Genomic DNA, 72,089 nt, shown 5'->3' with positions numbered 1-72,089 from the left:
GTTTGTCAAGCGGCACAGATGAAACTATTCTGTCATAAAATTTTGTTGCTAGATGTTCCTTTCATGATACATCATTTGGTGTTTTAGACAATTTTGTATCTTTCATTTGGTTACTTTCAAGTTAAGGATTTTGTTAATCTTAAGAGCAGGTGTTTTCTGAAAGAACTGTTCTTACGGATGTTGATCCATGGCCTTTATGACCTTTTGATTATTTATGAGAGCCTTAAGTCGCTATTACCAAATACATTCGACTTGCTTAGTATGAATTAGGATTATCATAATGAGAATGAATTATATTATTGTCAGCAGCAGCAAAAGCTCCTATAACAACTTAATGGCCGGATCATTTCCTTGTGATGCTGTCCTTATTCCATGCAACGGTGTTCTTTGTAGTGGACTTGTGCTCCAACTGAAGAATGTACTGCAGAGATCAGCTGTCTAAGGCACCATTTTAACAACCTACAGTTGATGAGGACACTCCTCCAGGCACCATCCTACAACCTTCAGTTGATATCTCTAAAGACGGATAAGAACCATCTCCGCTCCCGGTATTTTATTTCGTTTCGTTGAAATTTTCAATACTATGAATCCTTTGACTTCTAATTGGATTTCAGTAAATATTGTTTGGGATTATTTTTATTAATTCATTGAGATTCTCTTATTTTTAAGAATGTCTACATAAATTAAAAACGGTAAAAATGACAATGAAAAGTTGATAAATCATTCATCCTTGCCAAAAACATTGCATTACACCAAGAAATTCCCATCAAGTCAAGCCGGGGCATGTAACATTATATAGAGGGGATGAATGATTTGCACAAGATAAAAAAAAAAGAAGCAATGAGTTCATCAGGAGGAGCCATAAAGGAGACCTATTATATATCTCATGGATCACCCACATTGTCAGTTGATGACACTTTGCCGCCAGGGGATTTTTGAAATCTTTCACAAAAAATCACTTTTCTCAACAACCCTCTGCGATTCTTGTTATTTCTGCCCATAGGGACACGGATGTCCCATCCGTCAATGTCATTGATGGCCCCCTTGACACCATCTATGATTTTTATGGCTTCCCCGATGGCATGTATCAGGTTAACTTTTAACTCCTCGTACATGAACCACAGAGGCGTAACCAGGATTACAAAAGACCAAAGACCGGGCCTATAAAAATTTGTGTTTAACAAAATTATTAATTTTTTTTCTTCACTGACATTCGTTTGAATGAATATTTCTTATATAAATTTTGAATGTCAATAACTTTTGGATGTCAGTTGGCGTAGCTCTTGCCTTTAAACTTAAGATTTTAGATGAGTTGGTTACTTAAAAGTGCTACATGCATTTAAATTTTTTGTTGTGGTATCCGGCTCAGGGAGGTCTGGATTGGCAAAAAAAGCAAAGGAGCTTCTATGTGCATCCGGATTTAACACGGTATATGAGGATAAGAAGAGGAGTTTGGACCATGGAACATGGGTTCCCCTCATGCATATGTATCCTGAAGCAGATATTCCTGTCCGTTCAGACGCAAAAGGGTGCAAATTATCATTATGATATGGGAAAGGCTTTGGCCCCTCTCAAAGATGAAGGTGTTCTCATCTTTGGCTCTGGAGCTGCAACTCACAATTTAAGGGCTCTGCGCAATGTGAACTCTATTGCATCTTGGGCTGAGGAGTTTGATGACTGGCTCAAAGATGATCTCAAAACCGGGAGGTAATATTAGTTCAAGTGAATTTCAATTAATAATGGACATGTCTTACTTATTATATCTGAGCAGTGAGCACCCAAAAATTCGGTAGTGAATTTCTCATTATAATAATTTCAGTCTTTATTACCAGTTATTGGAACTTGGAAAGTTATGAAACTAATCTGCCAGGGTATGCTCCTTGGCTATCTTTTCAGACGGGCTGCTAACTTTTTATTTCCAAAATGTATGTTGAAGTGGGATTGTAAGAACTCTGTAGTCTGTAGTTTCCTTTTTACCTTTTATATGTTTTTGCTGAGACGGAACTTATATCAAGCACAATTGTAGCTTAGAGTTAGGAGCACAAGTGTACCATTATTAGGAAATTAAGATAGCCAATTTCTCCTGTCTTATCTATCTGCTTTAGAAAATGAAATTGTGGAGATTGATATCGACAGATGAGGCCTATATTTTTAACCTATAAAGTTATAGCTTGAAAGACCAGAATCTATGCAGACGTTGTTTCCCATTTGTGTCTACAGATGATTCTCTTGTTCTATAAAATGTATCTGAGGACTGTGCTTACTGTGCTTTGAGGTTTCCCATGACTAGGAGATTAATTTGTAGAAGGGTGCTAGTAGATGTTAAAATTCTATATTAAGGTTGCTTGAGTGTTAACTTTGATGCTTACAAGTGTAACCGACACAGTATGATCATGTAGTGTCTCCAAATGACTGCCAGATAGGTGAAAAAAATGAAAAAGATAATATAATGGGGATAAGTTATTTAAATTGTAGGTGATTTACTTGCTCTCTGTTTCTGGCAAAAATTTTAGGCCCAGTAATTACTGGTGCAGTCAATCTATATATAATTTGATCCGAGATATTTTATTTCTCTTTTCTAGCTTGAGTTTGTTGTGAACTATTAAGTGTGTGTATCTGACAAACCAAGGTTAGATCATTTTAATTAGAAGTTGTAGCCTTATTACATGATATATGCTGTGACTTGTCGTGAAGCACTGACAAATCATAATGGTTCTCGGTAATTTTGATCAGAGACGCGTGTCATTTCATTGCTGGCTGTATAAGTGAACATATTACTTGAATATTGATTTATTTTATGATATCTGCCTGAAGCTAAATTGAGAACTAACTTGAGAAGGAGGTCATATGAAGATCTGTATCTTTGTAGGTTAGTTATGACAATAATTATCAGATTTGAGGCATCTTTTAGTGGAAAATTAATTTGAACTGGCATTGCTATGTTTTTGGTTAATTCCTTGAAATATCGATCGATGTCTTAGATGATATTCTGCAGGTTTCATTAGTTTTTTGAGCAGGTTGTGAGATAGTCTTCTGAAACAATATATTTTGTCCATTATTCTATTCTACTTTCCAACATTTAACTGTTGTATGGAGTGTTGGTTCATTAGTATTGTGTGTGTACGATGTGTTCTCTACTTCATTTGCTTTTTTCTTCAGTATGAGAATGCAGTGTTCTGGTGCTAATAGCTGTTTGTTCTTATAGAAGGTATGCTGACGTAATTAATTATTTAGAGAAGGCACAGCACATAAAACAAGCTCAACCATATCCTGACCACTTCTATCCATTACATGTCGCCCTGCCTTTATTCCCTTTCATATGCCTCGTACAAGTTCACTGCAAATTAGATTAGCAATATTGACAAGGAACACTTGTGTGCATATCGATAAGTTGCATACAAATGGTGCAATGTCTGCTGTAGAGCCTATATCATCTGCTTAGCTAGATAGACAAGTTTGCATTAGATAAACCTTTTCTAAGTCATTTACCTTGTTTAGTAATAAAATTTGATAGCATGTGCAAGTGATCTCTTTGTATGATATCATTCTGTAATTCTATCTAGAAAGAGAAATCGACAAGCAGTAGAAAATTAAGAAAAACTGTTATTGATATTCTTTCACTTTGCAGGAGTGAACACTAGGTGAAAGGAAAAAAGGAGAAGAAAAACACAACTCAAGTGTCTCTATATAATTTTGGAGTCTGATATTATTGTAAGCTTAAACTCAGTTGGTGCCATCACCATCTGGCTTCTTCGTTTTGGGCTCACTATCTTCCTTCTCGTGCTGTGATTCCTCACTATTTGTTCCACTGGATCCCACTCCACCATATCCATTTCCACAATCATTATTCGGACAATGTGGCTGCTGATTGCAAGTATTGCAAGGATGTGGCTGTGGCTGCTGATTGCACGGTGATTGTACAGGCTGAACGTTTGGGCATTGTGGAGTGCACGGTGATTGTACAGGCTGAACATTTGGGCATTGTGGAGTGCACGGTGATTGTACAGGCTGAACATATGGGCACTGTGGAGTGCACGGTGATTGTACAGGCTGAACATTTGGGCATTGTGGAGTGCACGGTGATTGTACAGGCTGAACATCTGGGCATTGTGGAGTGCAATGTACTGGCATTTGGCACGGAGGAGGGGAACAATCACCAGACATGCAGCCACCGCTTCCCCCGCCACCTCCATTAGAGCACGAACTGCCACCTCCAGACATGGAGCCACCGCCACCTCCATTACTACACGAACTGCTACCACAGTTGCCAGAAGTGTAACCACCGCCAGGAGAAATGTAGACACCGGTTCCACCATAAGTAACAGCACTATTTGTTACTTGAGTTTGTGCATTGTTTTTCTTGTCATCATCACTGGATCTACTAGTTGCTTGAGTTTGTGCATTAGTTTTCTTGTCATCGCCACTATTCAGCGTGGATCTACTGCTAGCAAAGCAAAAGCTTACACACATTAAACATAATAACAAAAAAGAAACGAATTTTTGGGATGAAACCATTTTGTTAACTGATTATAAGTTACTTTTGAAGTATAGAATATGTTGATTACAATGACTGATGGGGGGTATAAATATGAGATGAAGTGTAATAGTGTATTGGAGAGCAGGCACTCTTGATGTTGCTTTACAGGTTCTGGGATTTCGGCTCACGAAGCCTTAATGTGCGACAGAAACTACCATGAGGTCAAAATTTCATGACAAACTATTTCACTATATGTGCATTAAAGAATTGAATCAGATATTGGGATGGTTAATTTATGCATAGTCAGAGATAATATTAGAGTTATATAACTAGACCCTTGTGTCGTGTTTAATTAAATTAATCAATTTGATTTGTTGTTTAGAAAGGAATTAACAATTGTCGACTCGGTTCAGCAGGCTCATGCAATTATAATATTCTTAAAGTAATTCTTAAAGTAACTCAAACACTATTCTTATACAGACTCTTAAGTCAAATTTTGAAGAAACTCTACGACAAGATCTCTCTCCCCTCTTTAACATTAGAGTTTCAAATGTTTGCTTACTTTTAGCGGTGAATACTTCTTATCAACTATTATTATATTATATTTTTCTTATCAATCTATTTAACATAAATGACTTAGTGACTATTGTTGGAGGAATTGTTTGATTTTGGCTTACAAATAATTAGAAGTTCATTTATTTATATTATTTGTAGTGAAAATGCATGGATGTTGGAGTTGCTTTTAATTGTTTTCTTATTTATAAATGTTGTAGAATGTCTAACGTATATCAAATACAAATTAATTGTTTATCAATTTATATTATTTTTATACAAGACATTACCAAATTACACAACGTTTCTAATATAGCTCATTAAGCAAAATACATATATTCTTGTTTGTGTTGTATAATTTATATTTAATAAATAAATATAAACAGGGTAGTCAGTATACGTTTAAAATGAAACGATTAAACTTAATATGTAGAATGTCGTTACTATGTTTACAAATAAAAAACTAAAAATTAACATATATGTTGAATACAGAGTTGACCAAAAAATTTGAATTTTATTTAAATAAACTATCTGTACTGCTCTATATTATTACTGAGTTCACTACTAATTTACAATTAACTTACTCAATTTTAAAAGATAAAAAATGCATAACTGAAGTCAGAATGACTTGCAATCATAATATACAATAATGTAAAATTTACATTACTGTTAATATTAAAGTTGATTTTAATGAAAAATATTAATTTTTGAAATTCAATGTATGTATTTATGGGAAAATATTAGTTTTTTATTTAGACCAGTGTTAACAAAATAAGATTAAGTTATATGTATGTGTGTGTTATCATGTAAATTATTTTATGTTACATTTCTTAGTAATTATGATGGTTTCGATTATTTATATGTTAAATATCTGATTTATGTACATGTATAATCATTATTAACATCTAGTGAGACAATTGATTACTTAAATAATATGTATTTATAATTATTCAAAAATTAAAATTATGTAATAAATAAATTGTTATAATTTATAAATGGTATTCACATATCACTAACAAACAATCCATATCTATTTTTTACGCAACCGAGTATAAATCGTGGTTGTAACATAAAAGTAAATTATATATTTTTAAGATTATTATTGATATTCATGATTTTTTTCAAGAATTCGAAGGAAAAATTGTAATTGTATCGTGATTTAAACCGTTTTTAAGTTTATTTCATTACGACTCTAATATTTCTTCGTATAATAATTTGATAACATTGTATATTATTCTCCTAAAATTAAATATTTTTCAATTCGATCAAGTTTTATAAATAGGGAATTTACCAAATATATCATTGTTTATGAAGATATTTGCAAAAATACAGGCGCGGGTTGCATATATGGTTGCATATGAGGTTGAAACGGTTGCATATAATAATAATGCGTTACGAGTGAAGTTAGTAATTTTAATATAAATAATCAATTGACTTAATCATATAAAAACCTCAAACACATTAATTTATATTCACATAACATATTAAAAAAAATCACATTATTAGTAAAATATTCTCGCCGAACTTGTAATTTAAATTTACTAAACGTACAATATAACGGTATTTTTCGGCCGGGACATGTAGTCAAATTTTGAGTATTTTTTTAACAATGGGCCAAGTTGTGATTTCAAATTCGAAATAAATTGCAATGCATTGATTAATTATAATTCGAATTTATCTAAATATGTAATACCAATATAGATTATTTATATAAGCGATTCTATTTTCAATATTTTTTAAAATATTACATATGTACATTTTAATTACTTTTTATAATAAAAAATATGTTAAAAATATATATAATATATTTTCAAACTAAAAAATAATTAATAAATAAGATAATAATCCATTTATGTACTATGTCTGACTTTATATCTGCAATTCAATTTTTTAAAATTAACTGTACAAATATTCAAGTAACTATCTTTTTTTTGCGGAATTCAAGTAACTATCTTTAAAATTAAATAAAATATTCATTTAACACACTTACATATTATGTGTATGATAGAAAACACATGTCACAATATGGTGTTGTGGTACGTGATTGTATAGATGAATGAAATATCTTGAGTTCGATTCCTACAAATACGTTTTTTTATATAAATATTAAAAATAGGGGTAATTTAGTCTTTTTAATGAGACCACCTATATGAAAAAGTCTTTTCAATGAGACCCCTGTGTCGAAAAAAGAAAAAACAAAGACGATAGAAAAGATTTGCTTGAGATCCTAAATTGGATACCAAAAAATTCTCAAATGTTATGACATAAGAGAATTATCAACCGAAACATTACTATTTCAGTAAAAAAATATTTAAATTGTTATTTTTTAAACTTATGACTCAAAATATCATTTCAAGTTTTAAAACAATCTATTATGTAATGTTTTGATAATAAGATTTAGCTTTTTATCCCTTTTATTTTATTATAATATGCACGCCATAAGCTACATGAAGCAGCGTTACTTGTGTCCATTTATTTTTTTAAGTTTTTATTGTGTGTGAAGAAACATGACTTGACGTTATGTTTTCAACAATAATTTTTAATTATTATTTGTAAATTTAATGATCTATTTTCCATCCAAAAACATCACTTAACATTATGTTTTCAACAATAATTTTTAAATTATTATTTTTAAATTTAATGATCTATTATAATTTAACAATTTTTAATTTTGTAGGGTTTAAAAATCCCCTTTTGAAACTTAGAAATTTTAAAAAATTAAATAAAATATACTTCTAAATTATTAATTTTTAATATTTTAGAATTCACAAATCTCCTTTTGATTTTTAGAAATATTTAAAAAAAATGTTACAACAATTTAGGGTTTAGGGTTAGTGTTTAAACCCTAATTTAACCTAAATCCTAGAAATCAAAAATGTAAATTTTAAATTAAATAACTTTAAAATTTAAGGGTGTAATTTAATAAATTTTAGCATTTTAGTATTCACCAATCTCCTTTTGGATTTTAGAAACAGATTTTTTTATGATTTTAGGGTTTAACAATTTTTATTTGGGTTTAATTTTTTTTAAAAAATATGTGTAAAATGTTAGAAGTGTTCTGGAGTCAAAACGCTACATGATGCAGTGTTTTGGTACCAAAACGCTACATAATATTGTTTTGTGCCAAAACAATACATCATCTCAAGTTTTGCTTTAAAAAAATAGAAATGAGCATGACACGGTCGATGTAGCGTTTTGGGTTTCTTGCCTAAATTACGTCTTTAAGTTACATTTTAGGTCATAATTTTGAGAAGTGACATTTTAAACCATTTTTCACCCCAAAATGATATTTAGAGCCAACACCTCGAGACAAACAATCAAAGTAACCAAACATGTCAAATCATTATAATTACTACCCCTCCGTCCCAATTTATCTGTCTTGTTTGACTTTTGATGGTCAAATTGACTCAATTTTGACAGTAAATATTTTTTTTATTATTATTATTTTGAAAAATTTAAAAATACATATTAAAGTAGATTAAACATACTCTCTAATGATATAATTTTTATAAATATTTTTGATAACGTATTATGTGAATTTTTTGATCAAAGTTCAGTTAATTTGACCGCAAAAAGTCAAACAAGACAGATAAATTGGGACCAGTATTTTTTTTTCTCTTTCTTCTGTTTACTGTTAACACTCTTTTTATCAATATTTGTTATAATGGTTGGCAACCAAAATTACTAAATTATTTATATATATATAAAGTTATAAATATTTGACGGAGATGTTTGTATTTTTGTCATGTTATGAGTGTACCAAAAAATGACTATTTGATTGGTATCCGGGTCTTCTAATAAGATCATCATGTAATATTATGTCATACAGCATTTTGTCACTCTTTTTGACATCCCATTGAAGATACTCTAAGTAACGTGATAATATGTACTGGTTTAATTTATGATTTTAATTTGAATACATGGAGTCGATATTTTTTAACTATATTATAATCACTTAAAAATATCACGTGACATCTGAAAACCATTTTACGATCTAATTTACATACTCTAACATTTTCGATCAACAAATGACCCAATAATTTGCCTTATGACCCGTTTGGGAAACTAAATTTCATTTGAAATTCTTGATTTTATCAAATAAATTGTTTGGAAATTTGGATTTGAATTTCATTTTAAATCCTGTACATTCAAATATTAGTATAAGAATGAGAATTTGAAATGACAACTTAAATTCTGTCATTTGAAATCCCTCATTTGAAATGAAATGTAGGTTTTTAAACACCCTATTATTGTGTTTTAATGTATTTCAGGAGATTAACCGTTCCTTTTTTCTTTAACACTTAAATTTTGTTGAAGATAATGAGACGAAATTATATCTAAAAATTAAACAATTTCGCCCTATAAATAAAAGTCGTGTACAAGAACTGTGCTTTTGATAGGGGATAATCAACAAAGGTAAAGAAAAATAATTGAACTAATTTCCTTTATTAAATGTTTGTTTAGTAAAAAAGTTATTACCTTTCACATTTTTTAGATTTAGATTTACCCAAAATTCTTCAAACCCCACCCCCGTCCCTCACTAGTAGGATTCCTTTTCTCACTTTTATTTTCTCATTTCAATTATAGTTTAAATTTTGAACTGTACAAAAGAGATCAATGTGCAGATTATTTTTTTTAAAAAAATTCTTTAGTTTTTTAAAATTAAAAGTACTTTTGATATATTATATTAAATAAATAAAAGTAATTTTGATATATTAAAGGTAATTTTTTAAAAATATTAATGGTGTTGATAAATAAATAATTATATTAATTTATTATAATGCTAATATATTATATTGTTAGATATATTTGATAATGTCATGTCTAATATGATTTATGTTTAGTTTTCAGATCTTACTTAAACAGGACAAATCAGTACTTAACTGAAATCAGCACTTATACTGAAGTCAGAACTTAAGTCATCAGTACTTAAGTTTCACGAGATATTTATCAGAAGATAATATCAGGACTTAAAGGAAACGTCCAGATAAGGAAGACAACTGATTGAAAGGAAAAGAAGATCAAGACAAACGTAAGAAGAGATATGCATGAAGAATGAATTCTATGAAGAATAGAATACTTGGAAGAAAAGATATCTGATTGATATATTTTAGGAAGCAGAATTATATTCCATATCAATTAGCGATTATCTTGTAACTGTGTAGTATATAAACACAGACATAGGGTTTACACTATAAGTGTTATCATTATCTAGAAGATTATTCATTGTAACCCTAGCAGCTCTCGTGATATTTGTTCATCACTGAGAGAGGACAGTTCCATACTGTAACAGATTTTATTATTTTGAATAAAGTTTGTTTTCTGTTACTTGAGTTATTAAAGTTCGATTTGATTGTGCTATACACTGTATTCAACCCCCCCCCCCCTCTACAGTGTGTGTGACCTAACAAGTGGTATCAGAGCTTATCTGTTAACACACAAACAGTTTAAGATCCAAAAACAATCATGTCTGAAGTATAAACTACAACTAAGCCCACCAAAACTGAAGAACCTCCAAAAACACATATCCATAGTCGATATGAGACTATTAGAGTTCCCATTCTGAATTCATCTGAATATCCCGCATGGAAGGTGAGGATGACCATGTTTTTGGAAGCAACTGATCCAGAATATCTTGACAGAATCAATGAAGGGCCTCACAAGCCAACCAAGCTCGCTGTTGCAGTTGCAGGTGAAGCAGCAAAGTCAGTACCAAAGGAGAAGAGTGATTACACTGCTGAAGATATCGCTTCAATTGCTAAGGATGCTAAGGTACGACACTTACTGCATAGTGCCATTGATAATGTAATGTCAAACAGGGTAATAAACTACAAGACTGCAAAGGAGATATGGGATGCCTTGAAAACAAGATGTCAGGGAACTGATATGATTAAGAAGAACAGGAAGACAATACTCACTCAAGAGTATGAACACTTTGACTCAAAGACTAATGAGTCATTGACTGATTTATATGATAGATTTGTCAAACTCTTGAATGATTTGTCACTGGTTGACAAGGAGTATGATCTTGAAGATTAAAACCTTAAATTCCTGTTGGCTCTTCCTGAAAGCTGGGATTTGAAGACAACAACAATAAGAGACAACTATAATCTTGCTGAAATGACTCTTAATGAAATTTATGGGATGCTCAAGACTCATGAACTTGAGATGGAACAAAGAAGCAAGAGGAAAAGAGGAAAGTCAGGGACAGTTGCTCTTAAGGCTGAAGAAGAATCCCCCAAGGCAGCTACCTCAAGGAAAGGCAAGGGTAAAGCTCTCTTCACAAAGTCTGATATTGAGTCATCAAGTTCTGATAGTGATGATGAGTATGACTCAGAAACTGAAAGCTTGTCTGAGACGAATGTTGATGAAGAGATGATGAAGCTGTGTGCTCTTATGGTGAAGGGAATCACGAAGATTGTATACAGGAAGTTCAGGAAGGGAAAGAAGTTTTCCAGGAGAGGTGCAAGTTCTGATAAGAAGAATTTCAGAAAATCTGAAGGCAAAGGAGGAAAGTCTGACAAAGGAGATTACACAAATGTCAAATGTTACAATTGTGGTGAGAAAGGCCACATATCTCCTGATTGCAAGAAAGTGAAGAGTGACAAAGGCAGGGCTCTTGTCACAAAGAAGAAAAGTTGGACAGACACCTCAGATTCTGAAAGTGAGGAGAATTATGCCTTGATGGCAAATGCTGATATGGCAAGTGCTAAAAGCAGTTCTGAAGCTGCTGAGTTAAAGGTACCTCAAACTACTTATGCCTTTCATACTGATGATATTAATGAGTTGAGAAGATATCTTAAAACCATGTTCATTAGATATAAAGATCAAACTTTAACATGTGAAAGATTAACTTCTGAAAATCTTGCTTGCAAAAAGAGGAATGATTATTTAGAAAAAGAGTTAGCATGTTCCATCAAACTCAGAAAGATAGAGATGATGCTTTCTATGTTAGGGATGAAGTACTTAAAATGAATGAATCTCTAAAAGCTGAGTTAGAAAAATGAAAGAGAGATTATCAGGACTTGGACTAACTCTGGCAAAGAGGGCTTAGGTTATGGAGATGATAAGAATGATAAAGGAACTGTAGATATTAAGCCTATAGTTGTTAAACAAAAGCCAAAGTTAAAACCCGTTAAGTTTGTAGCTGTAAAATCTGATACTGAGAAATCAGAAGTTAAAAAGGAATTAACTTCTGACAAACTAAAACAGGAAAAGACAACTGAAGTAAACGTAGGCTTAATGACAAAGAAGCAGCTTAAGCATAAGCTGAAAGATGTTAAGAATGCAAACAAGGTAAAATCACCTAGGAAAAATAGGAATGGAAAGGAAGGTGTGAATAAAAGCAATGATTATAAGCCTGTTCCTGATACTCCTAGAAAAACATTTCATAACTGTGGAAGTTCTAACCATCTGGCTTCTTTTTGCAGGAAGAATAAGAACATAAACTCCTTACCTTCAAAGTCAGGAGTTAAGAGTCAGTCTGTTAGATATAAGCCACAAAATCCTTGTTTTCATTGTGGTAGTTTATGGCATTCCATTTATACTTGTAAGGAATATCATAGTTTGTACTATGATTATTATCAAATAAAACCTTCTTTAAAGAAAGTTACCATTGTTCCTTCTAGTGTAAGTTCTGATTCAAAGTCTGATAGTGTGTTAACATAAACTCTGATGCTAAATCCGCTGCAAATGTTAACTAACTTAATAAGGCCAAAGGATTCAAGCAAGTCTGGGTCCTTAAAACTAATCATTAGTGGTCTTTGTGATTGCAGGGCAACAGGAAAAACATCCTAGTTCTGGACAGGGGATGTTCAGGACATATGACTGGAAATAAAGCCCTGCTATCAGACTTTGTGGAGAAGGCTGGCCCAAGTGTTTCCTATGGAGATGACAACATTGGAAAAACATTGGGATATGGCAATATCAATCTTGGGAATGTCATATTAAAGAAGTAGCTCTGGTCTCAGGACTTAAACACAATCTGCTGAGTGTTAGTCAAATCTGTGACAGAGGTTATCATGTGGATTTCTTTGGAGAATACTGTGAAGTTGTAAGTAAATCTACAGGCAAAGTTGTTCTACAAGGATACAGGAATGGTAACATTTATGAAGCCAAGCTTTCAACAAGTACTGATGGTTCTGCAATCTGTCTGATGAGTAGAGCATCAATTGAAGAAAGCTGGAATTGGCACAAGAAACTCTCTCATTTAAATTTCAACAATATAAATGAACTAGTCAAGAAAGATCTTGTGAGAGGACTGCCAAAGTCAGTATTTGCTCCTGATGGTCTTTGTGATTCTTGTCAGAAGGCTAAACAAAGGAGATCCTCATTCAATAGCAAGACTGAATCATCAATTTTTGAGCCTTATCAAAAAGCATAGTTTCAGGGGGAGCATCAGAAAATGTTGATGAAGATAGCATGGATCATGGGGGAGCATCCAGTTCTAGGGAAAACCTTCCATCTGCAAGGAAGTGGACTAAATCACATACACCTGACTTAATAATTGGAAATCCTGATGCAGGTGTCAGAACTAGAACAACTACTTCAAGTGAATGTCTTTACAATTCTTTTCTTTCTCAGACTGAACCAAAGAAAGTGGAAGAAGCTCTTCAAGATGCTGTTTGGGTGCAAGCAATGCAGGAAGAGTTAAATGAATTTGAAAGAAACAAAGTCTGGACCCTAGTGCCAAGACCAAAGAACATATATGTTGTTGGTACAAAGTGGGTATTCAGAAACAAAACTGATAGTGATGGCATAATTACAAGGAATAAGGCAAGGTTGGTTGCAAAAGGATATTCTCAATAGGAGAGAATTAATTATGATGAAACATTTGCACCAGTTGCTAGATTGGAAGCCATAAGGATATTTTTGGCTTCTGCTGCTCACAAAAAGTTTACTGTCTTTCAAATGGATGTGAAAAGTGCTTTTCTCAATGGAGAATTGGAGGAGGAAGTATATGTTGAACAACCTCCAGGCTTTGTAGATCCCAAATATCCTAATCATGTCTACAGGCTTGATAAAGCACTTTATGGCCTTAAGCAAGCTCCAAGAGCATGGTATGAGACTTTAGCTCAGTTTCTTCTGAAAAGTGAATTTAACAGATGAACTATAGACAAAACACTGTTCTACCTCAACCATGGAAAAGACTTACTTCTGGTTCAGATATATGTTGATAATATCATCTTTGGTTCTACAAATGACAGACTTTGCAAGAAGTTTGCCAAACTGATGCAGTCAAGATATCAAATGAGTATGATGGGGGAACTTAGCTATTTTCTGGGCCTTCAAGTCAAGCAGAATGAAGAAGGCACTTTTATTTGTCAAACCAAGTACACTAGAAATTTGTTGAAGAAATTTGGAATGCAAGATTATTCAAGTGCATCCACTCCCATGACCAGTGCAACAAAACTGGATAAGGATACTGGTAAATCAGTAGATATTATTAATTACAGAGGTATGATTGGCTCTCTACTCTATCTAACTGCTAGTAGACTTGATATCATGTATGCTACATGTCTTTGTGCAAGATTTCAAGCAGATCAAAGAGAACCTCACTTAACAGCTGTGAAAAAGATTTTCAAGTATCTTAAGGGAACAGCTGATTTGGGATTGTGGTATCCCAGAGAATCATATTTTAAACTAATAGGTTACTCAGATGCAGATTTTGCAGGTTGCAAAATTGACAGGAAAAACACAAGTGGAAGCTGCCAATTTCTTGGAGGCAGATTGGTTTCTTGGTTTAGCAAGAAACAAAAGTCAATTTCCACATCAACTGCAGAAGCAGAGTACATTGCTGCAGGAAGTTGTTGTGCACAGATTCTTTGGATGAAGAATCGGTTACTGGATTATGGGTTAACATATTTTAAAATCCCTATTTACTGTGATAATCAAAGTGTTATTGCTATGACAGGTAATCCAGTTCAACACTCAATGACAAAGCACATCAGCATTAGGTACCACTTCATAAGGGAACATGTGGATGAAGGTACAGTGGAATTGCACTTTATTCTAACAGATCAACAACTAGCAGATATCTTCACAAAACCACTGTGTGAAGTTACTTTTACAAGATTTGTAAATGAACTTGGAATGGTTTCAGGTTTTTTCTCTAAATCTGCTTAGCTTTTGTTCTGATGCATCATACTTTATGATCAGTGTTTATAGAAATTACTCTCTTTGTGTATTCTGTGCTTAATTGAAAATTATTTAAGTACTGATTGTTGTCTGATGTAAATTTCTAAACTCTACTAGTGATATGACTGTTTATGTGACTATTCAATCCTATGAGGATAATTGTGCTAGATGCTGACCTAGTAGTCTTTAACATACTAGAGATCCCATGTTACAAGTAATTATTTATGTGGAAATCTATTGACACAAGCAAATTCTGATATTGAGCTTAGTCACGTTTACTTTGTCTATCTTATTACTAAGTCAAAAACTAGAATAATGCTTCTCATCTGTTAAGTTCTGATGTTAGTAAATCTGATGGATGTACTAGGTGCTGATAAACCTCACTCATCAAAAGAAAAAGTAAAAGAAAAGAGAATAAAAATCAGGTACTCCTTTGAGATCTAGAGTAAAAAATGTGGAAGGGATGACCCAAGTGCATTGTTGGTATTAAGTAATATGCATCAGAAAAGCAAATAATTATTTTTCTTGGTGACTTTTCACACTCTATGATTACTAGAGAAATACTCTGAAAATAGCATAAATTCTGATAAGCAGTCGTGACTCACTTACACTGAGAAGCCACTGTAAAATAGAATTTCAAAAGATGCATAAAATAAGCACAAAACAGTTGAGCTGGACTCGTGCATGAACTCATTCAAAAGTAAACTTCAGAATAATGACATATTTTTAGTAAAGTTCTTAGTTATGCCTTATTTCTAAGATGTACTGAAGTGAATCAAACTTTACTCTTTGTCTGATATTTTGCTTAATGCACACACTTACACTCCATATGAATGATGAAAATTATTGTGGTGTTCAATGTTGTTTTAGATGAACAGTTTATGTGTCAGATTGCATAAATTCTGAGGATAAGTTCTAATGGAAGTTCTATAAATAAGTTCTGAAGAACCGAAATCAGAATTTGTGTGAAAAATCACAGAGATAGGCATTCATTTTTCGAGTTAAGAAATCATGTTCTGATGACTGTAAAGTTCTGATATAAGTCTAAGTGCTGATATTAAATTCTGATCCTCTACTTGACTTATTTGTGGTTAAAATCTGAAACAGTCTTATTTTAAATCAGAATATGTACGGGTGAGATATTAACAGTCAATAAAATTAGGGTTAGTGAAATACATACATGCACAGTAATATTTACTTGTTTCTTGTGCGCATTAAACCCTGTTTTACACTTCCAATGCCTGTTTTTCTTCTTCCCAGTCTAGGGAGACGAGGTAGAATTATTTCTACCTGTCAGCATTAAATTTCCTTGCGTCTCCTGGCATTCTATTGCCTATATAAACCAACACTTCAAATCAGCCTACACATCATTTCTTTTCTCACATACTCACTCTCTTTTCCTTCATACCAACACAGTCATGGTTAACTACAATATGTTTTTAAACTATGAGACCTTCAACATGGAGTTGAGCTGTGAGGAATGGCAGCATGAATGACACGTGACTGTCATTCCTGATGAGATTTGGGACTCGGTTCCCCATTAGGTTCTCACACACCTCCTGTTCTTTTACATGGACTACCATCGCCATCTGGAGCGATTGGAAGAAAAAAGGCTGGAAGCTCTCCGCCAACAAGAACGAATCATTCGACTCACTATTCTTTTTGTAGAGAGTCGGAAGAAGAAATAATTTGTTTTCTTCTTCCTGTTTTTCTTCATCATCAGCTTTGTCCGGCTTCTAAGCCAAGGACAAAAGCTGTTGATGTTGAAGTTTGTAGCTTAGGACAGTCTTGTAATATTCTGATGTAAATTTCAATTTCATGAATGTATTCTCTTAATATATTAATGGAATTTTATATTTTTGCAAGATTTTATCTCTGAGATATTTTAAATTATGTTGCATTTTTAAATCCTGATATATCCATATTCTGATGACCATTTTAATTATTGATTTAAATTAAGTTCTGATTTTAAAATATCAGTACTTGTTTACTTGATTTATTTTTTTTGGTCATTCTCACACTTGAATTTTTTTACAGAATATTGGTTTTGCAGTGAAAATGATTAAATAAGTGGGAACAGTTTAAATTTTGAATTAAAACTGACTTACCTCAATTAATGGGATTACTTGGTAAGTGGAACGGTTTTTCCTTGAAAAACTGCATGTGATAAATAATGATTATTGTTTTCCCGTGTCCATTAACTATTCATTATTGCTGCATGTCTGAGAGGTGTCCAACGGTTATTTTTTTTAACCAAGTATAAGTAAGAGAGAGCGAAGATTATACAATCTTTTATTTACTTTTACACTTTATCTCTCTTTCTTTGCTTTTACTCTCTCTCATCTCCTGACGATTGTTTTTCATACAGACATTTTATCAAACACCTTACAGGCAACCTTAATTTTTAATTTTTCTCATGGCACCTAAGGATTTGATTATAGATGGAGCCAAGTTTGTTCCCAACAACTATGCTGCAATCCTAAATCACGATGAAGCTCCGTCTGAGTTGCATTTTATGCAAGATCTTCTTGCACACAGTGAAATTGGGTATGCATTGACTCAACCTTCAGTCTTTTCAAGCCAACAGGTTCTGACATTTTGGCGGACCGGGCATTTTGATAATGGTGGTGCAACTGATACTCCCAGCATTGTTTTTGAAGTCAATGATGATGAGCATGTGGTAACTCCTGGAACAGTTCGCAAGGCTTTACATTTACCAGAAGGCTGCATTTTCTCCATACCGGAGGAACCAGCTCTACAGCGGCTCATGGCCAATTTGGAGTATGAGCAGAGTTTGGCTAAGCTTGGACAGTTAAAACAAGCACATATCAGAAATGAATGGATCATTTTCTTCGATTGCATCACTAAAGCCTTCGGGAATAAGTGTTTCAACTTTGATGCCATTCCAATAATGAGTCAGCACATCGGGTATGCTATTATTAACCAAACTCATTTTGATTTTGCAAGTGTTGTGCTAGGTTTTATAGGGGATAGGATGACAGAGGATAGGAATGTTGTCTACTTTGCTAGATTCTGCCAGCTTATATATAATTTCTATTGTGTTGATGAACCCCAACCTACCACTGACTCATTTCCACCCTTTAAACTTGTAAAACGAGCTTTTAATGACTTGGTAAATGCTGACCTTAAGAAAACGGTGGTTAGACCTTTACAGTTTCTTCAGTTTGTAAAACAGATCCTGGTAAATGCTGATCCTCAAACCTATAGATCTGTTTATCCTGATGTTCAACCTACCACCACATCCCAAACACCATAGCAACCATCAGAAGATACCACACATACATCTATACCTCAACCCTCTCTCATAACATATCTCAAAACTTATCTCACACCTTCACAGACAGCTCAACCTTCATCCTCAGCACCTACTATGAAACCTTCATCTTCCAAGCCCAAGAGGACAAAGACTGTTCCTCAGACACCATATAAGAGAAGGAGGATTGTTCTGAGAGATGAGTCTGATAGTGAGGAACAGGTTTCTGCATCAGAACCTGTTGTTAAAGAAGCTGAGAAGGTCCCTTCTCAGAAGGATTCTGGAATTGGGGGATCTAAGCTTCTCAAAAGGCTTAGAATAATGACTTCTGCTGAACCTCCCAAGGAATACCCACCTTCAAAGAGATACAAGAAACAGAGAGCTAAAAGGCCAGCTTCAGATGATGAGGAAGCAGCACATAAGGAAGGAGATCAGGAATCTCTGATCTTAAAAGAACCAGAATTTGCTGAAGCTACTGCATCTCCTTCTCCATTATCCCCAACTCAGGAAGCTGCTACAAACAAGGCAAACACACCATCTGTGTCTCCAGTACATGAAACTGTATCTCCTGTAGACCCAGGCACAGGTGCTGAAATTGATATTCACAACCTGGTTGTGCCTGAGGTTCTCTACTTAGAAGCTCCAACATCAATTAATCCATCAACAACACCTGTTACTGATGCTACTCAAACTCCAGAATTGTCTACAACACCTTCTTTGCATCTAGATGTTGATGATCAGAATATAGGTGAGCATCAGGATATGGCTGTTGATCAGAACTTGGAAACAGATCAGCACTTAGAGGATGATGTTGAAGCCTCGATTGCTTCTCATACTGTTGTTTTATCAGAAGATGCTGATTCTGTCAGTTCTGATGCTTCAAATGCTGATACTACTGGTGATGCTGCTCCTAATGCAGATGCTGATGAAGTTGGTCCTTCTGGACATGCACCTCAACAAACTGTTCATAAATCTGAACTAGTTAAGAAGTTTGTTACAAGAGCAGCACCAGTACTTTGGAGTGAAACTCCTAGAGGACAGGAGTGGACTAAGGAATGGAACTCAGTTACCTTTGTTCCATCTGACAAGATTCTTGCTGAGCACTTGGCAAAAGCTGATGAAATGTTAATTAATGATGATTTCAAGACACAGCTTCGAGTCACTGCATTGAGTACTAGACATCTGCAAGGTCTCCATTCAACAACTCATGCAGAGTTACATAAAATTCAGGAAGAATTGCTCAAGCAAGAAACGGTTAAGAAAATTGAAAAGAAAAAATTCTTTCAACCTACCTTTGACAGAGTTGTTTACATTGAGAAGACCCAAGAGAAGCAACAGTCTCAGATTGATGATATTTTGAAAAATCAAGCTTATCAGCAATCTCAACTTGATGAAATCCAAGCCTCAGTTGAATTGCTTGTCTCTCTTCTCTTACCTGTTGATGCCAAAAATGGGAAGAAAGTAATTAAGTCCAAATGCAAAACTGATCAGACACTGAAGGGGAAGGATGGTGAAAAAGATGACCAGGGAAACTCTGGAATGGGTGGAGGTCATGGTCAAGGTAGAAGTTTCTCATCAAGAAGAGCTGAAATTACAAGTCACAGGACAAGTTCTGATGCTGGAAAAAGAATTACTTCTACTATTGGTAAAAGGATAAGTTCTGATGAACTTTTGGATCTTGATGAAGAAATATCAAGACAGCTATTTCTGAAAGAAAATCCAGGAATGGACTTTGAGAGTCTGATGGAAGAAGAAGCTAGACTTAAGTCAGAAAAAGTCAAATCTAAATCTAAAGCTTCTGTTGGTAAAAAGAAACTTCCAAAGGCCAAAGGCATTGTGATAAAAGAAAGAACAAATCCTGAAGCAACCAAGGCTAAATCACAATTGCAGATAGATCCAAGGTCCAAGGGCAAAGAGAAAGTTGGTGAACCTATCAAGGTTTATGTGCCTCCTGTGGATGAAGAAATTACTGTTGAAGATGCTGATCTTGCTCTAATTCAAGAAAATTTTCTAAGACAACCTCTGACATTGCTTAAGTTGTTCAGAGTCAAGATATGGTTAGTTCTGATATCTCAAAGAAGCAAGTAACCTCTGACATAGCTCAAGTTAACTTGATATAAGAAGATAAATCAAAGGAAACCTCTGACATTGCTCATGTTAAACCTTCAAAGATACTCCTACCAGGATTCACCAAAGCCAAACAGACTCAACCTTTGAAGACTGCTGTAAGTGGTTTTGAAGCAAGAGTGGTTACTGGAAAGGAAGCAAGAGATAAATCTGGATTGGGTAGTGCTGATGAAAGAAGAATACAGAACACAACCAATGATCCAACTTCCTTAAGTGAACCAGGTATTGGAGCAACTCCTGAAAGATTGAATCAACTAGAATCTGTACAGATGGTTAACCATACCTACTTGAAAGAACACATCTTGTTGTACTTCATGACAGATGGTAGGGTTTATCATATAAGGGAAAATGCCATTCCACTGAAGTATTTTGAAGAATTGGAACATGTATTATTCTTACTTCAAGTGAATGACAAAATAACAGAAAGTGCTGCAAACTATTTGAAGAGTCAAATTCAGAGACATAAAAGGTTTTATTCTGTAAAGTCTGACAACACATATCTTCCAAAGTACAGAGATCACAAGGGTGATAATGTTGAGATGAAGCCTAACTCTGCTAAGATTATAACTACCTTTCTGGGTTACAAGGCTGTGGAATTCAATCTTGAGTCTGACAAGGCATATTTGATCAGACTGGATCAGGACATAAGGAAAGCTAAAATTAATGATCTCAGAGCTGCAATCTTTCAAACTGGTGAAGATTCTGCAGAACTTAAAGATGCTAAAAGGAGGATGATTGATGAACTCAGATATGCTGAGAGATGTTTATTAAAGAACTATCTCAGAACAACTCCTGATATCAGAGAGATCAGAAAGTGAAGCCAAGTCAAGATCTACAACTGCTCAAATTCTGATATGAATATAGACTGAAGTTGTTATCAGAAGTTAAAGTTGGTAAAGCTTTAAGGACTGTAAGTTGTAGTTATCTAGTCAAATTCTCATGCATTTGTACTTAATGTTTTTGACATCATCAAATATCTGTTAAACTTGTATATTATGCTAATTTACAAGTTGGGGGAGATTGTTAGATATATTTGATAATGTCATGTCTAATATGATTTATGTTTAGTTTTCAGATCTTACTTAAACAGGACAAATCAGTACTTAACTAAAATCAACACTTATACTGAAGTCAAAACTTAAGTCATCAGTACTTAAGGTTCAGGAGATATTTATCAGAAGATAAGATCAGGACTTAAAGGAAACGTTCAGATAAGGAAGGCAGCTGATTGAAAGGAAAAGAAGATCAAGACAAACGTAAGAAGAGATATGCATGAAGAAGGAATTCTATGAAAAATAGAATACTTGGAAGAAAAGATATCTGATTGATATATTTTAGGAAGCAGAATTATATTCCATATCAATTAGCGATTATCTTGTAACTGTGTAGTATATAAACACAGACATAGGGTTTACACTATAAGTGTTATCATTATCGAGAAGATTATCCATTGTAACCCTAGCAGCTCTCGTGATATTTGTTCATCACTGAGAGAGGACAATTCCATACTGTAACAAAGTTTATTATTTTGAATAAAGTTTGTTTTCTGTTACTTGAGTTATTAAAGTTCGATTTGATTGTGCTATACACTGTATTCACCCCCCCCTCTACAGTGTGTGTGACCTAACATATATTGTTATAACTTTAAATATATTTGACCATTTTTAGATTGCTTAATATTAGAAAAATCAAAAATAAATATAATCATGTAAATTTTTATTTCGTTTCCGGATCTCAGCCAAACAAGTCAAACAATTCAGGGTCATTCGTTTTGTTTCTCCTCCGTTTCCTTTCGCGATTCCATTTAGTTTCTCTGACACGAACCAAATGCCCCTATTATACACATATTTGCAAGGTCTCGATATGTTAATTTCAGTATTTTAAAAATCGGTACTCGATTCAACTCGACAAAGGCATAGAGTAATTAGTACTCAGGGAGTACTCGGAAAGAGTACTCGAATAAAAACTTGGATGAAATAATAATTATTTAATTTAAAGTATTTTATAAATAAATGATATGCAAGATAATTATATTCCGAGTACTCGGTGAAAAATTCAGATAAAATAACAACTGTCTAATTTAAAGTATTTTATAAATAAATGATATACAATATAATTAATTATATTTTCGAGTATCTCAAAAGAGTACTCGATATAAAACTCAAAAACGTAAACGACATGTAACTTTTATTTTAATATGAATTTAAATCGTAGTATTTTATAAATGATATGAAATATATTTTTGCTAGCCTTTTACGGGACACCAAAAATACTAAAAAGTTGTATTTCTTTGTTTAAAACTAGTACTCACTTACATGTTTTTTTGGGGGAACATCACTCATTTATTCAAATTTTATGTCCTAAAATCGAGTTTTTTTCCCGAATAATCCTTATTTTGCCCTAGTTTGACCCGAATCAAGTAAAAAACTGAGTATATCAAAATCAGATCGGAAATAGATCCGAGTCCGAGTACTCCCCGAATACTCCCGAGTTTTTGAACGCCGGTTAATTAATCACTCGACGAAATTATTGATTTTGTTAAAAAATGCATATAACGGTGCGCTAACGGTTTTAATGCTTATTTATATAAGAACTTTGAAATAAAATTACCTATCTATTGCAAATATTATGAATTAAGGGGTCGTTTGTTTGGTTCAGAAGACGGTATATGCTCGAAATTGGGAATCGGGTTAAGTTGACATGAGGCTAAGAGGTCGGGGAATGATTCATGATATAATGTATTTGATTCGTGAAATAATGTGTTTGGTTCAGTGGTGAAATGAAAATATTTAATTTTAAATTTAACTGAAAACTCAATTAAATTCTCATATGATGTATAAAAATAAATTATACATTAAAATTAAGTTTTTATACAACTTAAAAACAAAAGTTTAATAAAGATGAATATGATTAGAAAAATATAATTTAAACAATTAGATTGTAATTTAATATTTGTTAAGAAATTAAAATATCGCTAACCAGCATTAAATAAAAATAAATATAAATATAAATTTATTTAAAGTTAAATAATATATCTGATATAGATAGAAAATACATCTTAAATACACATTAAATGTCGCATTAATTGTGTGTGGAAATCTGGTCAAAAACCCAACACAAACCAGGTTGATCAAGGTTCGTTACAGACCAAAGATGACCTAAGTCGTCAAGGCCCACGAGCCGAGGTCGACAAGACCCACGAGCAGAAGTAGTCAAGGTCCTCAGGCACAAGCTGTCTACGGACTAGGCCCAATACGGCTGAGAGACCATGAACATGACATCAAACATGGACACTAGCTCCTACAAGGAAGGATCTAAAATTCGTTGCCTTACAGGAGTTTTAATTATCATATAAGTTGGAGACTTACCACCAAGTCTCCCAACACGAGTCCAACCCTAGACTCACCTCTATATAAAGGGCTCTACCCCTCAGCCTAAAACTACATTTTGACTTGATTCTCTACAACACGGAGATACGTAGGCATCTTGCGAGGACAACCAGTCCCCACCGCGAGAACAACCATTAAAATTCGAAGCTTACAAACCCTAACGTTAAATACTAACAACCCCTAGTTTTTATTCCACAACATTTGGCGCCGTCTGTGGAAAATCAAACATCAACTATGTTGAGCACGTGGAATGGAAGTAAGAATGGAACTAATGAACCAGTCCCAACGAGGACACTCTCGTCCTCCATCAAGATCCTGGCGCACTTAATCTACACCACCCTCGGCGGAGGAGTCCCTATAGCGGCAACTAACGCCTAGACTCAATGGACAAATCCTCCAATTCAAGATCCGCCTCTAGAGACGAATCCCCCAATTCCTAAAGGGACGAATCTCCCATTTCAGCAACTGCATGCACCACTAAACTCTCAACCCGTCGGATATGAGTTTTAAACATCGTAGGAACTACCAACCCGCATTGTGTGATGCCTATATACCCCGAGATTGGAGGGTGTGGCCTCACTAGTCAAGGGAAGAGACAATGATGGATGCCCCAATACATTTGTGGCTTATCCCCTATTCCTGAAAGGCGAGAATTCTCTAGACCTCACTCTGTAAGAGACTTAGATTCATCCGAAGACGAGGAAACTGCTCTAATGAGGAGGCGCCCTAGTAGAAAACATGTGCCAAGGGACTATCAACAGCCAAGGCACACCCAAGGGACGATTCTCCAATGCATACATGAGAAGATCAAGGCTCATGAAGCTGAGATCCAAAGGTTAAGGCATGATATGGAGATGCACCAAATACCGAGATCCCCGCCAACAGTAAGATTGAGGGATTTCCCATCTTTTATTGACCTAGAAGGTCCGCCACCTAAGCAAGGGGTTGTCACTTCAAGGGCTAATCCAGTTGACTTGATGCCCTTAGGAGATCTCGATGATCCTAACCATTCACTGAAGAGACTTTGAATGCCCATGTCTCTAAAAAGTTCAAGATGCCCACCAGCAAAGTTTATATTGGTATTGACGACCCCGCAAATCACGTGAGAACATTCTCTAATGCCCCATTGCTACAGCCCGTGAACGATGCTATTAAGTGTTGGGCCTTTCTTTAAACCTCATATGGCATGGTTCAGCGATGGTATAGCCGTCTGCCCCCAAATTTCATTGGATCTTTCATAGATATGAGTCAACCATTCATCAAGCAGTTTATTAGTGTAAAAGTACATGGGAAGAGTTCGGCTTTCCTCATGAGCCTTGTGTAAGAAGCGAAAGAGTCCCTTAGAGATTATTTGAATTGTTTCACGAAGGAGGCCCTGGAAATCTCGGATCTTGATGATAAAATGACCATGATAGCACTATTACTAGGGACTAGTTCTTTAAGATGTCTCTAGTTAAGCGCACACCAGAAAACATGTTACAGCTCCAATGTATAGCCGAGAAGTATATCCAAGTTGAAGAGAGCATGAAGAAGACAGCCGTGAACAATGAATTCACGGGCAACATGAAGCGAATGACGGAACAGGAGTATGATGCCAAAGATAAGTATTCTCGAACTGAAAAGAACTCAGATTCCTCTTCCAAGAAGAACCAATCACCAAGGTTCACTGATTATGCAAGGTTGAATGCTCCAAAGAGCCAAATTTTGTTAGAGATTGAGAATGATAAGGACTTCAAATGGCCGAAACCACTAAGGGGAGATCCCGAGAAAAGAGATAATGGCCATTATTGTAGGTTCCACATAGATGTTGGTCATGACACCGAAAATTGTAGATCACTCAAGGACGAGATCAGGTATCTGATCCGAATAGAAAAAATTGGGAAGTTCACCAAGGGTGAAGAGGCCGGGGGCCAGAAGAGAGATAATGATCAAAGGGGCAACGACTAAGGTCGTAACCCACAGCCCCGAGGGATAATGATCAATATGATCTCATGAGGTCCAACAACTGTTGGGACAATAAAGAACTCTCTAAAGGCCTATGCAAAAGAGGTGATGAGTATAGTCGGAGAAGCACCCAAACGTGCAAAGACTGTGATGACACTATAATTCGGCGACCCCGACCTTGAAGGTTTAAAGTTTCCTCAGGACGATCGTTTGGTTATCACACCAATTATTGGAAATTGTCTGTCAAGAGAGTACTAGTCGATAGTGGAGCTTATATGGATATTTTTTTCCATGACATATTTTTGAGGATGGGGTATAATGACTCCTGACTCACCCCTTCAGACACACCCATCTACGGATTTAATGGAGTGAAGTTCCAAGTCGAATGAGCAATACAACTTCCCATAACCATTGGGGAAGAGCCAAGAGAGGCCTAGTAAATGTTAAATTTTTAGGTTGTGAAGGCTGCCTCTACTTACAACATTGTCCATGGAAGAACATGAGTTCACGTGTTCAAGGTTGTGCCCTCAACCTACCACATGGTACTTAAGTTCCCGATCAGAAACGGTGTTGGAGAGGAGAGATGTGAGCAGGAAATGATCTGCAGTTGTTATGTTGCAGCACTTAGGCCTGATGAAACTGGGGGCAGGTCCTCCCCATTAAAGAAATGGATGTCCGTAAGAATGAAGGACTTCGAGGAAAGCTTGCTGAAGACTTAGTCCCAGTTCCCCTAAACTCATTAAACCCGGATTAGGTCATATATGTCAGAGCATCTCTGGACAAGCTCATGAAGGGCCAATTGACAACTTTCTTGCAAGAGAATAGTGATGTGACACCGGCTGATATGCCTGGGATTGACACCAGCCTTATAACCCATAAGTTGAACGTCGATCCAACTCGGAAGACCATACAGCAAAAAAAAGAGCTCCGTTATTTTTAACCCAATTAATAAAATGTATACCGGATATTTTCTCGGAATTGTAAATAAATAAACGGGACAGATGTAGTATCCAATAACGAATTTAGAATTAATACTCTTAAAACATCTTTTTGTCAATGAAATTTTCAAATTATATCATATGAATAATTTGTTATGAATAATGTTAAAGATGTCAGATTGGTATTCAAAATGGATTAACATGTCACGCGTTATGTAAATATTGGCTAGTAATTAATTAATAATAATAAATCCTCTACCTTCACGCTAAATTACATCAATAACATTCTTCTAAATTATCAAATCTGTAATATAACATCAGTCGATACCAAACTTTTATCACTGATTTGGTATATGTAGTTAGGGGAGAGTATGAGCCGGTTCGGCTTGATTTCGGGATAAAACCGGAACCGTAATCATATATATTCAGTCTTTTAAATTCAAAACCGCAACCGCCGGTTCGGATTCGAATTCAGTTTCGGTCTAAAAAACTTCAATTCGATTACAATCGGCTCGATTTCAATTATAAAACTGACAAATATAAAAATAATATACAAACAAACAAATGGAAACATAATTTTAAATAACACAAAACATGCGCGAAATCTAGAATGAAATATTGCATATCACAAAATAAAAATGGTCCATGACTGGTGCCACGAAAGAGTGAACCGGTGTATAGAAATTTGATTAGCATAATGAAATAATGAAACAGGGTTGACTGAGTTATCTTGAAGTAACACCACAATATCATCTAAGCACAAACTTTGACACACAAAATTTAAGAAAACACAATAGCAATGCAGAGTCTGAAGGAAACTAACAGGACTATGGTTTTACAAATTACAACTTAAAAAGTTAAATCAATCATTAGTAAATTATAAATTATTTTGCAATATAACAATAAAGTTATAATTTTCAAAAATTTATAAATAATATATAAATTATATATGTAAAATATAATATTTATTTATTAATATTAATAAACCGGTTCGGTTTAGTTTTTATCGGTCTGCTTAGAATGTATAACCGGAACCGAGCCATTTAAATCAGTTCGATTTTTTATTTTTTAGTTTCAGTTTTGGATCGATTTTATTCGGATCAATTATATCCGATTTTTTTTATTTCAGTTCGATTTTGATTTTAATTCTATTTTTTCCCAGCCCCGCCGTGTTCATTTTTTAATACTCCCGTCTAATTTATATCCTATCTAATTTCAGCTGCTAAATTTTTTGAAAAAAGGTCACAAGTTTTGCCCATGTGGCATGTTGAGGTACACGTGGAATGTAAAAACAGTTCACCATTATTTAATTTTAAATTTGTAGATTTAAATCCTCTTTTTTATCTCACGGCTCACGCCATCTTGTCGAACGCGTGTGGCCGCTGAAGAGTGCAGAAGAAGAAACGGAAAAATAATGCTTAGTTGCTTACAGCTCATTCAAGGCCATTTGAGTAAATTCACTAGATTTCTATCCGCTTTTGACCCATTCAAATTATGGACATAAAATTAAAATTTTCTAATTTTAGCCCAAGTGTAGATTTACAACAATATCCCCGAACCTTTCATCTTTAAACTTCCAAAAGCAAATTTTAAATTATTTTTGTTTAACTTTGACAAAATTATAAAAATTAGCCAAAAATATAGTCCTGAATGAAATATTAATTTTGATTTCATCCCAATTCACCTGTATGTATTTACGATTTTACGTTCGTGGACTTTCAACACTACTCCGATTGCACATATTTATCACCGAAAATCCCAAATTTCAAAATGATACTGTAATTTTAAAGTTTATTCCGATATTAAAAATATTTAATTTTGGTTTGATTAGTTTTAGGAAAGGCTATTTAAGTTGAGTAAATCTACATGGAAAGGGGTATTTCCGTAAGTTCACAATAGCTATACTTAGCTACTAAGATTCAAAACATAAAATAAAACAAAAAAAACAAGAAAAACTCAACCAACTCCCTCCACATTCCACTCTCTTCTTAAACCGCCTCTGCCCAAGTCACACCCTCTTTTTATTTATTTTTCATCTCACAGTTCCCCATAAAAAACCCATAAATAAATAAAAATATAAATACATACATCTTATCTAATTTATACACATCTGTTCTGCCCAAAAAGCCCCAATTTTCACACAAACCCTATTTTTTTCCCTCTTTCACTCCTCTCTCTCTATCGCCGTCGATCACTCTCTCTCTCTATCGCCGTCGATTTAATTTTTCACCGTTAAACCGCTAATTCCACCAGATCTGAGATATAATTGAAGATTTTTTTGACTCCACGCGCCTTCGTAGAGTGCTCACGCGCCTAGATCTGACGATTGAGTTTCGAAAAACTATGGTCGTGAGTGGCCGGCCGTTGAAGCGAATGAAGCGGCGAGTCACGGCCGATATCAACGACTTCTTCACCTTCCCGGCTGGCGAATCTCCGGTGGACGGTCCGTTTCGGACAAGCGTGAAGTCGTTTGTGTCAAAGTACGCGCTGCTTCCGCCGCCGTCTTCGCTGTTACCGCAGTTGATGAATCGTCAGATCGTGTTCCGAGTCGGCGACTCGGCTGAGTCCAACTCGGACGTGGATGATCTCGCCACCGTTTGTCTTGACGTCGTCGAAGAAAACGTGGCGAGATCTAGATCCGTGTATTGCGATCAGTGCCGAGTCGTTGGTGAGTTCCTAAACTTACCGAGTCACAGAACGAGTCATTTGTTGGCGGGAAACACGAGAATAGTTAATGCACTTTTTATTAACAACCTAATCTGTTCCCTCATATCCAGTAATAATATTTATAAAATATAATTTAAAATATTTTAATTAATTAGTTAAATAAAATTGGACGAATATAATTTAAATGAATATCAATATTAATTAATAAAGTAGATTAACATGGTGGGGCCCTTGTCTGACTTATCTTGTTTGTTCTTTTTGGCCCTACTTTAGTTTGGTGGGTAAGATGTGGGGATATTTCATAATGTGGACACGTATAATTAATAATTAATAATTTACTTTTATTTTTCTCTTGGATATATTATTGTAATCTCTTAGCTAAAGTCTAAAAGGGGACCGCTGTTGACTATAAATTGTAACATGATGGTCCTTGTAACTAATTTCTCACGCAAAATATGTGATTTTATATTTTGTAACGTATTGAACAAGCTCTGATTATTGTCACGCGTGCACATAATTTGTTTGATTTTATTTTTTAATTATGAAAATTTTGTTGAGAAACAATTTTTTTTTAAAAAGAAGTTGAGCTAAATTGGCCATTACGCCCTTAAATTTAAATTCCTTGTTGGTATGTATATGGATGTTGGAAATTTAGTGGTGATGTTGATAGCTTATTGATGGTTATAGGTTGGAGTGGTAATCCAGTATGTGCTAAGCGCTACCATTTTATCATCAAGGCAGATGGTCAATCAATCGCAGCATATAATAAGCCGTGTTCAATCTGCGGTGACACCTTCCCGGGGTCTGACTCAAGGTGAGGGTAGTTTAAGGTCTTTTGTTTATTCGCATTGTAGTGAAACATGGAATACATTTTCTTTGTTGAAGGAATATTGTATTTGGTTTCTGTTTTAGAAGTACGATATACAATGTCAAATGCAAATTACCAAACAATGATATACAGTAATGATTTGTTGGATTATAAGGTTACATATAATTCCTCAACAGAACTTTAAAGTTTAAAAAAATTGAAGATCAAAATGTTCGGTAAAAAATGTTAGAATTTTTTTGCGGTTATATAATTAATCATCTTACAACAATCTGTAAATAAGCAAATTAATTTATTAGAACTTCTCTTTCAATGAGTGATGAATTTATTTCCCAACAATCAACTAAATTGATCATTACAATATCTTATGCTAAAAAAAATACCATGTACAATTAATCACATTTTAATTTGAAATTAAAGAAGATAGTATCTTATAATTTTTATCTTGTCATCTATTAGTTGTTCCGGTCACATGTTGGAGGCTTGAATGCCCTCTTGATATTTCAGCTTATTCATTTCTGAAATTTTCTTGTACTGAAAGTTATGCCGCTTACTTCCAGGTGCAAGTCATGTAACCATGAGATGACCGCTGAAGATGCAGAAGATTGGATGTATAACCAGCTGGAGGATACAACTCATCTCTTACATGGGGTTGTCCATTCCAATGGTTATGGCCACCTTCTTAGAGTTAATGGTAGAGAAGGTGGATCTAGGGTACTCTCTGGATGTCATATTATGGACTTTTGGGACCGCCTGTGTAAAGTACTTGCAGTCAGGTGAGTGTTTGTTAAATATTGTTACCTGTTAGTGTGAATAAAGGCTCATGTGTATTTTTTCTCCAAGATCTTTTGCAAGAGAGTTTTAACTAATTGCTTCTGCAAAGTAAACTTCTAAGCCTCGTATATTTTTCCGTCCTTTATCTGAACAGAAAGGTCAGTGTCATGGATGTCTCAAAAAAGTATGGGCTGGAATTTCGCCTTCTACATGCCATCACAAAGGGCCATTCCTGGTATGGCGACTGGGGTTACGAGTTTGGTGCTGGTAGTTTTGCCCTAACAGTTGATGCTTATAATAATGCTGTGGAAACTCTCTCAAATACGCCGCTGTCCATCTTTACTTCTCAAGGACGGAAACCAAGAACTAGATTACAAGATTTGATATCATTGTATCAGTCAATATCTGAGGACGAGCTTGTAAATATTAGAGATCTCTTTTGTTTTTTGATGAATTTGTTACGTGCTGCACACAAGTCCCCTGTGAGGGTTGATGATGCCACCTTTAAGAAGCGTAAATTATGTGACTCAAGGATTCTGAGTGCATGGACTACTAATGATGTTGTTCGAGTGGAGGAAGCAATGTTCAAAGTATTAAGGGCTATTACTGGATCCAATTGGGTTAGTTGGCGTGCGCTTAGGGGAGCTGTTTGCAAGGCAGGTCCTCCCGAACTACTTGATTATTGCCTCAAGGAACTTAAAGGAAAACAAGCTGCGAATGGCATGATTGTTAATTCACGGTGCAATCCTGAATCTGATGCCTTGGAGTATAGGTATGATTGTTAATTAGTGTATGGCATTGATCTATATTATGTTTTGCTATGATAGATTAAAAATTTGAATTAGCATGTCCAAGCATTTTATTTTCTGTATTTATAGCTTAAAATCCGGTGCTCGTGTTTATGCAGACTTGAGCGAGGAAGTGCCCCTGTAGATGGAGGCTCAACTTGTCAATATCCTTCTGGTACAAACCACCCAGCCGAACAGAATCTGCTCCATGATCTCAGGTACCTGTATGAAGCCATGCTTCACCCCCAGAGCATGTTGAACTTTGTGCCTGACGTCAAGTGGACTTATTCAATTGAATCTGCTACGAAGCTGCTTGATTGCAAGCAATTTGTTAAAAATTACCATCCTGAGAATTTTCTTACTGCTATGCACCCATCTGCTGTACAATTATCATGTGAGGTGGATCTCATGGATCAGTCTGAGGACGATTCTATAAAGCCACCTCCTGAGGTAATTATACTACCTTGTGGTGCTACCATATCCGATGTGAAGCTTGAAGGATCAAAAGCATTTCAAGAAGTATATCTCTCCCTGAGAAGATTTCAAGCAGAAGAGATAATTGGCTTTGGTGGCGTACTTGATTCCACACAGGTGAAGCTTCTATTCGGATCAACTGAAACGATTAGACTCCGTGGGAAATGCCTGGGTAAAAATGGCATGACCAAGTTTAGAATGGAAAGAGGGGTTGAGAGCTGGATAGTGGATTGTATTTGCGGGGCAAGAGATGATGATGGAGAGAGAATGCTGGCTTGTGATGTATGTGGTGTTTGGAAGCACACTAGATGTTCCGGGATTCCAGACCATGATGCTGTTCCTGCAAGATATGTCTGTCATGTGTGCGCTGCTGCTAGCTCTGGCAGAGGGACAACTGCCAAGGGTGAAACGTTCAACCCCGCCTATGGAAGTGGTAATGGCAAAATTAGGGCGAACTGGACAACCAAAGCTTGATCGGGTGCTGTGCATTTTGGGAATATGTATATGCTTTTAACTTGTTCGGTCTGATAAACAATGTGTAAATATTTCAGACCGGACCTCAACAATATGCATCAGCACTCTTGATATTTTTTTAATCTAGTCAAGCTTTTAGTTCCTTAAATTTATTTCTTTTTATCCTGACTCATGTTTCAGGCATGTATGCTGTGCAAACTAGTTGCTATTAACCAGTTGGATTACAAAAGAACTTTTGTTATTTTTAACCAGAAAAAAAAAACTTTTGTTACAGAAGATTCTTTTAGTTTTCTATGTGCTTCAATTTCATTTACTTTCTGATATATGCAAAATTTAGTGTATAGGTATGTATTGTGATCGCACTAAATTTTATTTTGATAATGGGTCATAATCTTCATTTGTTGTCATTTTTTTAGTATTATCATAATACAATAATGCAAATTTTACGTGTTGGGCTGGGGTGTGAGCCCGTAGTGAACCCCTTTGCGCTGCTTCCGTGGAATTTTCACTTGATTTTTACCCAGAAAGGATTTTCACTTGAAAAGCTGATAAGATTTTTACCCTTACAGAAGCTATGAAGCACAAATATACACCTATAGTGAATCAACTTGAGTCTCAATCCTACACCACTACCACGCATGATACATACTTCTTAATAAAACATGTAAAGGTGCAAATTTGCAGGGGTCACTTTTTGGGGGTTTGCTAAAACTAAGATGTCTTTGTAGAATGCACCGTGAACCATATGATGGAAGTTGTTAAGTCTGGTACGAGATTGCTTCACACCTCGCATACATGCACGCTTCGCTTATTGAAGTTCTTATTTTTAGAGAATCGACAAACTTAACAAGATCAATATACAATTTTTATGTAGACCGGGAACATAAATGGAAGTTCTAGACAAAGAGGAAGTTCTAGACATTTAGATCAATATAGATGTAAAATACCCCATTAGAGTACTGAAGTTGACTAATCATATTTGCATATATGTTTTTCTTCCTGAATCTTACATCATAGTAGACGAGCCTAATTTACTAAAGACTGGATCACTGGATGTGATCTCCCCAGATTCAGTGAAGCATTACTTATTTTTATCACATTTTTAAAAAAAAATGGGAAATTTTTCTTCAGCAGTCACTTTAGAAACGCAGGGCAATACTTGAGTTTGGCCGAGGAATTTCATTCAATAATATGACCAAAGGTCACTTGCCTTACGTTTCTAAAGTGTCTGTGAAGAACAATATGCCCAAAGTTAATTTTAATGATATAAAATATTCGTAATCTGCAGACGGATCTATGAAGTCCTACAGGGAGAGAGCTCTGGATAGCCACACCCTAGTTCCTTCACCACATAAAAATGCAAAGACCAATACCAAAACATTAGAGAGACATAGACATCAACAAACAATAACAAAACAACAATTGACTACATAATGACAGTTGACTTCACATACATCTACTTAAAATTCGACTTTCTTGCATCCAAAAATGAAAAGAGACAAAGAGAGTGTGTAAACAGACGTGTGAGTGCCACTAAAATAAAACAAGCATGCTGAATTGTACGCGGGAATGCAAGTCTAAAGAAAGATAAGTATTACTCCACCTCCGCCACTTAACTAAAAGGGAACTTGAATATGGATACCAGCTCTTTGCACTACATAGAAGTAGCCAAAGGGGACTGGTTTCATCATATTTTCCACTACTCTGTTCGACACTGATAAGGATTGATGGTCTGCAGTAGTCAAACACTGATTACAGATAATACAATCTTTCATTATTCTACATTTTTGTTAGTTGTGCATGCAATCATTTTATCGATATGTTGTTTTAAAATTACTCCACAAATTACTCACTAACAAATCACATAATCCACAGATGATAGTGAGCAGTGGCGGAACCAGTAAGGGCCTAATTCAGGGCTGAAGCCCGGATGAGTTGGAAATGTTCAGTTGAGGCGGAAAAATTAGTATCATTACAAATTTTACTTTCAACCCCACGAATCCTTGACAATTACTAATGATTTTTTTTGCTATCCCTGGCTCATTTTCAATCCTACCACTGATATTGAGTTTACAGCTCTGGATACAGTAGGAGAGATAGTAGGATTATCTCAACGTTAGTGGCATCAAAACCATAATGTAGAGTTCTGTAACCATTACTTGGTTAAAATCATTACAGAATAGCCAAATGAAACTATTTGAAAAATTTAAGGTTTGTTCATATGTTGTGCAACTAGTACAGCTTTATGCGATCCTCAAAATCTTATAGAATTTGTACATGTAACATGTCCAAGAAATTTCAGATGTCCACTTACAGTTGTTGGTGTAATACACGTCGAATTACATGCAGAAAACAAGCTTTGGACTAATACTTTACTAACAAATATAGATTAACATATAATCTAATTAGGTACAGAAAATTATGGACCGCAATTTTGCCTCCACTGATGAATTTGAAATCGTATATCTAGAATATTCCACTAAAGAATCATAATTTAGCAGTACATTGTTTTTAATCATCAGCCGACCCACTGGCCACTATAAATATGCATCTTTACGTTTCCTGCACTACTGCACAAAGTATAGCTGATGAGTTAATCAGTTGCTTAATAAATCTCCGCGAGTATACTGTCTTGGCGCTCATTTTCTTAATTACAATCTTTTTAACAAAATCAGGAAAGATGGTTATAAAGAACAGTACTTGTAATAATTTTTCGGTAGTTATGTTTTTGTTATTAAGTGGATTAACAATGTTTAGAGCAGCAGAAGCTGTTAGTATGAATTACTATATAATGAGGTGTCCAATGGTAGAGCTAATTGTGAAGGACACTGTTAACAGAGCTCTGCAATCTGATCCTACACTTGCTGCTGGTCTTATTCGAATGCATTTTCATGACTGCTTTATTCAGGTCCATTTCTCTTACTTGTTTAGGTACTTGGTAGTTCTATTTTGTAAATATTATAGTTTCTCATTGATTTTTTGTTTAACGAAATAGGGATGTGATGCGTCGATTTTGCTGGATTCAACAAAGGGGAATACAGCAGAGAAGGATTCTCCAGCAAATTTGAGTTTGAGAGGTTATGAGTTAATTGATGATATTAAAGATCAGCTTGAAGATCAATGTCCTGGAGTGGTTTCTTGTGCTGATATAGTTGCAATGGCTGCCAGAGATGCTGTTTTCTTTGTAAGTAAACATATAGCACACACATAAACCATACACTAACTCAAGATCATTGGGTCAAAAGAGCCATGAGACGATGTCAAATTAACAACTTTCCCAAAACCTTAAGGTTGACAGGAGACGGACTTTATATGAGTTATCGTGCTGGACTGTGGATGTGATCATCTTTGCTAGTGCAATCGTGTATTACATGCATAATTCTAGCATGAATTATGACCTTATAACACAGTTGCATATGCATTTGTTCTGGTTCGAAAGCATTGTCTAGACTAAATTACTAGCTGATGAGAACAATCGAATAATATTGGTTTTGAATATAATATCAGGCTGGAGGTCCAGTTTATGACATACCAAAAGGAAGAAAAGATGGAACAAGGTCAAAGATAGAAGATACAAGAAACCTCCCACCGCCAACTTTCAATAGTTCAGAGCTTATCAGGATGTTTGGGCAGCATGGTTTCACCACCCAAGATATGGTGGCTCTATCAGGTAATCTATTTAAAAATGCTCTACAATTTTTTCTTGTGTATTTCTGTACATTTAGCATCCCTAAAGTTACTGTTGAAGTGATTTTTGTTTTCTGGACATGATTTTGTTTTAGGGGCACACACACTAGGAGTGGCAAGATGCTCATCCTTCAAGAACAGGTTGGCAAACTTTGACAGCACTCATAATGTAGATCCAGACATTGATACACGATTCGCCAATACATTGATTAGAACATGCAAAGCTGGAGACAATGCAGAGCAACCATTTGATATGTCTCGAAACACATTTGATAATAACTATTTCATTGGTTTGCAAAACAAAGCTGGAGTACTTAGTTCAGATCAGACCTTATTCTCAAGTTCCCAAACTAGAGGCATTGTAAATAATTATGCCATGAATACAGCCATGTTTTTCCTTGATTTCCAGCAGGCCATGGTGAAGATGGGTTTATTGGATGTTAAAGAGGGTTCGAAAGGAGAAGTAAGACAAAATTGCCGCAAAATCAATAAATAGATATATTTACTTAATTAAGGAGATCATAAATCATCTCACTGTTTCTACAGAAAGATTCTGAATCATCCATCTCCATCCCAACTCAGGGTTAATTCCACTTATTAATATTGCTAAGCTTAAGTTCTCGTGATGAATAAATTGTTTTAGACACCTCTAGTCACCAAATCATCATGTACTATATATGTATTACAAGGACTCAATGCTGATCTTGTTTGTAAATGTTAATAATAAGGTTCTGTAGAGATTTTTCCCATACATTCTCTTTCTGTGGATAGATTGCATGGCCAAGTTTCATGAAATATTTCTTGTTTCTGTTGAGCTTCATTCCCAAAGTAGGCTATTAATATATACCAAAGAAAAGAGAATTTAAACAGAAGCAAAGATCAAAACAGAAAGCTTTTACTTTTCCAAAAGAACAAACAAAATACAAAGATGTAACTGAAGCAGGCTGGGGCACCTAAATGTAGGAGGGTTTAGGGGTACAGGTAATTTAAAGTAATACTTTAGGCATGCTATTAGCCTGTTACGCTAGTTTATCGTTTTAATAATATATTGTTATGGTAATATACAGATTAATATTGTTCTGGATCAATGTAAAGTTATATTTTCTGAAATCGATATCTTTAAGGATTCTGATACTATGCCAGTTTCTGGTGAAAAAGAGGAGAAAGCGAGAGAAAAGAATCACCAAATCATATGGTTGTTAAAGAAAAGTTGGACACTTCAAAAATTTCCCAGCATTTGTGCTCCTTTTTTCTGAATAAAGAGTTGGATTTTCTCTTTTCTTTACTTACAAAGGTTGCTATAATTTTAATAAATGTAGCATCAGCTGCATTGATCCCCCGGAGGGACTTGCTACAGAGAGAAAAGGGTATTTAAATAAATATGTTGAGACTACTAGTATTGATTGTTTCTTCAGTTGTGATGGTTTTCGGAAATGGGGAAATGGCATCACCAAAGTTCTCAGCAATGTTTGCATTCGGAGACTCGTTAACTGATCCAGGAAATAATAATTACCTTACCTCTTTGGCCAAAGCAAATTATGTGCCTTATGGTGTTGATTTCTACCAAAGCCGCCCTTCTGGTAGATTCTGTAATGGTAAAACCGTTATAGACCTACTTGGTAATGGATACTGCTTGTAGAAAAACCTTTCACAGTTTTATCTCCCTACACTTGTTTAGATCTATTGCAATTCCAAGTAGATTTCAACTCAACTTTTTGCAGGAGAATTGCTGGGACTTCCACTTCTTCCAGCATATGCAGATCCTTTAGCCACCGGAAACAACATTCTTAAGGGGGTCTGTTTTGCTTCAGCTGCTGCAGGCATTCTTGAAGAGTCAGGACAAAATCTAGTAATGTTCATAGGACTATTCAACATACAACTCCTATCACTTTCTTTTAATATACTCTCCATGTTTCAACTATAAATCTCAAAACCTTATGTCCAACAGGGTGAACGATTCAGCTTTAGGCTACAGGTTCAAAACTTTGAGAACCTCTTAAATCAATTGAAGAATGATATGGATGATCAGGAGCTTATTAACTATTTGAAATCATCTTTAGCAGTAGTGATTCTTGGTAGCAACGATTACCTTAATAACTATTTGCTGCCATCTTTATATTCCTCTAGCTACGTCTACAATCCTGCAGATTACGCTGATCTCCTCATAAAGCACTACACAAGGCAAATCCTAGTAAGACTACTAAATGCTTGATTCCCCGTGCACAACATATTTTTGAAGCTTAATCTAAGATTTATTCGAGAGCCTCAATTTTCCAAACATGTACTAATGCAGCCCAGGCACCATTTCTTTTTATTTCCAGGCACTGTACAGTCTAGGACTGAGGAAGTTCTTTCTAGCTGGAATTGGACAACTTGGTTGCATTCCCAATCAACTAGCTTCCGGTCTAGCTCCACCAGGAGAGTGTGTATCTTACGTAAACGATGTCGTTGGACAGTTTAACATACGACTTAGATCATTAGTTGAGCAGCTAAACAAGAGCCACCGCGATGCAATCTTTGTTTATGGAGACACATACGGTGCATTTGGCGATATTTTAAGGAATCCAACTGCCTACGGTAATTAAAAACAAACCAAAATGAACAAATAATCTATTGGTACCAATACTTCAAATCTTTTGGTTGTTAATATGATAATATCGAACTGCATGTATTTAACAGGATTTACAGTTACTGATGAAGGGTGTTGTGGTATTGGAAGAAACAAAGGGCAAATAACTTGTCTTCCATTGTTATTACCTTGCAAGAACAGGAAAGAATATTTGTTCTGGGATGCATTTCATCCAACTGAGGCTGTCAATCAAATTCTTGCTACAAGAGCTTATTCAGGCTCTCCTGATGATTGTTATCCAATCAATGTACAACAAATGGCAGACTATAATTAACTTTTGCTAATGTGTGATCTAAGTTGAAAATTTAATTAAATAATTTCATTTATTGGAAAAATTAAATGATACATTCCTGTTTTATTCGATAGGTCCAAATAAAAGATTCCGCAAATCGGGTCCTTTAACTTTCAAATTTTTTTGGATCCGGTCATGCCGTTAAAAAGATTCTGACGCCGTTAGAATCTTGTTGACGTGTCAGTTAACTTTAAAACATCGTTAGACGTGTAAATTAACAGAAAAACGTATTTAAATAAAAAAAGACATACTAGTTCATATACAGAGGTTAACGGAATCTACTATCCATATACATACACTTAACATATTATCAATATTTAAGAACGATAGGCTACCCGCTTTCGCTCTCTTAAACACGCTCTCTCTCGGTCTTGCTTTATGCAAGTTTTATTTGTCTTACTTTATGCAAGTTTTGTAAAGGCTCTTATATGCAAGTATTTCGTTCAGTAGTTACGTATATTTTATTAAAATGGCATCTTCAAAAATGAGGAGCTGTACTCGAGATTATCATTGGAGGAAGAGGATGGGGGTATCGAGGTTGCGGATGGAGAAATCAAAACACGTACAACATATGTGTTGATTGGTCGTTTTGTTAGAGAGAAGAACATAAACTTTGGAGCAATGCAAAATGTAATGGCATCTTTGTGGAGGCTAAAAGAGGGTACGGAAATTCATGATTTGGGAGGACAAAGGTACTCATTTGTGTTCAACCATGTGTTGGATATGCAGAAGGTGTTAGATGGCGGGCCATGGACATTCGAACAAAATATATTGGTGTATCATCACCTTAAGGAGAATGAAGATCCACATGTTGTGGCACTGAACAAAATTGATATGTGGATTCAAGTGTACGATCTTCCCCAAGGATTGTGCTCTGAAGCTATTTTTACAAATGTTGGGAATTACTTGGGTACGTTTATCAAATTCGATCCGGCTAATATCAGTGGAGGGTGGAAATTATATTCACGAATCCGTGTAACCATGGATGTTGATAAACCATTAATAAGGCGTATGAAGCTTAAAAGGCAGGGAGGTGTTGTTGGGCTTGCTGAGCACGCCTTAACTCCACATTAGTATGATATTGTCTGCTTTGGGCTGAGCCCTCGTGGGTTTGGTTTTGGGCATATCCCAAAAGACCTCATACTAATTGGAGTTATCTGGCTGCTTATATGCTAGCAAACTGCCTCTCCCACAAACGATGTGGGACAACTCCTAACAATCTCCCCCTTCACACATCGGGCCCGAAAATTGTCGATTCTGCCACCTGATTGTGAATCTGCTCCCCCTGGACCCATACTGGAAGTTCATCTGGCTATCTGCTCCCCCTAGACCCATACTGGAAGGACTACCTGCCTTTTCCTTGAGCCCATACTGGGTAGCCCATCTGCCTCCTTCAAGGTCCATTTTGAAGCCCACGTGAGATTGTTATGGACCGTTATAACCATAACTCTGATACCACTTGTTGGGTTTGCTGAGCAAGACAACTCCAATTAGAATGAGACCTTTTGGGAGTGACCCAAAAATAAATCCGTGCGGGCTCAGCCCAAAGCGGACAATATCATACTAATGTGGAGTTAGGCCTGCTCAGCAAGCCCAACAGGTGCATGGAGCTGGTTAAATTTTAAATACGAACGACTCAGTACTTTTTGCTTTGTTTGTGGAATGTTGGATCATCAAGACATGGACTGTGCCATTGTTTATGCAAACCCTGTCAAAGATATAGATCGTGCTTATGGAGTATGGTTGAGGGCTCCTGTTAAAAATGCAAGGGGCAATAATGCTGGAGCGAGATGGCTAAGGAATTCTGGGAATGAGACTGCGACATGGGAGGAACGTGATAAGGAAGCTAAAAACAGGGCTAATGATTTGGGTGGCAATGTTGCTGGAATTCGTTTCATGGAGGTGGACGGGAGAGTGGTTGAAAATTCGACATCAGCGGGAGGGATTGTTGTAATCCCATGAAATTAGGATGATATCTTGGATAGCAAAAGGATAGAAGATCAATTAGAGAAAAATCAGGAAGGAAATAAATTTGAAGGACAAACAGTTGTAGTTGATCCAAAAAGGAAGCGGATAGAGCGGGAAAATATTATGGAATATAATGAGGATGAATTGATTACTGGGCCTAGTCAATCAAATGGGCCAAAAAACTTGCAAAAGGCGGGTCCTGTGGTACAGACCCGCCTAAATCAATGAGCTGGTTAGTGTGGAACTGTCGTGGGCTGGCCAACCCACGAGCAGTCAGATTTTTACGTGACACAATCACACAAATAAGGCCCAGTTTTGTTTTTCTATCTGGAACTTTGGTTAAAAAAATAAATTTTTGCAAGTGTGTAAGCAGTTAGGTTTTGTGGGATGCTGGAGCGTGGACTCTTATGGAACAGGGGGAGGATTGGCATTATTTTGGAAAAATGATTGTGATATTGTGATTAAAGATAGCTGTCAGTTCTATATTGATTTCGAGATTAACATTGAGCAGGTGGGTCGTTGGAGATATACAGGATACAATGGCTGCCCAGAAAGAGAGATTCGACAAGAATCATGTAATAGATTACAAACATTGGTTGCACAGTCAAGCTTACCTTGGTGTATTGCAGGAGATTTCAATGACATCATGATGGATGTAGAAAAAGAAGGAGGGTATGTTCAACCGCGAAGATTGATTGATGGTTTTTGTGATGCTGTGTATGATTGTCAGTTAATGGATATGGGGTATGTGGGGAATAAATTCACGTGGGAGAGACTAAGAGATGGTAAAAAGTGGATTCAGGAATGTCTAGATCGTGGATTAGCTAACCAACAGTGAAGAAATGTGTTTCCAAATGCTGAGGTAGTAGTAATGGACGTTACAACGTCAGATCATTTTCCTTTAGTGATACAGTTAAATAGGCAAGTGTATGTGGTTAAGACTCACAGATTCCGATTTGAAAATATGTGGATAAAAGAAAAAGATTGTCTACATATTATTCAATCAAGCTGGTCGGAGATGGCATGTAAATCAATCATGGAGAAAATTCACTATTGTTCAATAAAACTGGAGGAATGGGGTGGTGGAATGATAAAAGAGTTTAAGGAGAAGCTGAAGGAGTGTCGAGTAAAATTGAGGAGATTACGTTCGAGAAGGGATGATGGAGGGGTGAGAAAATATAATGAGGTCCGGTGGTAATACTTAAACTTACTTGAAAAACAGGGAATTTATTGGCACCCGAGAGCTAAGCAAATGTGGTTACAGTGTGGTGATCAAAACACCAGGTTTTTCCATAGATTTGCGTCATCTCGGAAAATAAACAATTGTATTAAAGGGTTGCAGGATAAAGAAGGGAATTGGACAGAGAATGAAGACCAGATTCAAAATATTGTGGTTGAATATTTTGAGGAATTGGTTGCATCAACACCAGCAGAAAAAAGGCGGGTTTATGCCAAGGGAAGTAGTGCAACAAATAAATAGAGAACAAAATGAGCAACTGATGGTCAGTGTGACTGATGAAGAAGTGAAATCAACAGTTTTTTCAATGTGCCCAGAAAAATCTCCAGGCCCAGACGGATTAAACCCGGGATTCTTTCAAGTTTTCTGGAATGTGGTAGGTGCTGATGTTGTTAAGTTTTGTCAATAGTTTTTTGATACAGGTCAGGTGCTTCCAGGAATTAATCGTACGCTAGTATGCCTTATTCCTAAGGTTAAGAGACCAAAGAGAATGGCAGAGTTCAGACCGATATCGTTGTGTGATGTACTGATGAGGGTAGTTTCAAAGGTAATGGCAAATCGAATGAAATCTTTTTTAAAAACACTGATCTCAGATAAGCAAGGAGCATTTGTGGAAGGAAGGTTATTGACAGACAATGCATTGTTAGCTTTTGAAATTAATCACTGCATAACGAGGCGTTCACAAGGGAAGAGGGGACTTACAGAACTCAAGTTAGATATCTCTAAAGCATACGATCGATTAGAATAGAGGTATATTGAAGGTATGTTGAATAAGTTTGGATTCAATCGGGTTTGGATACAAAGGGTGATGGTCTGTATAAGTAGTGTTACCTATATTTTTACTAATAATGGGAAAGTTTTTGGTAAAGTTCAACCTTATAGAGGTATACGACAAGGAGATCCAATCTCCCCGTATATATATCTTTTATGTGCGGAAGGATTAAGTGCTATTATTAGAAGACATGAAAGTGTTGGGCTGCTACATGGTATATCAATTGCAAAAAATGCTCCGAATATTTCACATTTATTGTTCGCAGACGATTGTTATATGTTCTTTAGAACAAATGGAGTTGAAGCGAGAACAATGAAAAGTATACTTGATCGATATGAATGATTATCGGGACAAGCTGTTAATTTTAATAAGTCAAGTATATATTTCAGCCCGAATACTTTGAGTGCAGATCGTGAGGAAATTTGTCAAAGCCTTCAAGTACAGGAAGTAAATGAGCCAGGGAAATATTTGGGGCTACCTATGAAAATAAGTAGAAAGAAGATTTCAGTGTTTCAGTTCTTAATAGATAAAGTCAAACAAAAATTGCAAGGATGGGGAACTAAATTAGTATCGAGAGCAGGGAAAGCTACGTTGATACAAACTGTTGCACAGACGATTCCTAATTTTTGGATGAATCAAATTCCAAGTGAAGTATGTGAAAGTATAGAGCGACAGATGAATGGATATTGGTGGGGGCATGGAATTGATAGGAAATGGATTAGGTGGAAAGCCCGGGAACGTATGTGTGTAAGGAAAGAAGCAGGAGGTTTGGGGTTTAAGTGCTTGAGAAATTTCAATTTGTCTATGCTTGCTAAGCAGGCCTGGAGGTTATTGAATAACGACAATCCGCTGGTCACAGTTTGTATGAAGACCAAGTATTATCCAACTGGGGATTTTCTAAATGCTAAGATATGAGTAAATCCTAGTTTTATGTGGAGAAGTTTGATAGCAGCACAGAATATCATAAGAACAATAATCTGGGAAGTAACATGGTTACCGCACTTGGAGAATGGTTATGTAACAACTGAAATGCATGAGAATTTAGCTAGGAGTAAAGTTTGCAGTTTTATAGGGAGTAAAGTCTGCAGTTTTATAGGAATAGTTCAAGGACTTATCAATTTTTTTCCCTTCATTTATTTGATTCAAAATAAATATTTATGCTCTTCCCTTTCCCTCGTTCTCGTATTTTCCCTTCTATAAAAAGGAGGTTACACCTTTCTCAGACACAAAATTGTAAAAAAAATATTATGAACTTGTTCTCCAAATAAAAAAAGTTCTTTATTGTAAAATTTTCCGGACAATTACGTTTTAGATTTAAACTTAATTTATTGAAATTTTCGAGTATTTTTTATAAAATTTGAGTGATATAATAATAAAAAATGTTGAGTTTAAATTAAAAACATTTCCCGTTCTCAAACAGAGTTCTGGTAGCAACGTATATAATAATATCCAAATTATCCAAATAAATTAGTTTATAATGAATTTATAAATACATAAATAAATTAGAAAAATTATCAAAAATATTAAATTTATACTAAGTTATCGATTTTTTTTGGTTGAATTTGGTATTGCATGTACTTGGAGAAAATCGTCGAGATTGTATTTAGTTGCAAATACAGATGTATTTTTGTATTTTTTTTAACCAATAAAATCATTTTTGAACTTAGTATTTTTTCACAAAATCCAATATATTATCTATAAACTAAATAATTCTCTAATATTAGAACCGAAAAAAAATATAAAATAAAAACAATAAATTACGTCCACCAAAGAAGCATAAAAGGTGTAAACAACGAAATATACAATCGTCCCAAAATTGTGTAAATATATTTTATTTATTCTAAAAATATTTAATATATAAAAATCCTTTTTAAACATAATAAAATATTTTAAAACAAACAAAACAAATCTAATAATATTATCATTATCATCACAACTTATAAATTAACAAACACGCCACAGTCGGCGAGACCATCGCGAGGGTTTTCTCGACACAGCCGTTTTATTCCTAAAATCTCCAGAGAGAGACGACGAGAGAGACGACGAGAGAGACGACTGTTAAAATCACAAAATAATCGAATTAGATTTATATAGATACAACAATTTGTATCTATAATAATTGTTACTACTATGTATCCTTCTCGAGGGAGTAATAGTAACTACGGTCAGCCCGGTCAGCAGCAGCCCGCTAAACCCTACGATTCTCAATCTGCTTATCGCCACAGCGTACGCTTCTATTTTTTCTATTTTCTATTTTTTTTGTTTGATTTTAGTGTTTTTATTGTAATTTAGGTGTTCTTAATTGACTTAATTGATGCATTTTTACTGTTATGTGTGTGTTGTTTGGGAGTGAAGGCGTGTGTGATGAATGGATAGTTGTGAATTAGGTTTACTCTGCGAGGAGTCCTCGCAAGGGATTAAATACTGTTGTGTGTGGGGAATGAACGGATGAATCTGGATTAGGTTTACGATATGATTCGGAATTGTATCTAGTGGAATAGATTAATTTTTGTTGTGCGTGTGTATATGTAATGATGTATAATGAACGTGTATGTGTGTATATATAATGAACGGATATAATGATTTAAATTAGTTATCTAGTGGAAGGGATTAATTTATGCATTTTTTATGTATGATTAAATGGATAGATTTGAATTAGGTTTACTGTTAGCTAGCGGAAGATGTTAATTTCTGTTGTGTGTGTATAGTGAACAGATAAATCTGAATTAGGTTTGTTTGATGATTTAGAATTGTTATCTAGTGGAAGGGATTAATTTATGCTTTGTATGGTGAATGGATCAATTTTAATGAGGTTTTCTTGATGATTCGGAACTGTTATTCGGTAGAAGGGATTAATTGCTCAGCTAAAAAAACTAAGATTATGTAATTTCTTATGCATCGAGTTTAGATAATTTTTTTTATTATTTTAATTGTCTTCCAGTAGTATATAGTATCTTTGTGACACATGGTATACTTGTTAAAATATATATTTTTTTGTAATAGGATTAATATTTAACCAAATTTGGACAACATTACATTGCGCACTTTCTGTTGATTTCTATTTCATGAATTTTTTAAATCATTTTTTAATCATATTTTGCATATTGCGCTTCTCTTGGTATAGTTGGCTGCAGCCTATTCTGCAAGTGTAGGTGGAGGGCCAGATGACTCTTCTCAGCTATCTATGGCTTCACGACATTCATCTATGATAGGGGGTGGTAGTTCTCATGAAGCAGCAGATATTGGTGGAGGATATAGAGCTCATCCTTCTGCCGCAAATCATTATGGTGGGCAGTACAGTTCAGTGTATAGTTCAGCTGCTTTGAGCAGTACCCAGGTTGGTAGTTTTTGATCATTGTAAAAGAAATCATTATAAAGTAGTGTCGCAGTAGCGTAAACAAGAACTTGCATAGATGCTCCAGAAGTACTGTTATTTATCATGTATCTACTTTATTTGCAACTAGTAGCAACGATAGCCAGTGGCACTTGCTAGTACTAATTGAAAATAGAAACATAATATTGAAGCAGAAACCAGTGAGAATATTGAATTTTTGACATGAACCAACCACAAAAATTCATAAACTCTATTATTCCAGATATCATCAAATTTGCAGTGTAATGAAGAGAAAACTAGTACAAGTATGTCGTGCACAAACTATTGCACATCTCAACTTCTTGACTATTCTTGAATGCCAAATTTCTTCAGGATTTAGTTAAAAACAAAAATCCCAACTTCAACAATTATTTTACTCTATTCCAAAGATCGTAAAAAAATGTTATTACAATTTTATTCTATTCTTAGTTATTCGTAATTACCTGTGAGAAAAGCTTAAATAAAGGTGTTCTCAGTTAGTATGTTACTAAAGCTGTTCTGGGTGCATACCATTTTTAATTTTATGTATTATTACTTAAAAATAATGTTTTCTTGAAATGTGAAAAGATTGAAAAATTATCTGGCAGGTGTTCCCGCTGAACGCAGTGTGTTAGCGAAAAGTTCTCATGCTATATCTAACAGTATATCTGTCTAGGTTGAACCGTCCGACTTAAAATCAACACATACAAGGACCCAAGTAGACCATGTTTTAGTTTTGGTGAATTCATTTACATCACCCTTTAATCGTTATCCTAGCTTGTAGTTCGATCTAAATGATTTTAATTTGTTTTTGTCGGTTTATCGGATTTAGAAATCTGTTAACCAATTATTTGTACATATTTACTTTCTGTAGCTTTCTGCGCAAAGTGGAAAAGGAGCTGTACCTACTGCACTGGAAAGTCGACGTGGTTATAGCTCAACAGTACCAGACTCACCTAAATTTGTATCTAGTGACTATGTCCCGTCATCAATCCATGGATATGGTCAGAAAGGTGATCAGTTATATGTGGATAAGCTTTCTGATTATCCATCAATTGACAGGCGCCAGTATGGTGAGCGATCAAGTGCCTATCTAGGTAGGGAGCAAAATGAATCAACTGGTCGATTTGGAGATTCACTTGGTTTTTCCCATCAACGTCAGGTATGGATGTACTAATTAAATATGTATCTGTGCAATGTTTTTTCGTGTATATTTATAAATTTCAGTTATGTCTATGTTTCTCTCCTTTTCCCTGTAAGAATTTATTTTTGAATGCAGGCGGACATGTATGAACGCTTGGACCAGGCATCAGTAATTCGACATGAACAGATGTTAAAGGTTCAGTCACTGCAATCGAAACCTCTTGACGGGGGTTCTAGGTAAATTGTCTTGTGTCATTATCAGTAACTATTTTACCAATTCATGTAGTTGATTCTCCAATTAGTATGTATCTTCCTTATGTACATTTTTCCTTATCTGCAATCCATCAAAAACATAGTTCTCGCCTTCCGGGTTGATAGTTTAGTTCCGGTGTGATACTGGCACAAAGCAATTATTATGGAGAGATTTATGAGATATGAATATATTCATGAAAGTACACTGAGTGGCAACATATTTCTGGCAGACAAGCTGATTATCTTGTGACAAGGGGTGCCGCTATCCGTCATCCAGCTGACGATCTTTTGTCTTATGCTAGTCGAGTGGATGCTGATCCACGCAGTTTAACAGTTTTAAGCGGTTCACATGGTGGACAACCACTTGCTCCATCAATCCTAGGGGCCGCTCCAAGAAGGAATGTCGATGATCTTGTTTACAATCAAAGCTCTTCAAATCCTGGTTATGGAGTTAGCCTGCCTCCTGGGAGGGACTATGCTACAGGAAAAGGGTTTCACGGTACTTCACTTGAGGCGGATTATTCTGGTAGCTTGTTGGCACGTGGCAGTCTACCAAGAATGGATGATCGTAAAGATGAAAGAGGTGTATATGCTCGGGAGCTAGAAAGAAGAGACGAGGAACGGCGCAGGGACCTCTTGCGTGAACGTGAAAAGGAACGAGAAAGGGACAAGGAAAGAGAACGGGAACGTGAAAGGGAGCGAGAAAGAGAAAGGCAACAAAGAAGGGAGCGTGAACGACGGGAGAAGGAAAGGAATCGAGAGATCAAACATGGATCTGAAGTTAGACGTGAACGAACTCCACCAAGACTTTCTAGGGATCGCCGTGGTTCCTCATTGTCAAAAGAAGGGAGATCTGTACGACGAGATTCACCGCGTCAAGAAGTGTTACATAGGTGTTTTTTTTGAAATTTTACGTCTTGCTCTAGTTCTCTATGTAAAGCTGCTAGTGTATGTTGCAGCCTTCATGACTAACTCAGTGTTCTTTCATGCTGAAGGCGTCATTCACCTGTTAAAGAAGTACGAAGAGAATATGTATGCAAGGTAAAAAGCTATACATGAGATTGGGGATTTCCCCTGTTCTGGACTATTTGTGGAAGGATTGGAAGTTAATTTTTTTTCCAATTCTTATCATATTCCTTAAATTATTTGGAGCTGCATTGCCTCACCATAAATATACATATCGCCTCTCTCTCAGCTTGCCTTCGTTTCAAGCTTTCTGATTTGTGTCATTGCTTGTGCAATCATTTTGATGCTCTCAAGAACCATTTTCTTCATTGGGGTTTCCTTTGCTCTTCTGATGCTTCAAAGAATCCAGTGCTTTACTGTTGATCCCTTATAAATAGCTTCCCACCAGACTCGCATTTCACTTGTTACATACCTTAACATTCCCTACCTATGTTCCATAGAGTTACTATTTTCTGATTTTTTTGTCTGTAGAAACTTGTTTTAATTTCAAACCTCAACTAAAGCATGATATATGTTAATATGATGGGCTTTGAGCTTCAGGCATCGTGTATTTTAACTAACAGTTATATGTCTATCAATTCTGGAATGATTTTTTTAAAACATTTCAGAAGATTTTATCACTGTTAGTCTGTTACCTAAGATATCCGCTGCATATGCAGGTTTACTCCTCAAGTTTGGTAGAAGTTCAGAGGGATTATTTGTCAATGGATAAGCGATATCCTAGGTTATATGTAGCTTCAGAAGTCTCAAAGGTATTCCAGTTTTAAAGTAAAACAAATTCAGATTGTTACCGAGCAGAATCTGACATTGCCTGTTTTTAGGTAGTTGTGAACTGGCCAAGAGAGGACATGAAGCTCTCTATCAATACTCCTGTCAGGTAAATTAGCTATTATTCACTATATTAGTTGCATTTTGTCAGATCTTTGGTTGTTCTACCTACTCATATGAACTTCAGAGCAATCTAATGCATATTTAATTTAGGTTAGCTCGTTCATTTTATTTAAGTACTTGCTTTTGTGTATGTAAATAGTTATTGTAATAATGTATCAATTATCAAACGTATTTTCATAGGATCTTTTCAGAGAGAATGGAACAGTAGATACAAAATTGGATTACCTTGTGTCTATAATTTTAATTTTATTATTCTTAAATTTTAAATTGTTTTCAATGATTGTAAAGAAACTTCCAAAGAAATGTTTTTAAAGATATGTGATCAAACAGTTTTGAGCATGATTTTGTCGAAGATGAGAGTGCTGCTGAGCAAACTTTGTCGCCACCAAAATCGCTGGACGATGGACAAAAAGAAAATACGGTGTGGAATGCGAAGGTACATTGGTCTATTGGTGAATTCGTGATTAAATTTATATTAAGTGTGCTTTCCAGTCATGTGTAACATTGTATTGGTAAATTGACTGGCATGTATAATAATGGCTATATGTTTCCCTGTATTTGGACTATACTGGGAATAGAAAAAATGTCATATTGATTTTTATTATTATGAAACACCGTATGCTTTTTGAAAACTAAACTAATTAGATTTACAGAGTCTAATGCATTTTATAGTACTTAAACTGGGTAGTAAAGTTATTCAATTGACTCTTCTAGTCTTGTTATTGTGTTTAACTTATTATCATCTTTAAGTTTAAAAGAGCTGTTATACCCCGTACCCGTATTATAACAAATTATCTTTTGCTTTCCCAATTCAAAAATAACTTGTTGCACTCTATTTCTCTTCCCTGAGTAGCAAGACCTCAATTTGAAGCTATATATCGAGCATTATGTCTAGTATTCAAATTTAAATACTTGCAAATACGATTACATTAATCTACCAAAGAGTTGGCATTTGGTTCTCATTTGAAGTTTTGAACAAGGCTCACTTTCTGTTCAGACATGGGTGCTCCTCCAATTCCTAGTCACCCAAACTTACCACTGCTATACCCATTACCCTAGGTACACATACAACCCTGTCGCACAAACTGATCAATGGCTATGCTTCTACAAGTGTCTGGCACATTTTCTATATATTCCATCTGACTAGCAGTTATTTAATAAGATTTGCTACACTAAATACCTAATGTACGTTGTTATACATTATCAAGTGAGAAACCGGCCCTACTGGAAAATTTCCAAAATGGGGCTTTAGGAGCCACTGAGGGGATTAAGATTCCAAAATTGCACAGCCTAATTAAAATTCCCCTCTTAGCACCGAAAAACACACGAGTACATTGTTTTTTTAGGAAAGTAATCAACTATTATGATAGTTGTAGTGGTAAAAAGGCTGACGTTTACACCAGAAGACGCAGGTTCAAATTAATCTGGATTTAGATGCACATGTAGCCCGGGGACCACTGCCTTTGTTTGACAAATTGATCTAGTCAAACCTGTTTTTTTCTTCTTATTGTGAACAAAAATACCGCCTGCTGAAGCATTTGGCATCCCTGTCTCTTTGTGAATGTAGTATATTCTTGTGTTTATATGTAGCCCCGTATATTTTTCCTATTAGAAATGATTTTTTTTTTTTGCAAATTTAATTCTAAGCCTGTGTATGGCTATATCTTTAAACCTTAGTCATTTGAGTTCCTTTTTGTATTCTGATTCTCTCATCACTAACTTGTATATTACGTAAAAATGCGGAATTATAATTATTTGATTGGTGTTTAATCAATTTCTTTTTCTCTTGAATTGGTTCAGATTATTCTGATGAGTGGGCTCAGTCAAAATGCTCTAGAAGAGCTCTCATCAGATAGACGATACGATGATAGGATACCCCATTATTGTAATATGCTTAGATTTGCTCTTCTGAAAAAGGATAATGCTTTTATGGCAATTGGAGGCCCATGGAAAGCAATTGATGGTGGTGATCCATCAGTGGACGACTCTTCACTAGTTCGAACTGCTATAAGGTCCGTGTTAATATGATTACGTCTACCATGCAAACATTTCATGTTTTTCCAACTTAATCTGTGTTATATGTACATTCAGATATGCTAAGGCTGTGACTGGACTGGACCTGACTAGTTGCTGTCGGTGGAACCGTTTCCTTGAGGTATACTTTTTTGGTACAAACTTTGTTTGTTGTAGGTCGTAACGATTTTTTCCATTTATTTAGCCAAGTTCGTATATCGTTCCTGTATAGATGAGCAAATGATTTTCACTTCATTCGAGGAAATTATATCGGCCTTTCACAATTTTGTAGTTAAGATAAGAGAAATTGAGGTTTGTATATAATTTTTTGAATTAAGAATAAGTGTTCTGTAAACTCGAAAGTAATTTTAATTTATGAAGAAACTAAGTATTCATCTAGGAAGTAGTAAGTTATAACTCTCAGATCCCTCAGAAAAAGTTATAACTCTCAGATATAGCCATATAGGTGGTAATTGTCACTGTTAAATCTTCATATCTACTTCTTTTTACACAATGGCAATCTGTTCTGGGAACAGTATGACATGTTACTCTAGAGGTTCTAGCCTACAGATAAATGTCATATAATATAAGGATAACCATATCAGTATAATGGTGTTCAATTAATGTCATATGACGGAGATGAGGACCTCTAGTTTATAACCCACACCTTTGATATTTGGAGTAATGCGACAAACTTTTGTAGGCACTCAATGCCAACGATTTAATTGTGTCATTAAATAAAATCAGCACAGAATTTGTCCCTATACTTTAGTAGGCCAGATTAGGAATAGAACTACGCGAATGCCTCATTTGATGACAGCTACACGAGATTTGTGCTGATTCTTGTTAAGATTGTTTGAGAGTTGCTTTTTTGACTAGATGACAAAAAAATTCCCGCTCCATCTTTCTTATAAATTGGTGATTAAAATGGATACGTATGCCCAGCCTCATTTCTTTGTACGACAAAACAAAGTAGTAAATTTGCATCTAAATAACAAACAACAATGTTTCTAATTTACACTTTCAATCATAAAGTGAAATTAATTTGCCTTTTTATTACAAATATATTACATTTTTATCTTCTTTTGAAGTAAAATATATAAGCTATGTAATCTAGTTACAATAAAATTGTTTTATCAGTCATATACTCATGTACAATTTGCATAATTTATTGTGTTCATTCAAATAGAATATCTATGTATTATTGTTATAATACAATCTTAATACAATCACATTGTTTTATAAACTATCATTGCAAGTAATTGTATTTGTCATTAAATATAATTTGTATTATATATATTTTTTGGTAAGCAAATTTTTGTACGTGGACCTAACTATTGTAAATATCTATATTTTATATTTTTAAAACCTAAACATTAAAAGGTTTGGTTAGTCTGTCTATCAAACATTGGGCTACTCTACTGGTTTTATTCTCTAAATTATTTTAGTGGATTTATTTATTTTAAAATACTATTTAATTCATCTCTACAACCTAATTATTTTGAGCTTTTTACAGGTCTATTTATTTTAAAACCTATCTGCACGCCTATTTACTTTGTAACCTGTTTAGCGGGCCTATGTATTTAAAAATGCTATTCAATTGTTTTAATCTAAACATATCTCTTTGACATTGGGCTCTACTGTGGGTCCTTTTTATTTTAAAACCTATTTTAGTGGGCCTATTTATTTTAAAATATTATTCAATTGTTATTTTAATTTAAACACATTATAAAGACCTACCTATTTTAGTAGCCTATTTATTATAAAACAAGATTCAATTATTTTAATTGAAACACATCTACAAGACCTTATTTTATGGGCTCCTCTACTGGTCTACTATTTTTAAAACCTATTTTAGTGGGCATATTTGTTTTAAAAAGTAATTCAGCTATTCTAATTTAAACATATCTAGAAGTCATTTGTTTTAAAATCTGTTTTGACGGACCTATTTATTTAAAAATTATATTCAACTATTCTCATTAAAGCACATCTCTAAAACCTAACAATATTAGGGCATGACCTTATTTCTTTTTACTATTAAATTTTCAATATTTCTAAATTAAGTTCCTTTATGCTGGTTATAATGATAATCAAAATGGATTTTTGCAGATACACTACGATAGAATTGGGAAGGATGGCTTGTTTAACCATAAAGAGGTTACGGTGTTATATGTTCCAGATTTATCAGATTGCCTGCCTTCGTTGGAGATTTGGCGAAAACAGTGGCTTGCTCACAAGAAGGAAGTTGCTGAGAGAGAACATCAGCTTGCTATGAAAAAAGAGGTATTTAATGTCTTGACCTTTAATAATGATACATTTGTCTTCCATGGTTTGATAACATACAATTATTATTATGTCTTTACCTATCTCAAGGGGGTCCTAAATAGTATCTCTACTCCTTGGAGTGGGGGTTAGGTCTACCTACACCTAGAGATGCACAAAAGGCCCGTCGGGCCGGGCCTCGAAAAGCCCGGGCTTTTTGGTCAAAGCCCGGCCCGGGCTTGTAAAAAATATTAGGGCCTTTTAAGGACCGGATGCGGGCCGCGCCAGGCCAAACCGGGCCGCTCCGGGCTTTCACGGTATCATTGAAAATATTAAAATGCAATTCATAAATTATATAATTAAATTGATTACTTCATCAAAATAAAGAATAAAAAAACTGTAAAAGGAAATTGCAACTGGCATATAATTATAACTGTTGTCTGTTACATAAACAGCTAACTGCTAACAGCTAACATAATGCAACTATTACATAGAATTTAGCACAACCACAATGTGAAGGAAGGCCTGTATAATTGTAAATCATTATTAGGCTCAAAACACCTCCAGCTACTTGGCCATACCGAGTAATTTAGGGTTAGGGATTGAATTGTTGAAAAGGGGATTGAGTTTGACTATTTGACTTGTTTTGTTTCCTCTCCTCTCCGGTCTCCAGTGTCAACTGTCAACAAAACAAGTTTATAAATCAAAGTATCAAACACAGCAACATTTTATAAATCAATATTTCACTATAAATTATTAATAACTTAGTACTAAACTAAGCAAACTTTCATAAAATTATATTAAGTATTATTTTAAAATAATTAAATTAGAAAAGTGAAGTTTAACATAATTAAAATCAACATAACAATAATGTTTAAAGTTGAATATATAAATAATAAAATTAATTATTCGAATAAAAATCGAGTTTAAATCGGGCCTTAATCGGGCTTTTATTCGGGCCGGGCTTAAGCCCGGGCTTTTCAAAAGACCGGGCTTAGCTAGGGCTTTTAACCGGGCCAGGCCGGGCTTTGCCTAAAAATATAGGGCCCGTCGAGGCCCTAAGCCCGGGCCGGGACCGGGCCGGGCTTTGACCGGATCGGGCCGGGCCAGATTTTCGGGCCCGGGCTTTTTGTGCATCTCCACCATACCTTCCCTGAACCTACATAGGTAAATACTGAACATGTTTGATTGTTACATAGGTAAATCTTTTCAGTGGATTCTCAGGCGCTTATATAAAATTGTACTTTTGGTGTATTATATTGTCTGATCATCACTAAAGATTTTTAATAAAGCATAGATATATCTTTGTATGCTGCAAGAATTTGGTATGTTACAATAAATTAATTGTGGCCATTGGTGCGCGGGTACATGTCTAGGGATTGTGTATAATCTTTTTTGACTTTTGCGTTATCTACTTGTATTTGTTTTTTTTTTCATATTTAGATTTCTGTATAACTAATTACATTCATCTCTTTACTGGAACCGGAAATTTAGAAACGAGGAGAGAAGAAAGATGGCGTGCAAGGTAAGAAACATATATTAAGTTTTTCTTCTCTTTAAATGGAGTTTAGATAATTATCATAATCATCGATTTTTTCAATCAGATAAGAACCCTGAATCGGTCAAAGATCCTAAAAGTGATGTGAAATCAGCGAAGAAGAAGTTGAATGAATCGTCTGGAGAAAAAGTAAATGCTAACAAAAAAGAGAAAGACGAGAACAAATTGACCGCGACTTCATCTGTACAAGCAGATAGTGTAAACAATAAAAAAATCGAGGAGAAGATTGCCCCCGAAATTGAGAGAGGAAAACAGTCGGAGAATAAGGTACAGGAAGAGAATCCTGTTCAGCCAAGTGGTGCCATAAAATCAGGTAAAAAGAAAATCATCAAGAAGAGAATAGTCAGACAGAAAGTTTCGGGTAAGAACTCAGTTGTAGAAAATTCTACAGCACAGAGTGATAAGTTAGAGGACAAGGATGTTGGAGAAAAAAATTCGAACTCAGAACTTAAGGATCAGTTGGCGAAGTCATCTACTAGTCCAGCTGTGGCCAAGACTTTAATTAAAAAGAAAATTGCCAAGAAGATTGTAAAAAAAATTGTTCAAAAAGGAAATGTGGTGCAACCTGAACTAATACCTGGGAAGGAACCTGAGGGTTCTGAAGGATCTAAGGGAAAATTGGACTCTGGCACTGCTGCTGGGTTGCAAGATGCAAGTGTAAAATTAACTGTGAAGAAAAAAATAATAAAAAGAGTACCTAAAAGGAAGGCCTCTGCTTTAGGAACTGGTGATGTTGCTAATGAGAATGTCAAAGTTGCTAACGATGGAGCTAAGTTGACTCAGGCAGAAAATGACGCAAAGCCTACAGGAGAGCAAACTACAGAGGCTAGCAACCAAGGGAATCAAGTCGAGTCAGAAAACAAATCGCTTCCTAAAATGAATTCGAAACAAGCATCCGAGAAGCAAGACAAAGTGGGTAGTTCAAGTAAAAAGGCAAGCAAGGCCGTGGAAGGCAAGAAGATTAAAGAGCATAGCAGTATCTCCATCAAGGAGGTAGGCACTGACGAGAAGACAGTCAGTCAAAAAGATGGTCATGCGGGCAGGAATGAGAAGTCAAGTGAAAGAGAAAAATTAAAAGTGGATAAAGAAAAAAAAGACAAGGATGAAGCTAAGAATAAATCAAATAGAGATGTAAAAGAAAAGAAAAAACCTGAAGAGCCTCCTCGGCACCCTGGATTGTTTCTATGTACTAAAGGCAGCAAGAACGTGAAAGTAGGTTATCTTTACCTATTAAGTACCCTTTTAAAATAAGAGTATTTTGTAGAATGAATAATGATCTTATATTTGCTTACAGCTGCGTTCTTTGTCGCTTTCTCTGGATTCACTTTTGGACTACACAGCCAAAGATATTGAAGAGTCTACATTTGAGGTATGCATGATCAATAAAATTCGTTCCTTCATTATTCTAGTAGCGTGTCTGTCTTCTGCTGTTGCTCAACCAGGTTACACTCTGCAAGAGATATTAAAGGGGGTACACCTTACGTGCCTGTCTCATTTATTTTTATCTAATACAGTTACTTTAGTGTTTAACTGTGATCACAATCTGTTTATGTTTTTTGGCCAATTTACAAAACTCTTAGAGTCCTCGTCACATTATTTTGCAGCTCTCTGTATTTGCGGAGACCCTGTATGAAATGCTTCAGCATCAAATGGGTTGCCGTCTTTTGACCTTCCTCCAGGTTGGTTTCTTCTAATGTAAATGTACCATGTACTGCTTGGTCTTATTGTTAAATGATATTGTGGATTTATTACACAAATATCTGAGTTCCCCTCGCTTTCGTTGCTTTTGGAAACCCCACCCTACATGGATTTATAAAACTTGTATAATGTGCAGAAATTGCGCATCAAGTTCGTGACGAAAAGAAATAAACGGAAGAGACAAAGGGATGTATCTGCTAAGAAAAGTGAACTAGTATCACCGGTAAAGCGTGTCAAGACTGACAAACCTGCTGTGGAGGTCAAAGTGGTTAAAACAGAATCAAAAGATGAATCTGTTAAACCTGAAACTAAGGATAAATCTCAATTATATCTTGTTGAATCGATAAAATCTGAAACAAATAATGAGACGCAAACGGATGCTGGAAAAATCACAATCATGGAGGATGGTAACTCCTTAATTAATGAGGACACAAAGGTAGAACCTGATGACGAAACAGATGAGGATGAAGATCCAGAGGAAGATCCTGAAGAAGATGAAGAAATGCCGGATCAAAGCCCTCATGACTGCGCTAATGTGGTAAAAAAGCTAAATCTACTTTTCATGACCCAGATATTAGATAGATACTTATAAACATGAATTCTATGTCTATCTGATCTGTTTTGACTTTCGGAAGTTAATTTGATTATTATACCAACTTGAGATTGTTGCACCATTTTTTGCTTTTATAGATACAAATTTGGACACTTTGAATCTTTAATGCTGTCCTGCTAGATGAAAATTATGTCAGAGTTTGCAATAAAGCACAACCTAATTTGTGATGTTTTGAAGTCTAAATGGGTTACTAATTCTAGGTAAACAGAGTATAAAATATAATGAAGTACTATTGTTACTTTCCATCATCTATGTCCCAATCATCCATTATTGTAGTGATTATCGGGGTTTTTTTGGTTTCACTCACGATTACGAACACACCTGCTATGTTGCATTACTTTTCATTTGTTATAATATATTTGGTGTTGCCAGATTTGTCTGGAAAAATAATTGCGGTGACAGAAATCTCTAAATCTAGGTGCTTGAGAAATTTGGACTTTCTAGAAAGTGTGTAATGCTAAGAGCATAATATGTTTTCTGAGGACTAATCTTGTGCTTTAATTTATAGTTGGTTCCATCTTATGTACTCCTGCTTTTTTAGTTGCAACAGGGAAAGGATGTGGCTAATAACAGTAATGAGCAAGCTGCCAAATCTGAGAAGGTCGAGGATGGGATGAATGAAAATCAGAAACCTGCGAAAGAAACATCAGATACGAAGCCCAAGCTGGAAGCAGAGCGCAAACCAGAGGATGCAAATACAGAGAAAAAGAGAAAAGAAGCTCAAGTTGTGGTGGATAAAGGATTGCTGGAGGTGCTTTTCTTACTACAAAAATTATTACGTTGTGCATGTTTTTTAGCTCCCAACTAGTAAAAACATTTATTTGTCTGGTTTTCTGAAATTTGATTTCTTATTTGGATCAGGCGTTCAGATTTTTTGACCGAAACCGAGTTGGATACATCAGAGTAAAGTTTTCTCTTGATTTTTACTTCTGTACTGACATTTTCCGGATTTTCGAGTGTTTGATGTCCGTATTTATTGTTCAACAGGTTGAAGATATGAGGTTGATCATACATAATCTGGGAAAGTTCATTTCTCATAGAGATATCAAGGTAGGAGACATCTCTTTGTCAAAATTATGTGATACAATTGTGCAAAATTTAATATTTAAATTTGTTACGGTCTTTTATATATGATTTGTTTTTATCTTCAGGAGCTTGTTCAAAGTGCACTGTTGGAGAGCAACACTGGTAGGAATGACCAAATTCTCTATGACAAGTTAGTAACGATGTCTGACATTTGAAGAATATATCGTGGAAGGATCCTTTAAGATTCTGCAACACAAATAGGTTTCTAGATTATATGCCTTTTTGAGTTCAAATTTTATAAGAAGTTTTTCGGATTAAATTGGAAATTGTAAGTTTGTTTTTCTGTTTAAGATTAGTACCTTGATTTTAAACTAAATTTGGCAGTCTGATCATTTATAAAGATACCAAAATTTTCGCTTGGAGTTTCATATCGTGGTCCTCTTTATAAGGTGGTTATATATGTGTTTGTATTTAGCAATAAATAAATAATAATATTAATTTTTTGATTTATTTTATGCTGAGTCTGTTATACCTTAAGTTTGTTTGTTCCAAGGCGTTCTTTGTTTATGCACAAAAAGTGCATATAATGTCACTCCTCGAGATTAAATTCACAGAAAGGAAAAATTATACAATTCTTAATTTTAGTTTAAGGCCGTTTATGACCTATTTTTTTGTTAGAAGAATAGATGTTCGTTACTTTGTTTTGTTTGTAGGTGGAGATCTGGTTGAAGGACAAATTTAGCCTATTTTTACACAAAATTGATAAAAATAATCAATTTCTGAAAAGTTGGCCAACTTTGGACTGTCAGTGGAGTATTCATTTTACATAAGATACCCAACTGGCAGTGGAGTATCCCATATATGAAATACCCAACTAATATGAAATATCCAACTACCAGTAGAGTATCTTATACAAATTTGGATACCCAACTGACAGTGGAGTATTCAATCGGCCAAAATTGACCACTTTTTTCAGAATGACTATTTTTGTTAAATTTTTTCAAAAATCAGCAATTTTTGTCATTTTTTTCTGGAGATCTGTAGTTGAGTTTTTTTTTAAGATCCGATTGATCTGAATGCATTTATTGTTTTACGTTGTTTAATGGTGTGAATGCAGTTCTGCACGCTTTCGCATGTTCTTATCTTATGCAATTTTACGTACATAATGTTTGCCTAAAAAGTTTTAATTTAGGAACTCAAGTGAAAACTGTTTTGATGATTTTATGGTCCTTTTGCTAGGGGCGGGCTATATTTAGACTCCGTGGGATTTCTGGGCAGTTGAATATAAACTTGCAAAAATAGGCGACTTCGCCACTTAAAGTGGCGTTGGACCCCTCTGTGCCACTTAAATTGGTGTAGTCTTGTTTATTTTTTTTCCTGTTGGCCGAATAAATCACATTCATCAAGATTTTTGAGAGTATTAGAAAGCATAATGTGTCGTTATAATATAAATTGTTTTTTTTGCCTAATATTGCAGTAAAAGTACAGTGCTTCCACACATAAAAAAATCAGAGAAAAAAATTAATGAAGATATTTATGTTGACACCTTAAAATATTTCATTAAAAGAAAATGTGAACAAGTTTAACGAATGTGATTTTTATATTTTTTTTGGAAATATAGGTATTTACTCCAAATTTTAAATTTTTTTGACTTTATATAGTAATATTTCTACACTATTTTTAGTAAAAAAATTCTATTTAAGAAAAAAATATTTAGAAAAATGGGTTGTAGCCATCCAAAAATGGTATGGAAGCATAAGGAAAATATTTGGATAAAGTGGGTAATTTTTAATGCAATTGAAAAAATAATTTGGTTACCTTGGACAAATTTCTGTAATTCAAAATACTGTGTTCCCGAAAGGCATTTTAATGGATGTATAAAAATTATTACAAATAGTACAGGGTAGGTTAATAACGGTATTGTCATAAATTTTGGGAATATTATCATAATTAATAGAAAAGTTTCTGTAAAGTTGTAGACAAAAAATTGTGATGACGAGTGCATTTTTCATTGAAATGGGAAACAAAGTACATTGCAAGAGAACATTGAATTAGTAAACATAGAAATGAGAGAAATACATTGCAACTGAAAATGGGATAATGAAGGAAACTCTCAAATTTTTTAGTCATCCGCATGTTTAACTACGTACTGATCAAACTCTGGATCCACAATCTCGTGAGTAATCTCATCATCTACATCCTCATCCTCGTGTATCTGAGGGGATGTGTGCGTATGACCTCCCTCCCCATATCCATGTGCCGAGGCGTACCTACTGGACCGAGTATCACGCGATGAGCATGGGTGGGGGCTCTGAGTGCCATGACATATGGTTGTAGCCATAGCAGCATCATCGTGGTCTTGAGAAAAATTCCCAAGTTTGATAATATATTTCGCATATTTTTTATCCCACTGCGGGTCCTCTTCACGTATCTTTTCAGCCCTACACCTTGCGACTACATCCTCGTACTCCTTTTTTTCTCATCTCAAACTCGTCCTCCATGAAGTGGTAGTATCAACACATTTGCTTTAACTCATAGTCATGTTCCTCCTTTGAAATGTGACCAGCATTGAAACTCTTATTAATGTTGTCTTCATACTCGATCGTTAATTTCATAAACTTCAAGTGCATTTCCACATAGTCAACAAACTCTTCATTGTCACGGACGACATACCCCTGTGCGGCCCATATACCTAGCATTCTTCTAACAAATTATTTGACAAGACAGATTTCTGCTTGTTGAGCTTCAGTCGGTGCATGAGATTCAGTCCATTTATACCAATTAACTTTCCCGTTATTATGAAAGTCAGAACTTGCGTGCCCCTTACCCTTGTCCATGACCTGAGTGTAGCAGTCTCAAAAATTAGAAAATGTAATACTAGAAAGGGGGGAATTTAGGGGATGACTTATAGTTTTGCAGCTATTTATAGGCATAATTTTACATTGTTAAAATATTATATTAAGTTGTGCAGTTAGGAATGTGAAAATAATTGATGTTATTGGGGCAATAAATTTGAAGAAGAAAGTATTCATTTGTGTCGTTGATTGGAGAAGAAAAGTTGAGTTGTCATATCATTTAAAAAAATTGCATGTGACTACTCCTGTGAATTTATGACATGTGCAGTTCCTTTAAGTAGACACAATACTTATTTTAACATTTCATATTTGTGAGAAGATTCAGACATGGCATGTTCTATGCATTCATTTGACAAGTCGACTTTACTTTTTAAAGTTGATAAGTTGAGTTTTTTTGGTTAATTTTTGTAAAAGTTAAGAACATTGTATTCCCTTAAATAAGGAATTCATTTAATTTCTTGTTGATTTAGATTATCCTTAATGAGAATCTAGATTATCAATTTAAAAGTAAGGGCTAACGAGATCATGTGAAATATGATAAGTCTAGATTTCATGGCGGGTAATCAATTATTGTAGTTATTTTGTACAAGCCGTGTTATTTTGCGCAATTTTAAAATATGTTATAAGGGATGTTAGTATGTTATGATTTTATGTTATTTTAAGGGTTTTTAAAATTGAATTTGCCTTAAATTAAGACTTTGTAACCTTACTTTTGCGTACATCCACCTTATGAATTTGACGTGAAAATAAAGTTAAAATGATATTAAAAATTACAAGATCAGATTTGTGTAGGCGGACACAATGGACATTTCTTACTCCGTTTTGTGTGACCTTCTTGATGGCAGGCGGTGCATTTGTTGGCAGAATGTGAAACATCCATCTCCGTTCTTATTCTCACGGATTGCCCCTTTTCACTACGTTACTTCTTCAACCTCTTTAGGGACTCATCGACCATCGACTTACCATATATTTGCCATTGGAGGGGTAAATGATAGTTCCAATATTCAGTTGGTTGTAGTGGATATATTAATGGCATATACAACTTCTGTTGTTCTTGGTTGTAGTGGCAAGGTTTAATTAGATGCTTTCACTGAATGCTATTTTTCATATACCTAGCAACTGCATGAGATCACATCATATGATGTGTTGTCCATTTTTCGCACGTGCATCTAGGGCTGTCAACGGATCGGATATCCGATTCGATCTGAGAGCCAATGGAGCGGATGTGGATAACTTAAAATAAAATTCGATCTGAAAAGAATCTGATATGGATTTCATAAGATCCGAAAAAAATCCGATATGGATTTAATAAGATCCGATCCGAAAAAATCCGATATGATTATGAAGATTAAGAGCAGAGGTGTAACGACTCATGTTATCTGACATTTGCTCAGCTTCTCTTTACCAGGACTATGATGTGGAAACTTGTGTAAAAAATTCTATGTAGTTTATAGGACTATGAGTGAACAAATACTGTAACGACCCGTACTTTCGGACCATTAAATCTAAATCAAAACTAATATAAAATCCAATTTACTAATCCACAATTCAATTACAAAGGAGACTATTACAAAAGCGCAGCTAACGGAAACGGTCCAAAAGTCAATCTACTCCAAAACTAAGGTCCTCGAACTCCAATGCTATACAACTCGAATCTCGGACGAAACCTGAAATTGTAAGAATGAGCTATACAGCCCAGCAAGAAAATAATCGATCCAACTAGTAGGCCAAGTAACACATACACATATTAAAAAAATACGATAATCAATATGATACGATATAAGAAACAAATACTTTTGATACATATTCTTATTCTTATTCGATACACATAGCACATAAACAACAATAATTCAAAATCCATAACCCATGCCACGACCACTACAACCCGGTGATAACGGTCCTAAATTTTCATAAAACTGTCACTACAATCCGGTGACTGCGGTCCTAAATTCTTATTCGATATTTTCACAAACCATGGCACAAATCAGAGATCCAAAATTATCGTCTAGACATCACACATATACACAATAATACATATACCGTAACACATCATACTTTCAAATATATAATCACTTAGCCCAAATTTTGATAATCAAATATAAACACGTAACATATAATTTTGAAAACACTAGTAAGACCGATCGAAAACTTACCTAAAAACCTGACCAGATCTGAAACTACTCGATTTTGACCCTCTAAATGACAATTTCTTGGAAAACACGAAACATCAAAGTTGTAGAGAACGAAAAGACCTTTCCGAAAAGTCCAGAATCACTGAATTCTGACTTACGATGAATTTTCTACGAATTTTACAAAACAGCTGATTTTTGCTGAGAAAGTCCTACGAATTTTAATGATGAAAACAAGGAATACGAATATGGTGTATTTATAACGATACAAAACCCTATTTCTTAACCTACAAGTTATCCATATTAGAATCTGATCCAAATTTTAGGCCCATTAGTCTAATTAAATTTTAAATCCTAAACTTAATCAAATTTTAATACTATTTTCTATTATTCTATTATTAATCGAATTCTAAAAAATTACGGAATATTACATACTACCCTCCTTAAAAAGAATTTGGTCCCCAAATTCATAACAAACCTATACGTCTACTCTCGCTAATCTCCTATAGGACAAACTTAAACTATGGTCCACAAGATCGAATCCTAGGGAATGTACTAGTCCCATAACTAACACACACCGAAGAACAGCCTGCTCTTGATACCAACTATAACAACCCACGCTTCCGGACGATTAATTCTAAACCAAAACTAAAATAAAATACAATTTACTAATACGAAATCACTATTACAAAGGTGTCTATTACAAAAGCGCAGCTAACGGAAACGGTCCAAAAGTCAATCTACTCCAAAACTAAGGTCCTCGAACTCCAATGCTATACAACTCGAATCTCGGACGAAACCTGAAATTGTAAGAATGAGCTATACAGCCCAGCAAGAAAATAATCGATCCAACTAGTAGGCCAAGTAACACATACACATATTAAAAAAATACGATAATCAATATGATACGATATAAGAAACAAATACTTTTGATACATATTCTTATTCTTATTCGATACACATAGCACATAAACAACAATAATTCAAAATCCATAACCCATGCCACGAACACTACAACCCGGTGATAACGGTCCTAAATTTTCATAAAACTGTCACTACAATCCGGTGACTGCGGTCCTAAATTCTTATTCGATATTTTCACAAACCATGGCACAAATCAGAGATCCAAAATTATCGTCTAGACATCACACATATACACAATAATACATATACCGTAACACATCATACTTTCAAATATATAATCACTTAGCCCAAATTTTGATAATCAAATATAAACACGTAACATATAATTTTGAAAACACTAGTAAGACCGATCGAAAACTTACCTAAAAACCTGACCAGATCTGAAACTACTCGATTTTGACCCTCTAAATGACAATTTCTTGGAAAACACGAAACATCAAAGTTGTAGAGAACGAAAAGACCTTTCCGAAAAGTCCAGAATCACTGAATTCTGACTTACGATGAATTTTCTACGAATTTTACAAAACAGCTGATTTTTGCTGAGAAAGTCCTACGAATTTTAATGATGAAAACAAGGAATACGAATATGGTGTATTTATAACGATACAAAACCCTATTTCTTAACCTACAAGTTATCCATATTAGAATCTGATCCAAATTTTAGGCCCATTAGTCTAATTAAATTTTAAATCCTAATCTTAATCAAATTTTAATACTATTTTCTATTATTCTATTATTAATCGAATTCTAAAAAATTACGGAATATTACAAATACAGAATGTGAATTGGTAAGATATGTTTAAGAATGTTTTTATTATGTTACTATGAATTGTTGATAAATTTCTAATAACTCTGTTCATTTTCTATTTTTGCAGAAATTGTTTGCCGGTCTCTTTGCTTGTTTCCTGCTAAGGTTGAAATGTTTATATTTTAAGTTCCCAGATTTCGTTGAAGTGTTTGTAATATTTTTTATGCTACTGCAATGTTTCTGAGTTTGCAGAATGGATTACAAACTTGTAATATGTGCACCGATGTATTTTTTTTATTAAACTTTGTATTTTGATTTTGCGAATCGTTATTATTAGTGATTTCAACATATTATAAATGTAGTCATTTTTCTAAATATAACGGAGCATAGCTCCGATCCGAAAATCCGAAAATCCTACGGATCAGGATATGGATCATTCTTTAAAAATTCCGGCTGATCAGGATATGGATCAAGGGAGATCCGATCCAAATATGATTCATTAACAGCCCTACCTGCAGCTATGCTCTTTTAGCTTAACAACTTGCATATTACCTCCCTTTACCCCACCTTTGCACATGTACTGATGCGTACGTACACTAAACATCGCTTGCATGTGACTATAAGTTGTGACCATATGTGCGGTAGCCTTGGTTTCAATCTTAGAAAGCATAGTTGATGAACGTGAACACAATTCTTCCCCCCTTTGCATGCTATCCTCAATAATATTTCAATGTGTGTCCAGAATCCTTACAGTCTTGTAGAATAGATACTCCATCATTGCTGTAAGTGGAAGTAAACGAGCCCGTCGTATGTTGCCATTGAACCCTTCCATGATGTTTGTGGTAGTTTGACCGTAACGAGAACTATTTATGTCGTAACACAATGTCCACTTTTCGGCCGGTATTTTGTGAAGATATTCAAATGCCGGAGGGGATATCTCACCAATACTCTTCATACAGGCTTCATGTTTCCATACTTGCGTGGTACTTCTAGCTTTCCACATCAACTTTCATAATTCACCGCCTGGGTACTTCGAACTGAAGTTGCTTCTGACGTGGAAGAGGCAAAACATATGAATGCCCAACGGCTCAACGAATCCATTATGGCGATCTTTTATTGCAGAGATAATGCTTGCTGCACAGTCTGAAATTATGCATACGCCGAGTCTTTGTTGGCACACATATCTTCGCAAAAGTTTCAAAAACCAAGACCAATTGTCATGCGTCTCATCATCTACCAAGGCATAACACAGAGGATAATGGTGGTTGTTTGAATCGACACCCATAGCAATAAGCATCTTCCCTCTATATTATCCCTTCAAGAAGGTTCCGTCAATTGAAATGACTGGTCGTGCATGTTTCCACCCATCCATCATTGCTTTGAGACACCAAAATATACGCTTGCAAACATACGTACCCCGTTCTTCCGAATGAGGAACAACATCAATCTCAACAGCAGTTCCGGGATTAGCCGTTAAGATTGTTCCGAAGAACATTGGAAGATTTTATATGTTGTAGCCCAGCTGCCATATACTTCTTCAATTGCTATTTGTTTACCTCTCCATGCTTTGTTGTAATTAACTTGGTGGTTGTATTCGTTGATGACAAGTGGTAAGATTATTTTGATTGGTATTTCGGGAGTCTCTATCACCTGCGACAGTCAATCATTAAATACATGTAAAAATAATCCCGTAAATAATAGAAATAACATATTTAATATTTTATAGCTAAGATTTGTATTGAAATATGCAAAAAATTCACTTACAAGTGGTTTGACCAGCTTCAAAATCATTCTTGCACATAATTTTCTATAATCCTGCAACGGCTGATTAACCATGCAAACATGTTGATCTTTAATAATAGTTATCTCAAAAAATCCATGTGTCTTCTTTTTCGAAGCCGTTAACCTCCAATTACAACCCGGCTCCGTGCACTTTACAGCTAACTTAGACTTATTACTCTTCCTCACAACATAGTTACTATCAGTGGCTGAGAGATGACCTAATTGTTATGGGTGTAAGGGTTCCAGTTCGTCAATCCCTTATAATATATTCTGAAGCCGGGGAAAGTCCTACTTGGTCACAACTTAGAAGAAAAGTGACCGTGGCAGGTATAAGGAAGGAAAATAATCGAATGTTGTTGCGTATGAGTCGTCACTATATGTTTTAATTGGCGCAAGATTCACTCCGCGCTATTGGAAGAGAGCTTACAGAAGTGGAGCAACACAACCTATAACAAAATCAGAACTACCTTTCCGACGATTATATGTCCAATGATTCCCTTTTAATTATGTGTTCTCCTATTTCGTACCTTACTATTATTCTATATTTATTTATTTATTAATGCAAACTTAACTTCAAACAAAAATGCCATCGCATAACTTCAGAGCAACTTACTAATTTCACTTCCAATTTATTGTACTACAAATGCTGTTAAAGTAGTTCACAAATGCTTTTTCTGGAGCCTATTAAAAATGTTTTTTCTGTGATTACATTTAAAATTATTGACCCATATTAAAATATTTATATCCTACTTTAATATAAGTCAAGAAAACAAATTTTGATATTAATTAGAGTTAAAAACACACGGTTACATAATAATACGAAAATAGAACACGTTACATTGTCCATAGACAACGACAACACGATACCGAAATAGAAACTAGTACGATGCAACAATACAAATATTTGTTAACCAACAATATAGCAAGCAGGTCATTCTTCTGTATCATCGGAGTCATTATCATCTTCATTGTTGTTCCAAGTGTGGGTGTGACAACCCGGGTCAAATCCCGAGTCTTTTTCAAAAACCAGGTGAAGTCCCGATTCCGAGTCCAAAATAAGCTGAAACCTAATGTCCCAAATACAACCAAATTGGGTAATGACTAGCCCACCACAGACCCCCAAAAGATTATGATTTGTTGGTGCAAGTAGTAGTAATACTTTGTCTTATAAACTAAACAGAAGTCCCGAATCTCCTCGATGTGGGACTGGGGTGTTACAAACTCCCCAACTTAAACTCCTAACGTCCTCGTCAGGCCCGAATAGATATCCCATAGGACCAAGATCGTACCTCTCTAGCCATTGTGGGATAATACCGGCTGGCTTCGTGTCCCCACCTCCGAACATCTTTCCATTGTGGGATAATACCACCAGCCTTCGTGTCCCCACCTCTGGCAAATTGATGCATCAAGCTTTCGAGAGTCGGCTCTGATACCATATATGACAGCCCAGGTCAAATCCCGAGTCTTTTTCGAAAATCGGGTCAAGTCCCGATTCTGAGTCCGAAATAAGCTGAAACCCACTGTCCCAAATGCAGCCAACTTGGGTAACGACTAGCCCACCATAGGCCCCCAAAAGATCATGATTTGTTGGTGCAATTAGTAGTAATACTTTGTCTTATAAACTAAACAGAAGTCCCAAATCTCCTCGATGTGGGACTGGAGTGTTACAAACTTGTGACATCGCGAACTTGGGGTTGGAGTTCTGGAGCCACTAAATAAGATAAATCACAAATCTGAAATTCTACTAACAATTATTACTAAGTTTATACAACAACCCCATCAATAGGATCCTTAACAGGTTAAGTATGTCACATGTTTACAACTTAAAACAGGAACAAACCAAGATACGGGACCATCTCTACATGAGATTACACCATATCCCTAAAAACCATCCTAGAGATATATATGGCTCAAGCCAGAAACCTAGTTTAGACCTGACTCCAACTGTCTGGAACTACCTGAGAGCTACCAAGCTTTAACGGGGGACTAGAGGAACATCCTGGACTAAGCCTACGGCAAGGAGGGCGATTTCGATACATCTGAAAAGGGTTAATGATAAACAAAATAAGTGTGAGCTCAGGAATGCTCAGCAAGTGCTAAAATAATCAAATACATGGTAACAATAATGAAATGTACTATAAAAAAAGTTCAATATGTAAAGCTGTACAATAAATGTGACGCCCTCCAAACCCGGGGTCTAGATTTGGGGGTCACTTGCCACTAAATTATAATAAAATAATCACAGCGGAATAATATAATAAATACGACCCCTTTACCTGCACTGGATCGATCACAGGTTATAGTATGGAACAGGCACTAATACAAATCAAATATTATTACAAACCATAAGTCTAATTAGTTTTACAGATTATTCAAATTTTATTACAAACCTCTAGACTATCCAAGCGTCCCAAAATAGTCTACCTGGAATACACACCACTATTTACAAGCACTCGACTTCTGACCAAACCTGGATCTCAAGCCTGCTCTGGCTTAGCTGAAAGATTAGATTGATAAACAAGTATGAGCAAAAGAAATGCTCAGCAAGCAATAGAAAAATGTACTTGAAATGATAAACCACATTCTGATAATAACTGAACAAAAGGATAAAAGCAGTAATATTTGATCAGTAATAAAGCTTCACAAGCTATCAACAATAAACGATAATTTTTAGATTGAAATCTAACTTCGACGGACGTACTATCACATGCTGATCAGCCCGTGTGATAGCACAAGGTCATGATTCATAGAAACATGTCCCCAAAATACGAGTACTCAAATAAAAAGGCAATATACCCGCCTGTGGCAACAATGGTGTCATAATATTTCATATAACACGTAGAAATAGCCCTCCGCTGGACCGTCCGTCCCGGTCACTTACGCATTCATCCAATCCATAAAACATTTTGATCAAAAGAGCCGAACCAAAGGACATCCTTAACCATATAACTCTCCATTTCTCATGGTCCAGAGTTATCTTAACAATTGATGGCGAAATAACTAGAACAATTAGTTATTCGCTAACCTCAATTCAACGTTCCACTGTATAGAGTAATTTATAGCAAAATATAAAACGTTTAACCATTCTAAACTTAGAATAGTATGGAAATTGAAAGAATAAAGTTCAGAGTCAATATCAATTGAATGATAAATGAAGATATAGGTACTTGCATAATATGATTCGAAAAAAACGTCACCTGAACAATAAGTGAAGTTAATGGTACTTGCCTGGTATGCTTAATAACCTTTCTCTATAACTCTGCTTATAGCTGCTGGCTACTATCTCCGTCTAACACTTGACCGCACTCCTTGCTACTCGATTACATAAACAAAAGGACTATCTTAAATGACAGAACCAAACTCAATCGACGTAACTATACGTCTTGACATCTACCCGATCGTTTATAACTAAGCATGGCATTTTAAAACTGTAAACATATAGCATACATATCACGTAACACATAATCATGGCATTCATATAACACGTAATCACATATTTCATGTAACACATAAGTCAGATCATTAAAAGATACGTCCTAAGGTGTTCAGAATTAAAATCAGGTCAATATTAGCATTTATCGATCAAATACCGACTCAAACTGATGCAAAAATCAAATGACATTGTAATACAAAAGAAATTAGGACTCAAAAGTATTTTTATTGAAAGCGCAATATTTTTCTGAGTCTATACGCGTTCGTTTCGTATTAAACGGACGAACGGTTTAATTATTATGAATAAAATAAGAAATAAATAGATTTAAATCAATTAATAATAATATTAATTGATTTTTGAATACCAAAATATAATTTTTAAAACCTTAAAAATAATTTTTAGAAATTATTTGAATTAATTATAAATAATTTACCTTTATTTAACTATTTATAAATATAATTAATTGATTAATTGATTTTTAATCAATTAATTAAATTTATAAATAATTAACTAAAATGAATTATAAATAATTAAATCAATTTGTATTTTTGAAAATAATTAAAGGAAATAATTTTAGAAATTTAAAATTATTAAGGAAATAATTTGTAGAATTATTAATAATAAGTAAATGATTTTTGAAATTAACATGAATAATTTTTTTTTAAAAACAGAAAAATGAATTTGATTTAGTTATAAAAGAAAAAGGCCACAAACAGATTTTCAGGAGTTTAACTGTGGGAAACAGAATCGAAACCGGGTCGGGTAAAAAGTTAAACGGGTCAACCGGGAACAAACCGGGTCGGGTAAGAACCCTACCGGAAATTGGGGAAGAAACCCAGAATCCGGCAGCCCTTCCCGGCGCCGGTGGTTCTCCGATCAACCACAAAATATACCCATAAACTCGGTTTTTGTTCCCCTTTTGTTCCAAATCAATTTCCCAGTAATAACATCACCACCACGGCAGTGAATCAACAGAATAAACCCGGATTCCGGCGATAACCCCATGGAATCCGGCAAC

At 35.1% G+C, this 72,089-nt stretch overlaps 6 protein-coding genes across 11 annotated transcripts in view; all 6 read left to right on the top strand.

Moving 5' to 3' along the window:
* LOC141711688 (ribosomal lysine N-methyltransferase 3) overlaps positions 1-1,727 on the top strand; it is a 5,028-nt gene extending 3,301 nt beyond the window's left edge. For 2 of the 4 annotated variants that reach the window (XM_074514299.1, XM_074514303.1), the window contains 2 exons: positions 1-548; positions 1,370-1,726. The exon at positions 1-548 is cut by the window's left edge and continues 798 nt beyond it. Coding sequence is in view for 2 of the 4 variants with exons in the window: in XM_074514301.1 (XP_074370402.1) it covers positions 310-335 (26 nt within the window). In the remaining 2 variants the exon portion in view is untranslated. Of the gene's footprint in view, positions 549-1,369 lie in introns of all 4 variants that reach the window. The other 2 variants (XM_074514302.1, XM_074514301.1) reach the window with 2 other exon arrangements.
* A 27,042-nt stretch (positions 1,728-28,769) lies between these two features.
* Positions 28,770-32,989, top strand: LOC141711687 (PHD finger protein At1g33420). Its single transcript, XM_074514298.1, has 5 exons — positions 28,770-29,506; positions 30,193-30,319; positions 30,892-31,107; positions 31,260-31,877; positions 32,013-32,989. Exons 1-5 carry the CDS (start codon positions 29,182-29,184, stop codon positions 32,839-32,841), a joined length of 2,115 nt encoding a protein of 704 aa, XP_074370399.1. The 5' UTR covers positions 28,770-29,181; the 3' UTR covers positions 32,842-32,989.
* Positions 32,990-35,401: 2,412 nt separating this feature from the next.
* LOC141711684 (peroxidase 47) lies at positions 35,402-37,279 on the top strand. The gene is made up of 4 exons (XM_074514295.1): positions 35,402-35,749; positions 35,837-36,025; positions 36,349-36,511; positions 36,624-37,279. The coding sequence occupies exons 1-4, from the start codon at positions 35,522-35,524 to the stop codon at positions 37,022-37,024; spliced, it is 981 nt and encodes a 326-aa protein (XP_074370396.1). The 5' UTR covers positions 35,402-35,521; the 3' UTR covers positions 37,025-37,279.
* Positions 37,280-37,394: 115 nt separating this feature from the next.
* Positions 37,395-39,439, top strand: LOC141711685 (GDSL esterase/lipase At5g08460-like). Of its 2 annotated transcripts, none has more exons than XM_074514297.1 (5): positions 37,395-38,123; positions 38,250-38,377; positions 38,477-38,719; positions 38,850-39,105; positions 39,208-39,439. In XM_074514297.1, the coding sequence occupies exons 1-5, from the start codon at positions 37,910-37,912 to the stop codon at positions 39,429-39,431; spliced, it is 1,065 nt and encodes a 354-aa protein (XP_074370398.1). In that variant the 5' UTR covers positions 37,395-37,909; the 3' UTR covers positions 39,432-39,439. The 2 variants fall into 2 exon arrangements, with proteins under 2 accessions (XP_074370398.1, XP_074370397.1); XM_074514296.1 differs by having other exon boundaries at positions 37,395-38,147.
* A 2,996-nt stretch (positions 39,440-42,435) lies between these two features.
* Positions 42,436-44,341, top strand: LOC141713882 (uncharacterized). Its single transcript, XM_074517447.1, has 4 exons — positions 42,436-42,585; positions 42,640-42,877; positions 43,077-43,365; positions 43,816-44,341. Exons 1-4 carry the CDS (start codon positions 42,436-42,438, stop codon positions 44,339-44,341), a joined length of 1,203 nt encoding a protein of 400 aa, XP_074373548.1.
* Positions 44,342-45,382: 1,041 nt separating this feature from the next.
* On the top strand, positions 45,383-59,715 carry LOC141711683 (protein SHORT ROOT IN SALT MEDIUM 1). 2 transcript variants are annotated; one of them, XM_074514293.1, is made up of 21 exons: positions 45,383-45,652; positions 46,551-46,763; positions 47,653-47,940; positions 48,058-48,158; positions 48,404-49,066; positions 49,169-49,214; positions 49,799-49,891; positions 49,961-50,016; positions 50,361-50,466; positions 51,831-52,042; positions 52,122-52,185; positions 54,153-54,326; positions 55,800-55,830; positions 55,910-57,075; positions 57,158-57,232; positions 57,468-57,542; positions 57,698-58,099; positions 58,716-58,925; positions 59,036-59,077; positions 59,162-59,224; positions 59,326-59,715. In XM_074514293.1, the coding sequence occupies exons 1-21, from the start codon at positions 45,557-45,559 to the stop codon at positions 59,413-59,415; spliced, it is 4,266 nt and encodes a 1,421-aa protein (XP_074370394.1). In that variant the 5' UTR covers positions 45,383-45,556; the 3' UTR covers positions 59,416-59,715. The 2 variants fall into 2 exon arrangements, with proteins under 2 accessions (XP_074370394.1, XP_074370395.1); XM_074514294.1 differs by having other exon boundaries at positions 45,384-45,652; positions 58,725-58,925.
* The last annotated feature ends 12,374 nt before the right edge of the window (positions 59,716-72,089 follow it).

Source organism: Apium graveolens, chromosome 3 (genome assembly GCF_009905375.1).
Source record: "Apium graveolens cultivar Ventura chromosome 3, ASM990537v1, whole genome shotgun sequence".
Lineage (NCBI taxonomy): Eukaryota > Viridiplantae > Streptophyta > Magnoliopsida > Apiales > Apiaceae > Apium > Apium graveolens.
Note: the sequence above shows the minus strand (reverse complement) of the source record. Positions and strands in the feature narration are given on the sequence as shown.

Coding starts and splice junctions, on each gene's coding strand:
- LOC141711684 (XM_074514295.1), top strand. CDS start 35,522: ATGGTTATAAAGAACAGTACTTGTAATAATTTTTCGGTAGTTATGTTT. Junction 36,026..36,348: donor CCAGAGATGCTGTTTTCTTT/GTAAGTAAACAT, acceptor ATATAATATCAG/GCTGGAGGTCCAGTTTATGA. Junction 36,512..36,623: donor AGATATGGTGGCTCTATCAG/GTAATCTATTTA, acceptor ATTTTGTTTTAG/GGGCACACACACTAGGAGTG.
- LOC141711683 (XM_074514293.1), top strand. CDS start 45,557: ATGTATCCTTCTCGAGGGAGTAATAGTAACTACGGTCAGCCCGGTCAG. Junction 57,543..57,697: donor GTCTTTTGACCTTCCTCCAG/GTTGGTTTCTTC, acceptor TATAATGTGCAG/AAATTGCGCATCAAGTTCGT. Junction 58,926..59,035: donor TGGATAAAGGATTGCTGGAG/GTGCTTTTCTTA, acceptor TATTTGGATCAG/GCGTTCAGATTTTTTGACCG.
- LOC141713882 (XM_074517447.1), top strand. CDS start 42,436: ATGGCATGTAAATCAATCATGGAGAAAATTCACTATTGTTCAATAAAA. Junction 42,586..42,639: donor CGAGAAGGGATGATGGAGGG/GTGAGAAAATAT, acceptor CTTGAAAAACAG/GGAATTTATTGGCACCCGAG. Junction 42,878..43,076: donor GCGGGTTTATGCCAAGGGAA/GTAGTGCAACAA, acceptor TTTTTGATACAG/GTCAGGTGCTTCCAGGAATT.
- LOC141711687 (XM_074514298.1), top strand. CDS start 29,182: ATGGTCGTGAGTGGCCGGCCGTTGAAGCGAATGAAGCGGCGAGTCACG. Junction 30,320..30,891: donor TTCCCGGGGTCTGACTCAAG/GTGAGGGTAGTT, acceptor GCTTACTTCCAG/GTGCAAGTCATGTAACCATG. Junction 31,878..32,012: donor TCTGATGCCTTGGAGTATAG/GTATGATTGTTA, acceptor GTGTTTATGCAG/ACTTGAGCGAGGAAGTGCCC.
- LOC141711685 (XM_074514296.1), top strand. CDS start 37,910: ATGTTGAGACTACTAGTATTGATTGTTTCTTCAGTTGTGATGGTTTTC. Junction 38,148..38,249: donor AACCGTTATAGACCTACTTG/GTAATGGATACT, acceptor AACTTTTTGCAG/GAGAATTGCTGGGACTTCCA. Junction 38,378..38,476: donor AAGAGTCAGGACAAAATCTA/GTAATGTTCATA, acceptor TATGTCCAACAG/GGTGAACGATTCAGCTTTAG.